The 71,126-nt window shown below is 41.4% G+C and overlaps 5 protein-coding genes across 8 annotated transcripts in view; 2 read left to right on the top strand and 3 right to left on the bottom strand.

The window, feature by feature from the left end:
• Nucleotides 1-18,383: 18,383 nt before the first annotated feature.
• snx19a (sorting nexin 19a) lies at nucleotides 18,384-53,567 on the bottom strand. Of its 4 annotated transcripts, none has more exons than XM_077240816.1 (12): nucleotides 49,378-49,568; nucleotides 46,721-48,282; nucleotides 46,410-46,542; nucleotides 45,410-45,510; nucleotides 45,195-45,311; nucleotides 44,959-45,047; nucleotides 44,771-44,864; nucleotides 42,713-42,857; nucleotides 42,304-42,427; nucleotides 19,516-19,700; nucleotides 19,190-19,277; nucleotides 18,384-19,024 (listed from the first exon to the last, which is right to left on the bottom strand). In XM_077240816.1, the coding sequence occupies exons 2-12, from the start codon at nucleotides 48,263-48,265 to the stop codon at nucleotides 18,895-18,897; spliced, it is 2,751 nt and encodes a 916-aa protein (XP_077096931.1). In that variant the 5' UTR covers nucleotides 48,266-48,282; nucleotides 49,378-49,568; the 3' UTR covers nucleotides 18,384-18,894. The 4 variants fall into 4 exon arrangements, with proteins under 4 accessions (XP_077096931.1, XP_077096933.1, XP_077096932.1 ...); XM_077240818.1 differs by lacking the exon at nucleotides 49,378-49,568 and adding an exon at nucleotides 53,546-53,567 and having other exon boundaries at nucleotides 18,757-19,024; XM_077240817.1 differs by having other exon boundaries at nucleotides 18,757-19,024; nucleotides 49,352-49,473.
• Nucleotides 49,713-51,295, bottom strand: gig2o (grass carp reovirus (GCRV)-induced gene 2o). Its single transcript, XM_077240840.1, has 2 exons — nucleotides 51,146-51,295; nucleotides 49,713-51,042 (listed from the first exon to the last, which is right to left on the bottom strand). The coding sequence occupies exons 1-2, from the start codon at nucleotides 51,214-51,216 to the stop codon at nucleotides 50,379-50,381; spliced, it is 735 nt and encodes a 244-aa protein (XP_077096955.1). The 5' UTR covers nucleotides 51,217-51,295; the 3' UTR covers nucleotides 49,713-50,378.
• Nucleotides 50,480-58,668, top strand: LOC143748705 (POU class 2 homeobox associating-factor 2). The gene is made up of 5 exons (XM_077240839.1): nucleotides 50,480-52,136; nucleotides 54,502-54,602; nucleotides 55,720-55,762; nucleotides 55,895-56,202; nucleotides 57,877-58,668. Exons 1-5 carry the CDS (start codon nucleotides 52,124-52,126, stop codon nucleotides 58,291-58,293), a joined length of 882 nt encoding a protein of 293 aa, XP_077096954.1. The 5' UTR covers nucleotides 50,480-52,123; the 3' UTR covers nucleotides 58,294-58,668.
• Nucleotides 58,669-59,008: 340 nt separating this feature from the next.
• stk36 (serine/threonine kinase 36 (fused homolog, Drosophila)) lies at nucleotides 59,009-69,037 on the top strand. Its single transcript, XM_077240809.1, has 20 exons — nucleotides 59,009-59,529; nucleotides 60,010-60,150; nucleotides 60,488-60,565; nucleotides 60,930-61,060; nucleotides 61,913-62,162; nucleotides 62,291-62,384; nucleotides 62,566-62,732; nucleotides 63,029-63,177; nucleotides 63,426-63,567; nucleotides 63,671-63,790; nucleotides 63,879-64,055; nucleotides 64,241-64,332; nucleotides 64,575-64,638; nucleotides 64,780-64,890; nucleotides 65,058-65,132; nucleotides 65,944-66,061; nucleotides 66,159-66,285; nucleotides 66,411-66,585; nucleotides 66,696-68,063; nucleotides 68,319-69,037. The coding sequence occupies exons 1-20, from the start codon at nucleotides 59,443-59,445 to the stop codon at nucleotides 68,436-68,438; spliced, it is 3,786 nt and encodes a 1,261-aa protein (XP_077096924.1). The 5' UTR covers nucleotides 59,009-59,442; the 3' UTR covers nucleotides 68,439-69,037.
• A 1,359-nt stretch (nucleotides 69,038-70,396) lies between these two features.
• atf5a (activating transcription factor 5a) overlaps nucleotides 70,397-71,126 on the bottom strand; it is a 7,240-nt gene continuing 6,510 nt past the window's right edge. Inside the window, exon 4 of the mRNA XM_077240825.1 lies at nucleotides 70,397-71,126. This exon is cut by the window's right edge and continues 1,315 nt beyond it. The gene's annotated coding sequence lies outside the window, so the exon portion shown is untranslated.

Raw genomic sequence — 71,126 nt, 5'->3', positions numbered from 1 at the left:
TTTTACCTCGGGGAGACTATAATGCACTCCCTGATGTGATGCTGTAGTAGACGGTTGCATAGTTATAATTTTGTCCCTAATATTATCAATCTTATCAGTGAAGAAGTTCATAAAGTCATTACTGCTGTGTTTCTTGGAAACTTCTGGGCTTGAAGCTTTCTTTTTCGTTAGTGTAGCCACTTTTTCAAATAAATACCTTGGATTATGTTTATTTTCTTCTAATAGGGTTGAAAAATAAGCAGATCTAGCAGCTTTTAAAGCCTCTCTGTAAGCAATCGAGCTCTCCTTCCATGAAATCCGAAATACCTCTAGTTTTGTTTTCTTCCAGTTGCGCTCCATTTTTCTGGCTGCTCTCTTAAGGGCCCGGGTGTGCTCGTTGTACCACGGTGTTTGACTATTTTCTTTAATCTTCTTTAAGCGCAACGGAGCAACTGTATCTAAAGTGCTGGAAAGGAGAGAGTTAAAAGTTTCTGTTGCAATATCAAGTTCTTCTAAGCTATCTGGGATGCTGAGACGATGAAACTGATTAGGAAGATTATTGATAAAGCAATCTTTAGTGGCAGAAGTGATAGGTCTAACATACTTGTAACACCGAGTTGGCTTTGCAGCCTTGGCTAAATGTAATTTACATGAGACTAGATAATGATCTGAGATGTCGTCGCTCTGCTGCAGAATTTCAACAGCATCAACATTGATTCCATGTGATAATATTAGATCTAGAGTATGATTAAGACAATGAGTAGGTCCTGACACGTGTTGTCTAACTCCAATAGAGTTAAGAATGTCTTTAAATGCCAATCCCATTGCATCTTTTCCATTATCTACATGTACATTAAAATCACCAACAATTAGGACTTTATCTGCAGTCAATACTAATTCTGATAGAAAGTCAGCAAATTCTTTGATAAAATCTTTATGGTGCCCTGGTGGCCTGTAGACAGTTGCCAGCAGAATTCTCAAACTTGATTTATCGTTTACATTATATATTTTTACATTAAGCACCAACACTTCAAAAGAAATATATTTTAAACTAGATTTTTTAGTGGTTTTGAAAATATTACTATAAATTACAGCAACACCTCCCCCTTTGCCTTTCAGGCGAGGTTCATGTTTATAACAGTAATCATGAGGGGTGGACTCATTTAAAGTAATGTAATCGTCTGGTTTTAGCCAGGTTTCTGTCATACACAGCACATCTAGGTTATAATCTGAAATCATATCATTATCTATGAGTGCTTTTGAAGTAAGGGATCGAATATTCAGCAACCCAAGCTTTATCGTTTGTTCATCTGTATTATATCTATTTTTTATTTGTTGAATATCAATTACATTTTTAACCTTAGATCGGTTTGGACGTTTTTTGGATTTCCAAATTCGGGGAACAGACACAGTCTCTATATGATGATATCTAGGTGAAAGAGCCTCTATGTGATGGGATTTATCTGACCTTGGTGACGCGAGGCCGCTAGCAGACGGTCGGTTTAGCCAGTTTGTCTGCTTCCTGACCTGAGCCCCAGATTGTCATGTTTTGTCTCTAAGACTATGAGCCAAATTACTAGAGAGAAGAGCAGCACCATCCCAGGAGGGATGAATACCATCTCTTTTCAACAGGTCAGGTTTGCCCCAAAAACTTTTCCAATTGTCTATGAATTCTATATTATTTTGCGGACACCACTTAGACAGCCAGCCATTGAGTGATGACAATCTGCTAACTATCTCATCACTCCTTCGAACAGGAAGGGGGCCAGAGCAAATTACTGTGCCTGACATCGTACTTGCGAGTTCAAACACCTCTTTAATATTAATTTTGGTGATCTCCGACTGGCGGAGTCAAACATCATTAGTGCCGACGTGAATAACAATCTTAGAGAATTTACGATTAGCATTAGCCAGCACTTTTAAATTTGCTTTGATGTCAGGCGCTCTGGCTCCCGGCAAACATGTGACTATGTTGGCTGGTGTCCCTATTTTCACGTTCCGTGTAATAGAATCGCCAATTACCATGGCACAATCAACAGAATTCTCAGTGGGTGTTTCACTGAGTGGGGCAAATCGATTTGTTGTGGTAATCGGAACGGAAGAGTGTTTTTTTGATCCGTGACTAGAGAGATCCCTCACTGTCACCCATCTGCCTGGCTGCACAGGCAATAATTCAGCCGGAACCGAATCCTGTAAAGAGTTCACTATGCTAGGCATAAAGTAGAATCTAAAGCTCTAGCACACTTACTATCCTCAATTAAAGTTTGGATGCGTGTTTCTAAACCAGAAATCTTCTCCGTCAGCCTGACTGTTTTCTTGCATTTATCACATATAAACCCTATATTGCCGACGGGGAAGGCTATGCTAAACATGGCTAACAGGCTAGCGAGTTACTAGCGTGTTGTTCTAACAATAACGGAAGCTAGCGATGTCAGGTTAATCTGGGATGTTGTCTAAGCTGTATTTAGTAGTATAAACAACTAGAAATGGTAGTAAATGATGGTTCAAAACAGAAAGAAATACAAAGCTAATACGAGGCTTAGACGGAGCTTACAGCCTCAAAGTAAAGAAAACACAGCAGGCAGCTAAGCAGACAGGAGCAATCGATCAGGATCAAGCACTGCGTTCTCACTGCAGTTAGTACCGCTTCAAAGTGGGTGGGATTATGACTGATCGTTATAGTTTATCCGCTCCTCGGCAACCAACAAGAGGAACGTCTGCACTTCTCGTCCACTGACCACGATTCAGCCATTTCGTTTTTGGAAGTTTTTTTTCTTCAAGCAAGTAGTTTTAAAACCGGTGCTACAGCGATGGCTGTTAATAGTTATTTAAATCCAGCGGGTTTGATGTCTCGCAAAAACAATTGACGCTGGTAGTGGCGATTCTGTCTGTCTGACCAATCAGTGATCTGCAGTGTTTTCATGTCACATTTTAGTATCGGTACGGTATGCTTGGAACCTCAACAGACCAGGTACCATTTAAAGCGAGCCGTACTGTACCGTACCATGCAGTGGAAAAGCGCCACAAGCGAGCCGTACCGAGCCGAGCCGTACCGTACCATGCAGTGGAAAAGCGCCAAAGCGTGCCGTACTGAACCGAACCGTACCGTACCATGCAGTGGAAAAGCGCCAATAGACTCCCATTCATTTTGCACTCAGGGCGATCGCCCCCCAGTAGAACTGCCAGGTGGACTGCCAACTTCCCCCTAGGTGGAATTACAACCCATATTCGGCACAATAGGGCTTAATAGGGAGTGAACAGGCTCTCTGTAAACGGGCTCTGGTTTGACTGCAGGGGTGGTGAGTAAAACTCATAGTTGTTTAGATCGGGGTAGATCCCAAAATTCTTTGGCATGGAATAATAAATGTCTATAAGTTGTAGGCGATCATAAACGATCAACAAGTGACAACATAAAAACAACAGAGTCAATAAAACATTGACGGTAGAGGTCAGACGGCAAGCCACACAAACCGGCGCCATCTTCTTTCCTCAAAGAAATAAATACTATCTAATCTTTAACAAGAAATATATTTTTTCACTGTCATTCATGTAGGTCCACAAGATTAAGCCAATAAATTAAGATAGTTGCTATACTGTAACCGTTTAATCCATCATCTCTGACAGAACGCGCCATTAATGCAGCGACAGACGCCGAAAGCTCAGTCTGTTTCTGCTTTCAATTTAACTTCAGGGAATAATTGCGCGCGTTAACATGCACGTTCTTAACCCAATTATACTGAATGAACTGACAATTCATGTGGTCTTGTAAACGCATTAACCTGTTTTCCTTTATCGGAATCAAGTTATAAGTTTAAGCCGATCAGCTCAGCTAGATTTTTGCCCCTTACCCTGATTTCTCCCGCCATGTAAAACACATTTACCCACGTTCTTTGGGCTTTTTGAAGTGCGCATATGTGGTAGGCTATATGACAGGAACACGTCCTTACTGTGAATTTAAGTGCATCCAGACAGAGAGAGCACTGGTAGGAGGACATACAGTATATCGCAAACTATAACTAAACTACACGTTGTGTATGGTTTAATAAGAAGCGCTCTGTCCTGCAAACCATTCCCGACGAGTGCTGTACTAAAGAGTGGAACGAGCTAGACCTGGAAAGGGAAAGCCTGCCTGTTGAGAGAGCTCTTGGTTTGCTGTGGTGTGTGGAAATTGACTCATTTAAGTTCAAAATGGAGGTCTAGGAGAAATCCTGCACAAGACGTGGGATGTTGTCAGTGTCTAGCTCAGTATATGATCCATTTGGGTTTTTGGCACCAGTAGTGCTACCTGCTAAGATCATGCTAAAGGAGCTATGCTGGATGAACTTCAGATGGGATGAGACTGTGCCCCACAGGATTCTGCATGGCTGGACGAGGTGGTTGAAGGAGCTGAATGCACTCTCTGAATTCAAAGTTGAGAGATGAGATGAGATTAAGCCCATGAGATGTGGGTCCTACACATATGCTAAGCTTCATCATTTTATTAAGACAAACAGATGGATAGAAGTCCCCAAGTTTCTGGCAACCAGAAGAGGATTGGCCCGAAAATATTGTGCACACTGCAGTAGGGGACGATGTCCTCGAGGTCAAGAAAGAAGCCGTTGTAATTGTGGTAAATACTCAAGGCTCACTGAAGGGTATAAATCGGCTGATGGCTTACTTTTCAGATAGGAGGAGACTTCCAGTAGCAGTTGACTGGTTGCTTAAAGGATAACTAAACCCTAAACCAACTTTTTTTAGTTAGTGATCTGTAAGAATGGGGCTTTATTAGTGCTGTTCATTGATTCAAGTAACTTTTTTGACATTTGGGTATAAAGTGTTTTAATTCTACAATATATGGTGTAAAAACGTCGGAGTGCTGCCCTCTTCAGGTAGAACGGTGGCTACTGCAGTTGAATTTTCCTATTGGATGTTTGGGGTGGCAGGTGACGTAAGCAGGTTCCAGCTCACCACGCCCTTGGCAGTATAAAAACCATCTTGTTTTGTCAAAATCACCATAGCGAGCGAGTCAGGAGTTGGAATTGCGAGTATTGAAAACGATCAGGATGAATTCATTGGACTTAACACTCTGGTCTTGTCATAATTCATAGCTATACCTTGGGTATCTCCCTACAACAACGTTTGTGTGCATCTTACATCATCGCACATGTGTGTGTGTGTGTGTGTGTGTGTGTGTGTGTGTGTGTGTGTGTGTGTGTGTGTGTGTGTGTGTGTGTGTGTGTGTGTGTGTGTGTGTGTGTGTGTGTGTGTGTGTGTGTGTGTGTGGCATAAGCTGTCTTTCCACTGCTTGCAAAAGGAGATAGTGGTTTTCCATTAATTTTTTGCCCTGATTGCACGCACTACTCGCGAATACACTGCAGGGTCACTCTTGCTCGTATCCAAGGTAAATCATCAACACTATCATCCCTTACATGTGTTTTATGTTTTATTTAACTAAATACATCATAATCGGCTAAAACGCATGCGCAGGATACTTTTATTCCTGAACAAGTGTGCACCCGGGTCCGTGTTGCTTTCACATTCACGCGAACCGCAGCATGGTTCGGGAGCAACCGAACTCAGACCACCTCCTCCAGGTAGTCTCGGGTTCGGTACCCCAGTGCGCACCTGGGTCCACATGACACAATCACATTAGCGATTTTTCATGCGAACCGTGCCGCGTTCTGAACTAAACTACCGTGTGAAAGCCCCTTCAGAGTCTGACAGCAGCTGTCAATTAATCCGTCACTGCGGGTCTCAGGTGCACGCCCCCCTGCTCAGCCCCGCCCTCGTTTCGTCCCCTCTATCTCCGCTGGGCTCTGCCCACTTTCCCAGGATTTTTCAAATATTGCAAGTGGGTGGAGTCAGGCTCTGACCAGGGGTTTAGTTACCCTTTAAGTTGAAGAGGATATTGTTGAGTAGGACTCGCAAGAGGAGGGAGTCAGATAACTGCTGATGCCAACAAGCAGATTGCCTTGGTGCAAGAGAATCGGATAGCTAAAGGTAAAACAGGAGTGCAAGCCTTGTCGGCTGAGGATCTTATGTAAACTGAGTTGGCTATAATCTGCTACTGCCGACAGCAAAGATTCCCCGAGGAGATCACTGCCTTGTCTTCTGGAAAGGATATAGTGAGCAAACAGATTGGTACTTATAAGCTGGACCCATGGTTGGATAATGGGATTCTGCCATTTACCAACACAGGAGTTGGCTATTTGGGACCAATAGAGGTGAAGAAGGGAAGAGGCACAGTGAAGTGTTATGGTGTCCTCTTCACCTTCTTAGCCAGCAGAGCAGTTCCCCTTGAACTGGCCAATTCCCTTGACACAGATGCCTGTATTAATGCTCTGCGCAGATTTATCAGTAGAAGAGGGCCTGGTCGAGTCATGCATCCTCTATAAAATAATGGCACAAATTTCATAGGGGCAGAAGAGAGAACTTAAGGATGCACTTTCATCATTGTATCAGGGTAAGATTCAAGGAGTTTTATGACAGAAGGGCATTAAGTGGAGTCCAGCTGGATGCCATTATGGTGATGTTTGGGAGCTGGTCATCCGCATTTTGAGAGAAATCCTAACCGCAGTTCTCCAACAGCAGAACCTTGATGACGATGGTATCCATTCAGTCTTATGTTAAGCTGAGGCCATCTTGAATGATCGACCAATCACCAAATTGTCTGACGATATAATGGATCTTGAAGCTCTCACATCCAATCATATCCTGTTGGTGAAAGTAAAACCCTCCCTATCGCCTGGGTTGTTTGATGTGCATGATTTTGTTGTGGAAATTTTAATATTCATTGATCCCAAACAGGTATCATAAGAGAAAGAACCTATTCAATGTATAAAAGTATATGTGTGTACGTGCTTGTGCGTGACGTTTCAGGAACATATGGGTCAGGACCTCTGACCTTAGGGACAGTCAGTTTTGGCCAGTTTATTTCAGTACCAGTTTGTGTCTTTAAGTAGAAACTGAACAGCAGTAAGGACCTTATCTGAGTGGGTGAAAGGTACAGCGGGTGAGGAGGAACCTTGAAAACAGTATAAAGGCTGTCTCATATCTTCCTGTTGTGTGTCACTCTTCTGCACAGGGTAACAACTGTGTATTAGACTGCTCCTATTCTTGCAAGAATAAATACTTCTATTTTATATAATTTGACTCTGAGTGTCTCTTACGCAGTGATGTTTGTTTAAGATGAATTTTTGCCACAACAATTTGTACATAAAAAGAAGGTGGAAACAGGTTCAATACATTTCAGATCTCTTTTGGAAGAGACGGGTGTGAGAATGCCTAACTTTGCTGCAGGAGAGGGAGGAATGGAATAAAACTAAGAATAACCACAAGCCTCAAGACATTGTGATCATTATGGATCCAACAGCCACTCGGAAGAGTCACTTGGAAGAGTTTTGGAAACATTCCTGTACGGTAGAAACAATTCCATCACATTATTTTGGCAGTGAATGATTTGTCGGGTTTTTGAGAGCTTTTGGGCTGGAAATCTGCCAACACTGTTAGTGTGTTCGACTTGAAGCGGCACTACGTAGACCTTACGTGTATATGACATCAAAGTTCTCTGAGAGTGATTAGAGAGCAAATGGCTCCATATGCTTTCAAATCGCAAATGCGTTCTGTACTGTACATCGAAATGCGTAATTGCGAGTCTGAGGACATGAACAGCTCTGATTTGAACGTCACGGGTGGTCATCTGATGATGAATTGTAACATCAACATCGTAAATCCTGCAAATGTAAAAAAAAAAAAAAAAATGTTTGTACATTTATAACACTATACTTTATTATATTACCTTTGCAAAAAAAATACAAAAACTAGTTAACGCTGATGTGAGAGGGTGCATCTAATACAGTGTCTATGGGAGTGTCGGTAAAGTTGGCGTCCTTTTCTCTTCTGACTACCGTTATCAATCTCTCTCAATTGTTTTAATCTTTTGAAAGTTGTGAAAACACTTTTGTGGCGTTTTTCTTTTGCTATTTGAGTAAATGGGAACACAAAAAAAATATATATATATTTAATGTAGTTTCTCATTCACTGCCATAAAAGTTTGACCAACTATGACAACTTCCACTTCTGAGAAAACCGGAAATTTGAAAAAGGTTGATTACGATAATTATGGCGACATGGCGGGAACACAGCATAGGTTTTACCTGTCAGGTAGAAGAAAGACAAACACGGAATTTGTTTCTAAGCAAGTGGAAGATCTCAGCAGGCCTACCCTCCATTGATAACAAGATTAGTTTTTTTAAATACTCACTCTCATCTTCTTCTGTTTTGGTTTCTTTAGTGTCCTTTGTTTTATTTCAGGACATTTACCTGCCGTTGATGATAAATCGTTTGATAAAATGTCACCTTCAAAACTCGGGAAAACTGTTCCAAATTCATCTAACGTGTTCTCAGCTTCCAGCTTCCCATACTGCCTGAACGCGCAAAATGACTGGCAGAACGCACCCCAAAAGCCTTTGATTGGGTAAAAAAATATGATCGCTTAAATTTACTTGAGTAAATTTATCTTGTTTTAAGGATTTTTAAACACTATTACAGGTAATCAAGACAATGTGTTTATTTTTTAATAATTTTTTTGCTTGCTTGCTTTGTATTTTATAAATTGGGCTACTTTTATTTTACTGGGATTTTTTTTTTTTTTTTTAGTGCATGGTTGCTGATTCTAAATTTATGATTCTGATTTTGTAATAATTTTCTATTTGTTCACTAGCAGATGACATCAAACACAGTTGAAGTGCTTTTTGCCGGTATGTAGCCTAAAGGTTGCACGTGAGTGAAATACCTCTGATTCTCCTCTCATCTGACATTGATTAAAAACATACCGTACCCTTACATAAGGCCCAGGCAACACTCAAGTCTTGCGGCTGCTACCACCTGCGTTTTACATAATCATCCAGCCCGTCTCTCTCGAATCATGACGACAATGGGTAATTAAACACTGAATTTTCACCTTGTTCGAACCAGCACGTAGTTCTTTGTTATTGACAGCCATCACATTGTAAACCCCACAGTGCTCTGTCATTTAATGAGATTAAGAGTTGTATGTTTGTTCTGATCTGATCTTGATTATCACAAATGTGGGCTTTTGGGATAAGTAACCATATTGATATTGGAAACGTTCTTAGTACACTTTGTCTCATTCCTGTCTTTCGAACAAAATCCATTGTGTTATTGCACGTAAAGTGTCTGTTAAAGATGTCAGCTGTTCAGAATGTAATTGGCTTGTCCTGGTCAAAGGTTCAAAGTCAAAACCATGTTCAGGTTTTAAGAGCCAACATGTTTTCTCATAGTAAACAGACAACACAATGTAAGGCAGCAAAAGTATAACACATGCAAATTAAGTCTATTTCACAAACAGATGCGCATTGAGAAAGCAAACACGTCAGTGTTACGAGAGAGAAACTGAAGCCAGAATGGAAAAAGATAAGGACTCATTTATCTTCTTTAACATGGACTTAGAAGCTCCCCACTTCAAAAAGGGCACATATTATTGATTTACATCCTTTCATGAATCTTTCTGCACGCACCTCTCAAACCTTCATGGCATATCCTGCTTTCATCTTTCCTTGAGCTTTTGCATGTTCTCATGCTAAATTCACCATGCTTTCTGCTAAATCTGCCATAAAAACAGTGAAACCTTCACATTATTATTACTGCCCATAAGTGAGCAACTGAAGTCACTGATCTTACACTGGTGGGCAGTAAAACTGACACTGGTTTTAATTACAGTTGTCATTATAAATGAAAAACACTTCAGCTTCTGCTTTGATCATCTGGGAAATTTTGATAGAGTGTGGTAAGGAGACTAACATCCCACCTTCTCCCATTTGCCACAAAGCTCTGTTATACGTCATAATTTTGATTACCAGTGGTCTGATTCTCTAAGTACTTCCTGACATATACTAGACTGAATGGCTGCTGCAAAAATAGGGTTAAGATTAGTCTTAAAAGTTTTCAGTTTAGGCCAGAGTATAGTTTTTGCAAATGTTTTATTAACTAAAACAAATAACTTCTCGGTTACGTATGTAACCCTCGTTCCCTGAGTAGGGAACGGAGACGTTACGTCGGATGACGACGAATGGGGTTTCGCTTAGAAAGCCTATCAACTTCGAGTATTACAAAACGACCCAATGGCAAAGAAATGCCATGGGTCTGCGGAATTTGCATGACGTAACTCCGCCCCACCTCGTGGGTATAAAAGGAGGACGCCGGCAACAGGCAGATATGTTTCTTCGCTGAGGAGCCAAGACTGAGCTCAGGCGATCCCCGCGGTACAGCGGAAAGTGGCAGGCAGACGTAACGTCTCCGTTCCCTACTCAGGGAACGAGGGTTACATACGTAACCGAGACGTTCCCTTTCGTTGTCACTCCAAGTTACGTCGGATGACGACGAATGGGGTTACCAGTCTAATCACGCCACCTTCTCAGCTGTCTTCCAGTGACCTGCGTAAATCTGAGATCCCTGTCGTGAGACTGGCACGGACGAAGGACTCCTATTTAGCACAGGAATACCAAGGTACACTGGGGAGCATATCCCAAAGTTCAGGGGAAATATGCAATTACTGCCAACCCAGAGGGGGGGACTTAGAGAATACACATGTGACCCGAAGGAGACATGGAGAACACTGGGGTGTCCAGCCGCAGGTGGAATATTTCAACCCCAGGGGTGACAAGGTGGCTTGCCAAGGGAAAGAAACATGCTCAAGAGGCTTACAGTGGAAATACACATGTGGGGGTCGCTCAGGGGAGGGACCATGCACACGGGAGGCACCTAGCCGACGCACAGGCAATAGACACTGGCGCCAACGTCAGGAGTGCTGGAGGAACTCAGGGCTTTCGGGGAAGCTCACCTGAGGAGAATATCGCACGTATCCAGTCCGTGGAGTGGAATGGCGAGCAAGCGAAGACACCTGAGCGGGTCCAGTACTAGCTGGTTGAAGTGAGTACATGAGAGGACATTGGCTCCACTCGGAGATTGTAGAATCTGGCGAATGTGTTAGGTGTCGCCCAGCCTGCAGCTCTGCAGATGTCTGTTAGCGAGGCGCCATGCGCTAGAGCCCAAGAGGATGCCACACTCCGGGTGGAGTGGGCAGTCACACCAAGGGGGCACGGTCGACCTTGCTGCTGGTATGCCAAAGCAATGGCGTCCACTATCCAGTGAGACAACTTTTGCTTGGAGAGAGCCTTTCCCTTCAGCTTCCCACCATAACAGACAAAGAGCTGGTCTGAGGTCCTGAAACACTGCGTCCTGTCTACATAGGCGCGGAGGGCGCGTACTGGACAGAGCAGTGCCAAGGCTGGGTCTGCCTCCTCCGGGGGCAGCGCTTGCAGGTTCACCACCTGGTCCCGGAAGGGAGTAGTAGGAACCTTGGGCACATATCCAGGCCGGGGTCTCAGGATCACGTGAGAGTAAGCCGGCCCAAATTCCAGGCACGCTTCGTCAACGGAGAATGCGTGCAAGTCCCCCACCCTCTTGATGGAGGCCAATGCAACCAGGAGCGCTGTCTTCATAGACAGGAACTTAAGCTCCACTGATTGCAAACGGCTCAAAGGGAGCACTCTGCAGGGCAGTTAGAACCACTGAGAGGTCCCAAGAGGGAACGAGAGGAGGGCGAGGAGGATTCAGTCTTCTCGCTCCTCTCAGGAACCTGATGATCAGGTCGTGCCTTCCAACAGACTTACCTTCGACCAGGTCATGGTGTGCGGCAATAGCGGCAACATAGACTTTCAGGGTGGAGGGAGACAGCCTTCGCTCCAGCCTATCTTGAAGGAAGGAAAGCACGACACAAATCGAACATCTCCGGGGGTCTTCTCGGTGAGAAGAGCACCAGTTGACGAAGAGGTTCCACTTCAACACATAGACGTGTCTCGTGGACGACGCTCTAGCGGAAGTGATGGTAGCCGCCACCGCTGGTGGTAGGGTACTCAAACCTGCCTCGTCCCGTCCAGGAGCCACACGTGGAGGTTCCAAAGATCGGGACGAGGGTGCCATAGGGTGCCCCGTCCCTGAGAAAGGAGGTCCTTCCTCAGGGGAATCGGCCAAGGAGGTGCTGTCGCGAGGAGTACTAGTTTGGGGAACCAGGTCCGGGCGGGCCAGTATGGCGCGACCAGAATGACCTGCTCCTCGTCCTACCTGACCTTGCGCAGGGTCTGCGCAAGAAGGCTCACTGGGGGAAACGCATATTTGCGGCCCCGCGGCCAGCTGTGCGCCAGTGTATCCGTGCCGAGCGTGCCCTCGGTCAGGGAATAATACAGGTCGCAATGGGTCGAGTCGTGAGAGGCAAACAGATCTATCTGTGCATCCCCGAGCTGGTCCCAAATCAGCTGAACCGACTGGGGATGGAGTCGCCAATCTCCCTGGAGGGGCTGAAGCCGTGAGAGCTCGTCGGCTGCACAGTTCAGGGCTCCGGGGATATAAATGGCATGAAGCGACCTCAGATGCTTCTGACTCCATATGAGGAGGTGGCGGGCGAGTTGCGACATACGGCGGGAGCCTAGACCACCTTGATGGTTGATGTACGCTACAGTGGCGGTATTGTCTGAACGGACTAGTACGTGTTGGTTCTTGAGCACGACCCGGAAGCGGCGCAAAGCAAGACGTACAGCCAGCAACTCGAGGCAATTGACATGCCAGAGGCGGAGGGGTCCTGTCCAGGAGCCCGCGGCAGCATGTCCATTGCACATGGCACCCCAGCCCGTGGAGGAGGCATCTGTCGTTACAACGACGTGCCGCGAAGCTCGTTCCAGCGGCAATCCGGCCCGTAGAAAACTGAGGTCCGACCACGGGGTAAAGGTCTGACGGCAGGACGGAGTAACTGTTACTCGGAAGGTGCCGTGTTGCCATGCCCACCTCGGGAATCGGTCGCGAAGCCAAAGCTGAAGCGGTCTCATATGAAGCAATCCGAGCGGCGTTGCCGCGGCTGCAGATGCCATTTGTCCCAGGAGCCTCTGAAAGAGTTTCAGTGGAACCGTACTCTTGCCCTCGAACTGTCTCAGGCAAGTCAGCAGTGACTGCGCGCGCTCGCTCGTAAGCTGCGCGGACATGGCGACCGAGTCGATATCCATACCGAGAAAAGAGATCCTCTGCACGGGGCAAAGTTTGCTCTTTTCCCAGTTGACCCGAAGGCCCAGACGAGCTAGGTGACGGAGCACTAGGTCCCTGTGTTTGCATACCTGGTCGCGAGAGTGAGCTAGGATCAGCCAGTCGTCGATTTAGTTCAGGATGCGAACCCCGTGTTCCCGAAGGGGAACAAGGGCTGCCTCGACGACCTTCGTGAAGACCCTAAGAGACAGGGCTAGCCCGAAAGGGAGAACCGCGTACTGGTATGCCTGCCCCTCGAAGGCAAACCGAAGGAACGGTCTGTGTCGAGGGAGAATGGAGACATGAAAGTAGGCGTCCTTCAGGTCGATTGCTGCAAACCAATCCTGGGGCCGCACACATTCGAAAATGCATTTGGCAGTGAGCATCTTGAACGGCAGCCTGTGAAGGGAACTGTTCAGCACATGCAGGTCCAGGATTGGCCGTAACCCACCGGTTTTCTTGGGGACAATGAAGTACGGGCTGTAGAAGCCGGTCCTCATCTCGGCCGGAGGGACGGTCTCGATCGCACCCTTCGCCAGCAGGGTGGCGATCTCTGCTCTCATGATAGGGGCGTTGTCACCGACCAAAGTGGAGCGGACCCCCCCTTGAAGCGGGGAGGAGACCGCGCGAACTGAATCGCGTAGCCGAGCCTGATCGTCCGTGCGAACCATTGGGACAGGAGGGGAAACTCTAGCCAGGCTCCCAAGAACTGTACCAGCGGGGTCATACGGACCACAGACTTCCCACCGATGGTGCAGCAGGGCGGAATGACTGGCCCGGACGTGGACGGCATAGCGGCCCGGTGTGGGGGCACAGTCATTAACCGCGCCCTGACAGAGGAGACCAGGGAAGGAAGAACGTTCCACGGGGGTCTGCTCTGCCAGGGGGCTGGCGACAGAGGCGGAAGAGAGCGGCACGGTCCGGGGACGGCGCGCACTGTCAACCGGCTCTGGGACAGAGGGGGACGAGGGGTGCACGGCTCGGGGGCGGCGCACCGTGTCGTCCGAGAACTCTGTGTGCTCAGGGATGGAAATGTTACTTCTTTCTTTAACCACATTAGGGTGCTGCCCACCCGTGGGTGAGCAGCGGGGAGTGGAGAACAAAAGATTCTCCCCCGGCCCTCCACCGGGGGAAGGAGTGGTCCTGCTACCATCTCCTGAGAAGTAACCTTCAACGTCCCTGAGCAGCCCGTCTCAGGAGCGACGCTTGGCCCGGCGTTTAGTGGGGGGCGGGGCTGGAGAGGGCTGGGGCGCCTTTTTATGGCTTCCTCCGCGACCGGGCCCGGGTGGAGGCTGCTGCTTGGGCCGGGCGGGAGGGGCGGGAGCCGCAGGAGGGCGCCCTCGGCGGCGAACAGACTGAGGGATCTGCCCGGCTGGGTGTCGGCTGGGTGGAGGCAGCAGCGGGCCGTCTGGGCAGAATGTGCTTGATGGCCTCAGTCTGTTTCTGGGCGGTGGAGAACTGTTGGGCGAAGTCCTCCATCGCACCGCCGAATAGGCCGGCCTGGGACATGGGGGAGTCGAGCAGGCGAGAGCACTCAGCATCCCGCATGTCAGCCAGGTTCAGCCATAAGTGTCTCTCCTGGACCACAGCTGTGGACATCACCAGACCCAGGGAGCGTGCGGTCACCTTCGTCGCCCGGAGGGCGAGGTCGGTGGCGGCGCGCAGCTCATCGAAGAGCCCTGGGTCCGTCCTACCCTCGTGCATGTCCCTTAGCATCTGGGCCTGATAGACCTGCAGAGTGGCCATGGCATGCAAAGAGGCAGCCGCCTGTCCCGCCGCTCTGTAGGACTTCGCCACTAGGGTAGACGAGAACCTACAGGCCTTGGATGGGTGCTTAGGCTCGCCGCGAGAAGAAGCACTCTGAGGACACAGCTGCATCGCAACAGAGCGCTCAACCGGGGGGAGCCCAGTGTACCCACGGGCGGCTGCCCCATCGAGGGGAGGAAAGGCGGATGAAATCAACGAGCGGTCGCGGGAAGACATGGGAGTCTTCCAGGACTTCGAGATTTCATCATGCACGTCCGGGAAGAAAGGTATTGGGGCAGGCTGAGGACGGGAAGCCGCAGCTGCACCCAAAAACCAATCGTCCAGCCGATTGGGTTCCACTCCAAACCAATGCTCGCGGCCGCCCGGGAAAGCATGGCCGTCATCTCTGGATAGGACTGAGCCACAGCCGTATTCACACCCGAGGGTGGCAGCTGTGACGAGTTGTCACTTCCAGACGAATCAGACCAGCCTTGTGATGCTGCGATTGACATCGCATCTTCCTCTGGAGCGACAAAGGACACCCGCGGGACCTCAAAGGACGGTCCCGCGGGGATCCCCTGAACGCTCGCGGGTTGCAACACTGGAGAAGGTGCTGCGGGGCACGGACGAATAGTCGGCGCTTTGTTCCACACAGTCACCCTCAGATCACCCTGGCCACCAGCCGAAGTAGAGCCTCTCGAGGAGGCGCTAGATCGGGGTGTGGATGAGGGGACTTTCACTCTTGCGAGATCATTGAGTCTCGATCTAAGTGTTGCGATGGTCATGTTCCCACAGAAAGAACATGACTCATCCACGAGCGCTGCTTTAGCGTGATTAAAGCCCAAACACACCAAGCAGCGCTCGTGCCCATCAGAGTCAGACACCAGCCGACCGCAACCAGAAGTGCAAGGGCGAGGCATCTTTAAAAAGACGTGCCGCGTGCAAGCTCTTTTTGTGAGAGAAACTCAGTGCTGAAGCGCCCGCGGAGAACACACTCGCTGGCAAAGCACGCTCAGATAAGCAGGAAGTGTGCACTCGCCGGGAGATCGCCGTCACACCAACACTGGAGAGTTGCTCGTCTCGTAAGAAGCTGACAATCAGAGATAGCTTAAGGAGTGAAGAATTACACTTGGCTCCGAAGCGAAAACATATCTGCCTGCTGCCGGCGTCCTCCTTTTATACCCACGAGGTGTGGCGGAGTTACGTCATGCAAATTTCGCAGACCCATGGCATTTCTTTGCCATTGGCTCGTTTTGTAATACTCGAAGTTGATAGGCTTTCTAAGCGAAACCCCTTTCGTCGTCATCCGATGTAACTCGGAGTGACAACGAAAGGGAACAGCACATTTACTAAAGGGATGGTCCTCATGGAACAACCCATAGGTTTATGTGTCTGATTCAAGGACACAAAGGTGATAATATGCTTATGAGTCTTGGTCAAAGCCACTGCTTATAGAACAACCAATGAGAGAATCATAATGATGGGAAAATCACAGGAGGGAATCAATTAACTAAACCAAAAGCTAACACTTTATTTCGATAGTTCACTATAGACATTCTACTTACTATAAGTAACTTTTCAATTACATGTCAACTAACTCTCATTAGAGTACTAGTAGACTGTCAGTAGACTAGGTTATGGTTAGGTGTTAGGGTTCGCTAAATAAAGTGTCAGCAAATATTAAGCAAACAGTCTATTAATACTCTAATGACAGTTAGTTAACATGTTGCTGCAAAGTGGACTATCAAAATAAAGTGTTACCGAAAAGTGTCCCAAACAACCTGATTTCACCCTATTTTTTCCGTTGATGGACATTTAAACTGAAATGTAGCCTAAATTAAATAGTATAAATAAAGATAAGCCAAATCAAGTCACCTTTATTTTTATAGGTCTTTATAAAATAGGCCTACAAATTGTTTCAAAGCAGCTTTACAGTGATTAACATGAAAATAATGATTCAAACAGAGATCAATTCGGCTGTAAAGCAGCTTAAAAAAGAAGAAATGTGTTCATTTTTTAGCTGAAGTCAGTTCAGTGTTGATTCGGTTCAATTATAAAGATCATCAATTATTAAAATTAGTTAAATTGGCTAAAATCAGCTCGGCAGGAAACAGTGATTTCATCGTCCAGCTCAGTTCAGTTCTTATACAACCGCGTCAGTTCAGTCAGATCAATAATATTGTTGAATATTAAGTGTTTGCAACTAAGCAAGCCAAAGGCTACAGTGGCAAGGAACCCAAACTCCATCAGGTGACAGAATGGATAAAAAAAGAGCAAAAAGTAAACAAATGCCACATGAACGTATGCATCACGAATGTTTGCTTCACTACAATGTTTATGAGCTACAGTAGCATGAAAAATATTTTTAAAAAAAACATTCCTTGCATCACGAATGCTCGCTTAAATACAATGTTTATAAGCTACAGTAGCATGAAAAATATGAATTAAAAAAAACATTCCTTGCAGAATTGAACGTTTCTCTCAATAACCTGGTCTGGCAAATGCTCCTCACATTGTTTTGGTAATGAAGTATCTGTCAAAAAAGATAAATGCAGATCCACAAACAATAACAATGTCAGTAAGAGTTATACATGTAATGTAATGGAATTTATATGGCCTCAATTTTTTACTATAGAAAGTTTATTCAAAGTTTATTACTTATATGCTGAGACACAATAATTATTCATAAATATTGATAAATAACATGCCATTGTACATTATATATCTTTTTAATGTATCTGCAAAGCCCAGAGTCCATAGCTCGATAGGATGGTCCACAAATATGAGCAAATACAAGGAATACATACAAATAACAGTTTATCTTCCAGATAATTGTTTGAACCTTTAAATAGTCAAACCAAAATATTATTGTATTCTATATGCTTTAATACCTTTAGACATCCCAACCCTGTACATCCGCTGTTTTTTTCATTTCCAAGAGTCACAGGGAGGACAATCATATCCAAACAACCAATTTGCCAAGAAGGGATCTTGACTGCCCCCTCATGTTTTGTCTACAAACCGCACAGAGCAGCAACTACAAATTAAACAATTTAAAAAACAGGTATATTCCCCAGCAATGAAAGATCTTATATTTGACAAACATGCTAATTTGAATTGTCTGTTTCCAGACAGGAAATACTTGAAAATGTGTGCTGATGTGAATCTGCTATAATATAAATAAAACGATTATGCTCTACAAAGATGCAATATGAGTACGCATTGACTAGGAAAAGGTTCAGACAGTAGAAAAGGCTCAGAGAAAGAATGCAAAAGATTAAAAACAGAACATAAAAGGATGCATTTACTTTTTCTTTTGTGTATTTTATAATGTTGTAAAGTCATTCATTTTATAAGATAATATATACATAACACATTTACTAAAAAAATAAATAATTAAATAAAACTGGTTTCGTACAAGGTGTTTGAAGTACTTGAATTTGACTTTTTAAATTTTAAGTATGGGAAAAACCCTTGAAAACAGTCATATTTACGAAGAGGTACTTGAAAAGTGCTTGACTTATTTAAATACAATATATATGACATTTAATTTTTTTGGAAAAAATATACGTAGCACGCCAACATTATAAAATAAAATATTATTTATTGAACAATACTGGCCTTTATAAACTGTAAGTTGTATTTTGGATACCTTATATGTGTAATTTGAGTTGTACATATGTATGTACGTACGCATGTATGTACTGTACGTATGTATGTACCTTTCCCTATTTACATACAGTATAAATATATAAAAGTTTACATTTCAATTACATTCAAGAGTCCATCTGAGTGGCCTGCCAGGACTATGATGTGAAATGAAGGTGGCTTTAGATTTAGTTTGAATAAACAATTTTAAATTACACACAATATTCAAGCGCCACAGCAACATGTGTAGGTTTAGGTTCAAAATGGGGCAAACATCTTAAATTCATATTATTTTGAACTACTATGCCAAACTGAAATGTATTGCGAGTTAGTGAGTCAGATGAACATTGTGAGACAAAAGTAGCTGTCTACAAAACCTGCCAGACTGATAAAAACACATCCAAATGTCATCAGCATTCAGAAAGATGGAAGAAAAGAAACATAGTGTCCTTATGAGGATGAAGGTGTTCTCTCTACATCCCCAGGGAGACTCTGAAGTAAAGACCTCTGGAACGTCTCCTCGGAAAATTCTGGAACAAGGAACTCCAGCAGCAGGTCAAAAATACAGTAAACCAAGTGCCTGCACATACCCCATATAGAAACACAAGTTTTAATGTGTTAATAGGCATTTACTTCCAGCCTGTTTAGGTTATAGATCATATACGCAACAGATTCTTAAAAACCGAGGTCATTGAGGATTATCTGTTGTTGTTAGGTGTCTGGTTGTAAATTTAGATTATAATACCTGTTGATACTGGGGTCCTGTAGAGATTCCAGCACATGCTCCCACACTAGCCTGAATTTCCCTGAGCCAAGCATGTCTGTAATTAACTCTACAATTCACACAAAAAAACAATTTTGTACGTCAGTATGTACTGCTTGCAATGGAAATGTGTTCTCCTCCAATTTGAGTTCCACATTAATATGAAAACACACGCCATAAGAACTTCAAACGTTGTAGATGAACCAGTTATAATAGTAGATACAACGTGATAACTGTGTCTAAATTGGAATGAAGACGATCCTGCTCATTAATTCTGAAGCTGCTCTAATGTTGTGGTATGAACTGACCTGGGAACAGCTGCATAAGGCAGTTCAGGCACTGGAGTCTGGTCTTCTCTCTCTGCTCTGGGCTTCTCTCTGGTCGTGGCACCGCAGGCAGCTCACCCACGGGCCACACTGCATCCTGGAGAACCCGCAGGTAGATCACCCAGCATGGGGCGCTGCTCAGGTGGGCTATGCCTACATCTAGCCACCTGGGTAAGACAGAAAGACAAGGAAAATGAGAATGGGCATTAGGTTTCTAAGGTGTTTTCAGCATTATATGATTATGGTTTGTATTCAATTATAGTATTTTTTGATATTTTGAATTAGATTTATTATTATATTTTCAGTTTTTACTTTAGTTTAGGTTTTAGCAATTGTGTTATTTGATTTTGACTTTTATTTTCAAAGTTTAGGTTCTTCATCTAATATTTACATTTTCTTTCAGATTTATTTTAATTGATGTAATACCATATTTAACCGTAATATTTACATTTGTTTTAAAGCCTAAGCAGATTAAAGTAATTCCATGTTTAAAAAAAAAAAAAAATCTATATATATATATATATACAGGTCCTTCTCAAAAAATTAGCATATTGTGATAAAGTTCATTATTTTCCATAATGTAATGATAAAAATTAAACTTTCATATATTTTAGATTCATTGCACACCAACTGAAATATTTCAGGTCTTTTATTGTTTTAATACTGATGATTTTGGCATACAGCTCATGAAAACCCAAAATTCCTGTCTCAAAAAATTAGCATATCATGAAAAGGGTCTCTAAACAAGCTATTTACCTAATCATCTGAATCAACTAATTAACTCTAAACACCTGCAAAAGATTCCTGAGGCTTTTAAAAACTCCCAGCCTGTTTCATTACTCAAAACCGCAATCATGGGTAAGACTGGCGACCTGACTGCTGTCCAGAAGGCCATCATTGACACCCTCAAGCAAGAGGGTAAGACACAGAAAGAAATTTCTGAACAAATAGGCTGTTCCCAGAGTGCTGTATCAAAGTACCTCAGTGGGAAGTCTGTGGGAAGGAAAAAGTGTGGCAAAAAACGCTGCCCAACGAGAAGAGGTGACCGGACCCTGAGGAAGATTGTGGAGAAGGACCGATTCCAGACCTTGGGGGACCTGCGGAAGCAGTGGACTGAGTCTGGAGTAGAAACATCCAGAGCCACCGTGCACAGGCGTGTGCAGGAAATGGGCTACAGGTGCCGCATTCCCCAGGTCAAGCCACTTTTGAACCAGAAACAGCGGCAGAAGCGCCTGACCTGGGCTACAGAGAAGCAGCACTGGACTGTTGCTCAGTTTTGCATGTCATTCGGAAATCAAGGTGCCAGAGTCTGGAGGAAGACTGGGGAGAAGGAAATGCCAAAATGCCTGAAGTCCAGTGTCAAGTACCTACAGTCAGTGATGGTCTGGGGTGCCATGTCAGCCGCTGGTGTTAGTGCACTTTGTTTTATCAAGGGCAGGGTCAATGCAGCTAGCTATCAGGAGATTTTGGAGCACTTCATGCTTCCATCTGCTGAAAAACTTTATGGAGATGAAGATTTCATTTTTCAGCACGACCTGGCACCTGCTCACAGTGCCAAAACCACTGGTAAATGGTTTACTGACCATGGTATTACTGTGCTCAATTGGCCTGCCAACTCTCCTGACCTGAACCCCATAGAGAATCTGTGGGATATTGTGAAGAGAAAGTTGAGAGACGCAAGACCCAACACTCTGGATGAGCTTAAGGCCGCTATCGAAGCATCCTGGGTCTCCATAACACCTCAGCAGTGCCTCAGGCTGATTGCCTCCATGCCACGCCGCATTGAAGCAGTCATTTCTGCAAAAGGATTCCCGACCAAGTATTGACTATTGAGTGCATAACTGAACATAATTATTTGAAGGTAGACTTTTTTTTTTTGTATTAAAAACACTTATTTTATTGGTCGGATGAAATATGCTAATTTTTTGAGACAGGAATTTTGGGTTTTCATGAGCTGTATGCCAAAATCATCAGTATTAAAACAATAAAAGACCTGAAATATTTCAGTTGGTGTGCAATGAATCTAAAATATATGAAAGTTTAATTTTTATCATTACATTATGGAAAATAATGAACTTTATCACAATATGCTAATTTTTTGAGAAGGACCTGTATACAGCAAGACCAGTGTAGCCCAAAACCAACGACTCTTGTAAGCTGTTCCCTTTCGTTGTCACTCCGAGTTACGTCGGATGACGACGAATGGGGTTTCATTTAGAACACCTATCGACTTTGAGAATTACAAAACGAGCCAATGGCAAAGAAATGCCATGGGTCTGCGGAATTTGCATAGCGTATCTCCGCCTTAACTCGTGGGTATAAAAGGAGGACGCCGGCAACATGCAGATATGTTTTCGCTTCGGAGCCAAGAGTATTTCTTCCCTCCACAGCCATCTCTGACTTCGCTCTACGAGACGAGCTTCTCTCTCCGTTGTTGGTGTGACGGCGATCGGCAGCGAGCTCACAGTGCCTGCTGATCTGTGCAGTGACCTGCCAGTGTGTGTGTGTCTCCCTGTGCGCTTCAACATCGCAGAGTTTTTTTCTCCTCTCATAAAAGAGCTCGCACGCGGCACGTCTTTTTAAAGACGGCTCGCCCGTGCATTTCTGGTTGCAGCGGACTGGTATCGGACTCTGATGGGCACGGGCGCTGTCTAGTCTGTTTGGGCTTTGATCATGCTTGAACAGCGCTCGTGGATGACTCATGTTCTCTCTGGGAACGTGATCATCGCGTCATATATAGGTCGAGACTCGGTGAACTCGCAAGAGTGAGAGTCCCCTCATCCACCAACCGATCTTCAGCTGGTGGCCAGGGTGACCTGAGGGTGTTGGTCTGGAACAAGGCGCCGACTCTGTGTCCACGCCCCAGCCCCCCCTCTTTAATGACGGTGCCCGCTAGCGAACTGATGATTCCACGAGTCTACCCTCGGGTGGCCCGTGTGTTTTCATTTGAAGCTACAGAGGATGATGCTGTGTCTGTAGCAGCATCACTAGGTGGGCTTGATTCTTTTGGAAATGATGACTCGTCACAGCTGCCACCTTCTGGTGTGCATACGGCTGTGCCTGAGTCTGATCCGGAGATGACGGCCATGCTTTCCCGGGACGATTGGTTTTTGGGTGAGCCCGCCGACCCGCGTCCACGGCAAACCCCAATATCTTTCCTCCCGGACGTGCATGATGAGATCACGGGTCCTCTCGTTGGTCTCATCCGCCTTTCCTCCCCTCAGGGGCCGCTACCCATGGGTAGACTGGGGTCCCCCCGGTTGAACGCTCTGTTGTTCCCGGCGCAATCCTAAGCACCCCTGTCCAAAGCCTGTAGTTCTTTTCGTCTACACTAATCTGTGGCGAAATCCTATAGTGCCATAGGACAGGCAGCCGCCTCACTGCATCCTATGACCGTTCTGCTGGTCTACCTGACCCAGATGTTCATGGACATGCAGGAGGGCGGGACTGACCCGAGGCTCTTCATTGAGCTACGCGCCGCCACTGACCTTGCTCTCCGAGAGACGAAAGTGGCCGTACGCTCTCGGAGTCAGGTGATGTTCACCAGTCTGGGGCTGACCGGTCTGATGCGCACGATGTCGGGCGTCCCCGTCTGCTCGACAACCCCATCTCCAAGGTCGGCCTCTTCGGCGGTTGAGTGCTTCTGCCCAACAGTTCTCAACCGCCCGTGAGCAAATTGAGGTTATTCTGCCCGACGGCCCCGCCGTCCGCTCAGATCCCTCAGTCTGCCCACCGCCGAAGGCGCCCTCCCACAGTTCCAACCCCGCCCGTTCACCCGGGCCTGGCTCTGGAAGACCGTAGGGGGGATGCCACAGCCCTCTCCAGCCCTGCCCCCCGCTAAACGCCGGGTTAAGCGGCACTTTTGAGATGGGCTGCTCTGAGATGAGACTCAGTTCTTTCCAGGAGTTGGTAGCAGGGCCACTCCTTTCCCCGGTAGAGGGCTGGGGAAGAATCCTTATTCAGAAAGAGCTGACTCTCTCGTCTCTGAGCATACAGAGTTCTCGGACAACACAGAGCGCCGTCCACAAGCCGTGCTCTCCTCGTCCCCCTCTGTCCCAGAGGCGCTTGACACGGCGTGCCGTCCACGGACCGCTGAGCCCCTGTCCCCCTCTGTCGCCAGACCCCTGACAGAGCAGGCCCCCTTGGAACGCTGGTCCTTCCCTGGCCTCCTCTGTCAGGGTGCGGTTATGACCTTGCCCCCACACCGGGCCGCTATGCCGTCCACGTCTGGGCCGGTCATTCCGCTTCGCTGCACCACCGGGGGGGCGTCTGTGGTTCTTGACGCCGCTGGCACAGTTGGGAGCCTGCCTAGAGCTTCCCTATCTGCTCCGCGCGAACCATCGGCTCGGCTATGTGATTCAGTTCGCACGGTTTCCTCCCCGCTTCAGGGGAGTCCGCTCCACTTTGGTCGATGGCTATGCCCCTATCATGAGAGCGGAGGTTGCTACCCTACTGGCGAAGGGTGCGATTGAGACGAAATGAGGTCCGGGTTTACAGCCCCTACCTCATTGTCCCGGAGAAGTCTGGTGGGTTACGGCCAATCCTGGACCTACGCATCTGAACCGCTCCCTTCACAGGCTGCCGTTCAAGATGCTCCTGGCCAAACGCATTTCTGGATGTGTGCGGCCACAGGATTGGTTTGCAGCGATCGACCTGAAGGACACCTACTTTTATGTCTCCGTTCTCCTTCGACTCAGACCATACCTACGGTTTGCTGTCAGGGCGCGCGCATATCAGCACGCTGTTCTCCCATTCTGATTAGCCCTGTCTTCTTGCGCCTTCACAAGGTTGTTGAGGCAGCCCTTGTTCCTCCATGGGAACACGGGGTTCGCATCCTGAACTATCTCGGTGACTGGCTGTCTGAAGCTCACTCCTGAGACCAGGTTTGCGAATACAGGGACCCAGTGCTCCGGCACCTAGCTCGTCTGGCCCTTCGGGTCAACTGGGAAAGGAGTAAACTTTGCCCCGTGCAGAGGAGCTCTTTTCTCGGTATGGACTTGGTCGCCTTCTCCACTCAGCCATTGCTGACTTGCCTGAGACTATCAAGCGCAAGAGTGCGGTTCCACTGAAGTTTTTTCAGAGGCTCCTGGGGCATATGGCATCTACAGCCGCGGTACGCCGCTCAGATTGCTTCATATGAGACCGCTTCAGCTTTGGCTTTGTGACCGAGTCCCGAGGTGGGCGTGGCAACACGGCACCCTCCGAGTACCAGTTACTCCGACCTGCCGTCAGTACTCACCCCGTGGTCGAACCTCAGTTTTCTACGGGTCCGAGTGCCCCTGGAACGAGCTTCCCGGCATGTTGTTGTCTCAACAGATGCCTCTAAGGGCTGGGGCGCCATGCGCAATGGACATGCTGTCTCACTCTCATGTTGAGCAGAAATGCTCCTGAAAAATTCAGTGAGATTTATCACACCCAGGTGTTGAGCAGAAATGCTTCTGAAGTTCAGTGAATTTCTTCACACTTAGGTGTTGAGCAAGGTTGCTCCTGAAGCTCAGTGATTCTCGCATGTAGTGTTGAGCAGTATGGCATGTCTATTACCTCGAGTTGCTGGCAGTACGCCTTGCCCTGCACCGCTTCCGGGCGTTGCTCAGGGGTCAACACGTACTAGTCTGATCAGACAATACCGCCACAGTCGCGTACATCAACCGTCAAGGTGGTCTACGCTCGCGCCATATGTCACAACTCGCCCGCCACCTCCTCTTATGGAGTCAGAAGCATCTGAGGTCGCTTCGAGCCATTTTCATTCCCGGAGTCCTGAACTGTGCAGCCGACGAGCTCTCACTGCTTCAGCCCCTCCCTGGAGAATGGCGACTCCATCCCCAGTCGGTTCAGCTGATTTGGGACCAGTTCGGGGATGCACAGATAGATCTGTTTGCCTCTCACGACTCGACCCATTGCGACCTGTATTATTCCCTGACCGAGGGCACGCTCGGCACGGATGCACTGGCGCACAGCTGGCCGCGGGGCCGCAAATATGCGTTCCCCCAGTGAGCCTTCTTGCGCAGGTTTTGCGCAAAGTCAAGGAGGTCGAGGAGCGACAGCACCTCCTTGGCCCATTCCTCTGAGGAAGGACCTTCTTTCTCAGGGACGGGGCACCCTGTGGCAGCCTTGTCCCGATCTTTGGAGTCTCCACGTGTGGCTCCTGGGCGGGACCAGGCAGGTTTGAGTACCCTACCACCTGCGGTAGTGGCTACCATCACTTCCGCTAGAGTGTCGTCCTCGAGACACGTATACGCGTTGAAGTGGAACCTCTTCGTCAGCTGGTGCTCTTCTCGCCGAGAAGACCCAAGGAGATGCTCGGTCGGTGTCGTGCTTTCCTTCCTTGAAGAAGGGTTGGAGCGAAGGCTGTCTCCCTCCACCCTCAAAGTCTATGTTGCCGCTATTGCCGCACTCCATGACTTGGTCGAAGGTAAGTCCTTGGGGAAGCACGACCTGATCATCAGGTTCCTGAGAGGAGCGAGGAGACTGAATCCTCCTCGCCCTCCTCTCGTTCCCTGACTTCGCGGTGGTTCGCCCTGCAGAGTCCCTTTGAGCCTTTGCAATCAGTGGAGCTTAAGCTCCTGTCGATGAAGACAGCGCTCCTTGTTGCACTGGCCTCTATCAAGAGGGTAGGGGACCTGCACGCATTCTCCGTTGACGAAGCGTGCCTGGAGTTCGGGCCGGCTTACTCTCACGTGATCCTGAGACCCCGGCCTGGATATGTGCCTAAGGTTCCTACCAATCCCTTCTGGGACCAGGTGGTGAACCTGCAAACGCTGCCCTCGGAGGAGGCAGACCCAGCCTTGGCACTGCTCTGCCCAGTATGTGCTCTCCGCACCTATGTAGACAGAACGCAGTGTTTTAGGACCTCAGACCAGCTCTTGTCTGTTATGGTGGGAAGCTGAAGGGAAAGGCTCTCTCCAAGCAGAGGTTGTCTCACTGGATAGTGGACACCATTGCTTGGCATACCAGCAGGAAGGTCGACCGTGCCACCTTGGTGTGACTGCCCACTCCACCCGGAGTGTGGCTTCCTCTTGGGCTCTAGCGCATGGCGCCTCGCTAACAGACATCTGCAGAGCTGCAGGCTGGGCGACACCTAACACATTCGCCAGATTCGACAATCTCCGAGTGGAGCCAGTCTCCTCTCATGTACTCGCTTCAACCAGCTAGTACTGGACCCGCTCAGGTGTCTTCGCTTGCTCGCCATTCCACTCCACGGACTGGATACGTGCGATATTCTCCTCAGGTGAGCTTCTCCGAAAGCCCTGAGTTCCTCCAGCAATCCTGATGTCGGCGCCAGTGTCTATTGCCTGCGCGTCAGCTAGGTGCCTCCCGTGTGCATGGTCCCTCCTCTGAGCGACCCCCACATGTGTATTTCCACTGTAAGCCACCTTGCCACCCCTGGGGTTGAAATATTCCACCTGCGGCTGGACACCCCAGTGTTCTCCATATGCATCCTTCGGGTCATATGTGTATTCTCTAAGTCCCCCCCGTTTGGGGTGGCAATATTTGCATATTTCCTCTAAACTATGGGATATGCTCCCCAGTGTACCTTGGTATTCCTGTGTTAAATAGGGGTCCTTGCTAGTCTTACGACAGGGATCTCAGATTTACGCAGGGCACTGGAAGACAGCTGTGAAGGTGGCGTGATTAGACTGGTAACCCCATTCGTCGTCATCCGACGTAACTCGGAGTGACAATGAAAGGGAAAGTCTCGGTTACGTATGTAACCCTCGTTCCCTGAGTAGGGAACAGAGACGTTACGTCTTCCTGCCACTTTCCGCTGTGCCGCGGGGATCGCCTGAGTTCAGTCTCGGCTCCTCAGCAAAGAAACATATCTGCATGTTGCCAGCGTCCTCCTTTTATACCCACGAGGTAAGGCGGAGATACGCTATGCAAATTCCGCAGACCCATGGCATTTCTTTGCCATTGGCTCGTTTTTTTTTTGCAATACTCGAAGTCGATAGGTGTTCTAAACGAAACCCCATTCGTCGTCATCCGACGTAACTTTTCTTAGTTTCTTTTAATAGTTCAAGTTAGAATAGTTCAAAAAGAGGAGTTATTGGTTTGAATCAATCTGGAATACTGCTCTGTATAATTAGCAGCATTGTCAGCAAAATTGACAATATAGCTGAAATACATGTGTGGGACTTGAACCAAATTGAGAGCTTGTGAATCACATTCTAATCAGGAAATCTTTATCGATACCTAGTGTGGCCATGACTTTTTAAAATGATTTTTAAAATCTGTTATGTTATGACATATGATGTTCAAGTCAAAGTCTTCACAAAGACTTCAGCACCTACACTCCTGTCTGAAAATGTGATAAATGTGTCTTGAATGTCAACTGCACTGGAACTATTCATTGTCACTCAGGCGGGCCCTGTCATCACCTCTATCTTTATCTCATTGTTACTTTCTTTGAAATCTCATGGCTACTATTATGCACACCAAGCCTAATACTAAAAAAAACATCTGCACACACGACAAGGCAAAGGAAACACAATAAACTCCACAAGTGCATGAGAGGAGCTACAAATGTGGTGGGTCAGGAGGGGCCAGTGTTCTGCTAACAGCTGGCTGAACATATCTGTTTATTTTTCCATTTCTCTGGCATGCGGTGCACATGTTCTCTGAGATCTTTGCATGTCACCTGTGTGATTGAAAGTGGGGAGCTAAACCGGTCTCCAGGGTCGCGTGCCTCCTCTCTAGAAATAGCAGCCAGCATGATGTGTGTTAACTCTAGTAGACTACACACTGAGACAGACATGCACACAAAAATAGTTACTGTAGGAAATTGCGATTTTGAACTGAATTTGATTGATACACATTCCTCGAAAGACTTTTTTTTGGGAGACTACCACAAATGTCCTCAGTGCCTCAAACAAACACACACTTGTGCATGCAAAAACACAAACAGGCATGCTGCACAGTGGAGATAGGATTTAATCAATGTCAAGACCTTCAAAAACCTTTGAGTTAAATATGAGGAAACAATGGTTCGTATGGAAGCCCATTTTGCCTACTTCTCAGTCTCATTCCGTTACCATAAGGCTTATGGTAAGCTATAAAAATGAGGATGTTGTTATATATATGTATATATATATATTGCTTTATCTATATTGAACAAAGTGAGTTATATGTTGATACAGTAGCTAGTTTGACTCTGTGGACTGGAGATTTTCTAGACCGTTTCAAATAAAAATCAATCAGTCAAAATGCAGACCGCACACAGATATGAAGAGGTTAGATTTGAACACATTTAGAACGCAGGAAAATCCTCCCCTCATCCCCACAAAAATGCTAAATTAATGGTGACATTAGAACAGCATTTTTGGAACTGTAACAGCATTTTTTTATTATTCTGACTAAAAATCTGCATATTCAAATAAATATGCTTCAAGGTTTTACTAATATTTTTCCTGCTGTCCTCTTTACTAACTTGAATTAGTGCAAAAAATGACACTTCACCATAAATACAAAACTAAAAAATGCTCAAAATAAACTCTACAAATGCTAAAATAAATAAATACCTGAATGCATAAAGAAGCAAACTGACTTCAAATGGGACTTTATTTCCCAATGGTACAGTTAATTTGCTCCATATAGAGCTATAAGACCATCTTGTGATAATAGTTGTGAAATACCATGTTATATTACTATTTGTTTTCACATAAGAGGTCAGCAGAGACACCCAATGCATGATCATGATGTTTTAACTGGTCTTCGCATGCATTGCGGAGTTATTTTGTATTTAAATAAAGAGTGTGAAGAATGTGCTTATATATTAAAGTTATTGGTAAATATCTAGTAATTTAGAGGTAAATAAAATAATGAATAACAAAACATCTCCCAAAAAAGGCATTAAAAAAAGAAAACAATCAAAATTAGCTGATATTGGCTTTCTGGACAAAAAATGTTAAGGCTTCGGGTCATTTTGACCCGCGAGGGAAGGATTTGTTACTAGGTTGGGAGGTGCCGAAAATTAAAAATACAGGAAGATTTTTTTTATCCTGAATGCAAATATGATTCATAAACTATGAGACTATTACAAAAAGCAGTTTAAAGGTTGTATAAACTTTTGTGTTTTGTGGATGTTCAGAATTTCTTCTAATAAATTGAGACGAGACATAACCTCTGTCAGACATCAGACAACAGCTCCAAATGATGATCGTCCAAGTATTATTTCACAATGAAAAAGTACTGTACTTTCACACATGCTGCAAAATATGACATTCTGCATTACTTTCTCTCATTCCCACATGCGTTATTTTATCCTAACCTCCTATCGCTTAAAAAGAAATGCTTTATTGATTTTGAATCTTGTGAAAGTCTTCTGCCAAGACATAAAAGAAAATATGGCGAGGCACTAGTTCAGATAACACAAAAAACATCAATGTGTTGGGTTATAAAACAATATGTTCTAGTACAAGTATGAATAGAAAAATAATCACATCTGACCCCCTTGACAGACAGATTTTAATCTAACAATCTCTGTGTGCATATGTATGAGCATATAAGAAATGGACAAGGAGTGAAAGGGAAAAGGAAAAAACTAAAACAGGAACACACAGGTTCAAAAGAGAAGCTCTGTCAAAAACTATTGCACACACTTCAACGTCCTTACTAAAATTGACTTCATTCTTCTGAAGTTAAGATTATTTTTTGAGCTAACAGATTATGGAGAAAGTAAACGTATATAGCACACACACTAAACCGGTTAAAATTATTTTTAAGAGAATACTTTTATTCAATTTATCAAAAGTGCATTTAAAAAATTATATTTCTATTTCTATTCTGTTTTAATTATTCTGATTTCTTTTGATTATTTTAATTTCTTCTATGTAAAGCACTTTGAATTATCATTGTGTATGAAATGTGCTATATAAATAAACTTGCCTTGCCTTGCCTTGCCTATTTCAAGTAAATGCATACTTTTGAACTTTATATTCAGCAAAGGATCCTCAAAATGTATAACCTTTTCCACAAAAATAAGCAGCACAACTGTTTGCAACATTAATAATAATAAATATTTCTTGAGCAGCAAATCAGCATATTAGAATTATTTCTAAAGAATCATGTCATGTGACACTGAAGACTGAATCAGAAGTGATACTGAAAATCCAGCTTTGCCATGACAGGAATACATTTTCATCACAGGAAAAAAATGATATATAACTTAAATTGTAGTAGTATTTCACAATATGACAAACAAATAAATGCTGACTTGGTAACGATATGAGACTTCTTAGTGTAAATGAGTCTCATTTATTGAATGGCACTCATCACACCATTCAGACAAAGAGAGAAAAGACACAGTTCAAAGGTCTGCTGTTTTAGCCTGTGCTGTGCTTTGACTTTTCCATTGACTGAAAAGTAACAACAGCTGACAGAGCCACTGATCTAATTACATTTGGTTAAGCGTCAGACTGAATCAGCCAATTTTTCAGATCACCTAACAAAATGTCAGACGTCCAATGAAAAAAAAATTGGACAAAAACAACAGTTTGAAATGGCAAACTATAAGCTAAGTAGATTACTTATTTTAGGAAAAAAGAAAATAGTACATCAATTACATAATCACTTGCGTGAAGACAAGGACCTTAATGGTGTGTGCTGCCCCCTTGTGGTAAAAGAAAACCCTGGAGAAATATGCTGATGGTCAGCTTCATTATGAAAGTCCTTGTTTCTGCCATTTTGAAACATGTCTCCTGACACTGACTAAGAAAAATAGAAAAACATGCACAACTATAAGGCTAAGGAGCATCTAGTTTTTTAGATTAGGTTTTGAGTTTCATGTATTTATAATATTTGCAGAATGATAAGCATCACACCACATGATGATCTTCGTGTACTTGAGTATCTGTGGATCTACTGGGAGCTGCTAATTTGACCTGGGATTTTACAGTTACTGTGTAAGTGAGTTCATGCAGTAAGGCATCTACATCTGTTCAATATTATTTCCAGCAAATCTTGGAAAGTGTCTGCTTACAAAGGTCAGCCAACAGTTGTCTAATACAATTGATTGAAGAAACCCTGCCATAACGAAGAACAAGATTTTTTTAAACTAATTTTTTAGACTGGCCTCAATTTCAATTTCACACAAGCTCTCTTAAACCACCAAATAGTTTTTTTATACAATTAGAAAATTATATCTACAACTTATACTACTGGACATACACACAATATTGTTCCCAAAATTAGGTTTAATTAATTGGCGTGATGCAACATGAAAACAGAAAACCAGAACAGATGATTTCCACACACACAGACCATAAGAACACAGATGTATCCAGCCAAGATGCTCTTGTGGTGACATGAGGTCTGATGCAGAAATATACAACCCACTGTGGTGTTTATGCCACCACATTTAATGGGCATCTCCAAATCCAGCAACTGGACGAAACAGGATCTAGTCACGACTGAAATCAAAAAACCCAATGCATCCTAACCCAATGACTTCACAGCAACAACATTCCCGGCCCACGTTTGGTTTGCATTTCCAGTGGGACATTTTATTCTCGGACAGCAGCACCCTGCTGACAAAAGGCGAGCATTTTGTTTTCTGGTGTGCATTACAGACTGGTATTTATGTTTGTAAGTGCAAAAGTATGGTCTGTGTGGGCATTTGTTTGCAGGCTTGTAAACTGCACATTGTGTTCTCCACAACATGTTGAATTTCAGCTGAAAGTACAAGTCTTATCCCTTTGGGGTGGTGCACAGGCTAAAACCTCAAGGCTGGCAATCAGAAGGTTTCTGTTTCGTATGGAAGCTCATTTCCACTTCAGAGTAAAAAAAACAGAAACAGTTGTTTGTGAAAAAGTTTGAAATAAGTTTCCTTTTGAGATATAAAATATCATTGGGAGATATAAAGCCAAAATTGCAAGATATAAAATCACACTGAGATATTTAAAAAAAATCACAATTACCTTTATTTTATTTATTCTAGTTTCTGAGACATAAACAATCTTCCATATAGACTCACAATAAGTTTATTATCAAATCATAGAGCCATCACCATTGGGCCCTTGAGGTAGCGGCAGATCTTTTCTTCTGCATTGTGACATACATCTGAGTGAAACAGGCTACTGAAAAAGAAAATGTAGGACGGGGACATGGCAGATCGGCTACATGTGAGATTTTAAATTACATACATCACCAGAGAGAGGTTTCACCCTGTAAGTCACTCTAGAGGCAAGTGGAGACTATGATCAGTGGCTTTTTTGTGTGTATAACTGCTCTTCTACAATACATTTTCAAAGCATGAAGAGTGTGCACACCACACACATTAAGCACACAGAGAAGGAAGCAAATGGACCAAGACCATTACATAATAACCCTGTTTGTAGATGTTCCATCCCCAGTGATGCCATTACATGCTTTGAACCACAGAGAACCATAAGTTTCCAGACTCCTCTCCATCTAAGCACCACAGAAACTCACAAATTCTGGAACAGCTAACAGAAAGCTTTCAAGTTTATCCACTTGAACAAATAGCTGTTTAGGGACCAGTGATTTAGTGTAAACCAGACAGATAAGACACCCTTGTTGAAAACGATTGGCCAAACTAAACAAACACATTACTGGCAAATAGTGAAACTGGTCTTCTCAAGTGATATATGTGAAGCTGAACAGACTGCCCTGAAGCGCCTGTGAGCTGGCCTGAAGTGTGGATATATAAAAAAGTTGTGGCTATTTTACAAGGCCAAGATGCTAACATAAAGACCAGACCAATGAAGACCTCTCTCTTTTAGTTTCTACCCCTTATCTAATCCCTCATGGTAAAGCTCCTAAAATTACTGTTAGATAAAAGGACAAGCCTTACCATATGTCTGGCCAACCCTGTCTTGGCTTTCAAGGAGACAGGATGGAGAGACAAGGTCAGTGAGGCTTGGATATTTGTTGCCTGTTTCCATATTATTAGAAATTTCCGGAACTCCAGGTCCCAACGACATTCTGTGCTGAAGTTTGTACTTGACAGTCAAATGTTTACCAGATGGAGTAGGGAGTGACTGAAGACATGATGGCCTCACATTTCCTGTAGCAAAACTCTAAGATAGGACACAGAGTACATTTTATAACTAATACATTTAGACATTTTATGGAAAGAACTTAATATAAATTCAAATGAATGCCGCTTATTGACAATTTTATATGGGGGCTAAAACGTAAAATGTACTTTGTAGCTCTGTGTACAGAGCCCCTAGAGGGTCATCGTGAAGAAAAAAGAAATATGAGATTGAGGAAATATTATTTTTCAATGCTTTAAACTTTTGAGTTCCACCGAGAAACTGAGCGAACGCAAAGTTTCACAAGGGAACGCAAAGGTTTTGTGAGACAACGCAAAGTTTTTCGGGGGAACGCAAAACATTTGCCAGCGAACGCAAAACATTTGCGAGTGAACGCAAAGTTTCTCGAGGAAAAGCAAGGGTTTTGCAAGCCATTGCAAATTTTTATCAGGGGAACGCAAAATTTTTGCAAGCGAACACACAGTTTCTTGGGGGAAAGCTAAGATTTTGCAAGCAAACGGAACGTTTTTTGTGGGACTCAAAACATTTGCGAGCGAATGCAAAGTTTCTCAAGGGAACGCAAAACATTTAAAATCAAATCAAATCAAATCCTTTTATTGTCAAACAACCATATACACAAGTGCAACAGTGGGTGAAATTCTTAGGTGCAGTTCCGAGCAACATAGCAGTCATGGCACGATGTGACGTAAACAAATTACAGCAATCAGCAAACATCAGATTTACATAGATGAATGAACTTTATCACAATATGCTAATTTTTTGAGAAGGACCTGTATATATATATATATATATATATATATATATATATATATACAGGTCCTTCTCAAAAAATTAGCATATTGTGATAAAGTTCATTATTTTCCAGAATGTAATGATAAAAATTAAACTTTCATATATTTTAGATTCATTGCACACCAACTGAAATATTTCAGGTCTTTTATTATGTTTTAATACTGATGATTTTGGCATACATCTCATGAAAACCCAAAATTCCTATCTCAAAAAATTTCATCCGACCAATAAAAGAAGTGTTTTTAATACAAAAAAAGTCAACCTTCAAATAAATATGTTCAGTTATGCACTCAATACTTGGTCGGGAATCCTTTTACAGAAATGACTGCTTCAATGCGGCGTGGCATGGAGGCAATCAGCCTGTGGCACTGCTGAGGTGTTATGGAGGCCCAGGATGCTTCGATAGCGGGCTTAAGCTCATCCAGAGTGTTGGGTCTTGCGTCTCTCAACTTTCTCTTCACAATATCCCACAGATTCTCTATGGGGTTCAGGTCAGGAGAGTTGGCAGGCCAATTGAGCACAGTAATACCATGGTCAGTAAACCATTTACCAGTGGTTTTGGCACTGTGAGCAGGTGCCAGGTCGTGCTGAAAAATGAAATCTTCATCTCCATAAAGCTTTTCAGCAGATGGAAGCATGAAGTGCTCCAAAATCTCCTGATAGCTAGCTGCATTGACCCTGCCCTTGATAAAACACAGTGGACCAACACCAGCAGCTGACATGGCACCATAGACCATCACTGACTGTGGGTACTGTGTTGGCATTTCCTTCTCCCCAGTCTTCCTCCAGACTCTGGCACCTTGATTTCCAAATGACATGCACAATTCGCTTTCATCCGAAAAAAGTACTTTGGACCACTGAGCAACAGTCCAGTGCTGCTCCTCTGTAGCCCGAGTCAGGCGCTTCTGCCGCTGTTTCTGGTTCAAAAGTGGCTTGACCTGGGAAATGCGGCACCTGTAGCCCATTTCCTGCACACTCCTGTGCACGGTGGCTCTGGATGTTTCTACTCCAGACTCAGTCCACTGCTTCCACAGGTCCCCCAAGGTCTGGAATCGGTCCTTCTCCACAATCTTCCTCAGGGTCCGGTCACCTCTTCTCGTTGTGCAGCGTTTTTTTGCCACACTTTTTCCTTCCCACAGACTTCCCACTGAGGTGCCTTGATACAGCACTCTGAGAACAGCCTATTTGTTCAGAAATTTCTTTCTGTGTCTTACCCTCTTGCTTGAGGGTGTCAATGATGGCCTTCTGGACAGCCTTCAGGTCGGCAGTCTTACCCATGATTGCGGTTTTGAGTAATAAAACAGGCTGGGAGTTTTTAAAAGCCTCAGGAATCTCTTGCAGGTGTTTAGAGCGAATTAGTTGATTCAGATGATTAGGTTAATAGCTCGTTTTTTGAGACCCTTTTCATGATATGCTAATTTTTTGGGTTTTGTTGAGCTGTATGCCAAAATCATCAGTATTAAAACAATAAAAGACCTGAAATATTTCAGTTGGTGTGCAATGAATCTAAAATATATGAATCACAATATGCTAATTTTTTTAGAAGGACCTGTTTATTATGTAATATGCAGTAGGTTATATTGTGCTGTGTTGACAGTTAGACTGTTTATGGTTATTGATCATGAGGGATCAAGAGTTTAGAAATCTAATTGCTTGTGGGAAAAAGCTGTCATGGAGTCGGCTGGTGTGTGACCTGATGCTGCGGTACCGCCTGCCTGATGGTAGTAGTGAGAGCAGCCCATGGCTCGGGTGGCTAGAGTCTCTGATAATCCTCCAAGCTTTCTTCACACGCCGCCTGGCATATATATCCTGGAGGGAGGGAAGCTCACCTCCGATGATACGGCTGGCAGTGCGCACCACCCTTCGCAGGGCTTTGCGGTTACGACTGGTAGTACTGCCATACAAGGCAGTGATGCAGCCAGTCAGGATGCTCTCGACGGTGCTGGTGTAGAACTGCGTGAGGATGTGGCAGTTAATTCCAAACTTCCTCAGCCGTCTCAGGAAGAAGAGGCGCTGATAAGCCTTCTTCACGACGGCCTCAGTGTGGACGGACTATGTGAGTTCCTTTGTGATGTGGACACCGAGGTACTTGAAGCTGCTGACTCTTTCCACCGGTGCTCCATTGATGGTGATGGGGCTGTGTTCTCTGTTGTTCTTCCTGAAGTCGACCACTAGCTCCTTGGTTTTGCTGATGTTGAGGGAGAGGTTGTTCTTCTGACACCAGTGTGTCAGAGTGAGCACCTCCTCTCTGTAGGCCGTTTCATCGTTGTCGGTGATCAGACCTACGACCGTCGTATCATCAGGGAACTTGATGATGGTATTGGAGCTGTGAGTTGCCACGCAGTCATTTGTGTACAAGGAGTACAAGAGTGGGCAAAGAACACAGCCCTGTGGGGCTCCAGTGTTGAACAATGTCCAAAAGTGTTTGTATGTCGTACTCAATAAGACAGACAACATCCAAGACAAAAAACAAAAGAACTGTAAACAGAACAAACAAAAAACTACCATGTTGTGACAGAGCTCGCAACGCAGCAGCCATACTCGCCGCCATCTTTAAGTCATCCCATCGCCCATTTGCGGGCGGACGCAAAGTTTCTCGGGGAAAGCAAAGGTTTTGCGAGCAAACGCAAAGTTTCTCGGGGGAAAGCAAAGGTTTTGCGAGGGAACTCAAAGTTTTTTGGGGAAAGCAAAGGTATTGCGAGCCAAAGCAAAGTTTCTCGGGAAATGCAAAGGTTTTGCGAGCAAACGCAAAGTTTCTCGGGGGAACGCAAAGGTTTTGCGAGGGAACGCAAACTTTCTCGGGGAAAAGCAAAGGTTTTGCGAGTGAATGCAAAGCTTCTGCCAGCCAAAACAAAGTTTCTCGGGTGAACGCAAAACATTTGAGAGCAAACGCAAAGTTTCTCGGGGAAAGCAAAGGTTTTGCGAGCCAACGCAAAGTTTCTCGGGGGAGCGCAAAGGTTTTGCGAGCAAACGCAAAGTTTCTCGGGGGAACGCAAAGGTTTTGCGAAGGAACGCAAAGTTTCTTATGGAAAAGCAAAGGTTTTGCGAGTGAACGCAAAGGTTCTGCGAGCCAACACAAAGTTTCTCGGGGGAACGCAAAACATTTGCTAGCAAACGCAAAGTTTCTCGGGGGAAAAGCAAAGGTTTTGTGAGCGATGGCAAATTTTTATTGGGGTAACGCAAAGGTTTTGCAAGCGAACACAAAGTTTCTTGGGGGCACTCTAAGATTTTGCGAGCAAACGGAAAGTTTTTCATGGGACTCAAAACATTTGCGAGTGAATGCAAAGTTTCTCGAGGGAACGCAAAACATTTGCGGGCGGACGCAAAGTTTCTCGGAGGAACGCAAAGGTTTTGCGAGCCAATGAAAAGTTTATCAGGGGAACGCAAAGGTTTTGCGAGGGTTTCATGAGCCAACGTAAAGTTTCTCTGGGGAACGCAAAACATTTGCGAGAGAACACAAATTGCAAAAAGCATTGAGTTTCCTCACATCACATATTTTTTTCACCAGCATGTCCTTTTAGGGGCTCCATTTTGAGGAATTGTGCTCATTCAGCAACAAATGCAACAGTCCTGAAACAAATTATTTGAGTCAGTTCTTTTTTCATAAACCGTTGAAAAAGACAAGCTACCGGTTTGTGTCTGATTAATCCTTCACTTAACGGAATCGAACAGAGCTGTTACTGAATCAGCATCTTACTCGCATAAGTGCAAGTGATCATGATGTGACGTCCGTATCAAAATGTATATACACATATGTGGCGAGCAGGACTGATGAGCAAAACCTGCGCAACGCACGGGTCTCATATCTCTCACGGAGGAGCGGAAGCATAAAAGGAGGAGCTACGATTGTGAAGGATGTGAGAGGACCAGGCCTGGACTATTTTATTTGCTGTTTTGTTTTATTGTGTGTGTTGGCAGTCGACCGTGAAGGGGCTCCTGTCTTTACTTTCGTTTTTGGATTTTTTTTTTTTCTTAATTAAAATTCTTTGATTGTTCGCGGGTTCCCGCCTCCTTCTTCCCACAACAACGAACTGTGTTAGAACACACAAAAACAGAATTCAGGACACTGAATACATTTATTATCAAATACTGTCAGTACATTAATGTGTGCATGAAATGAAGCACAGATTGAAAATGCACAGATTGCATCATGGTCCTAAAGAAACCAGGAGATCTTGATTGAACAATAACCTCAAAATAATGAAGTACACAATAACCAGTCAATCAATCTGAGCAAATAACCTTAACTCTGCATCAACACTTCATACATCTAAAATCCACCATCTAAACTACCGCTCTCCCCAAATCCAGCATCAGAACATTCTGTGCACCTCTTTTACAGGAAATATTCCTTTAAAACTGCAGTAATCCTAATTATACTTAGCATCAATTATTGTGCTGACCCCAAACCACATAAACTCCCCAACTTGGTTGGACAAAATATGGCGGAGTAATTGCCCATGGAATAGTGAAGACGATGTCATGCGTAGAAAATAGCTTTAGATTCAGCTGACATAAGGTGCTGATTTAAGCCACACTAATTAACACCTGTCCTGTTCTGGTGATGTCATACAAACAACGGCAACATTAACTGTCACATCATTTAACAGACATAAGGCCCATCCTAATATAACCTTCCAGAAAAACAAGTTTGGCTTGTGTGTATCGCTTTTAGTGAGGGCGAGGCCAAAATCCTAACTTTATCCCAAACCTAAATATGGCAATGTGAGAAACACATGTTCAAAGTGACCAGACAAGGCCTTCTGCGTTATGAAGGATAATTGCAGACACATGGCCTACTTTTTTAATGAAGCACTGAAATCTGAGCATATATCGTTTACAAATGTAAACCAAGAAATGGTTAGCTAATCTGCATCTAAAATTAATGTTCTTAGTGTTTTCTCTGTCTGTTTCCCTGACATAAACTGGCATTTCAGTATGACTTATGTAGCATCATTTCTAAATCATCCTCAGTAATCATGTATCAAAAATTATTTTAGAAAAATGTGAGCAACTTTTCCCTTGCCATGTTTGTCCTTTCTGAAATTCAAAGAGAATGTAATAACATTTTGTGACAGTCTCTCATGTAACGATGCAGTCAGTCTACTAGTCCAGGCGTGGGCAACTCTGGCCCCCCAAATCCACTTTGCTGCAGAGTGCCAACCCTAAAAAAGGTTAGGGTAAGGAGCTTGATCAGGATTAGAGCTAAACTTTGAAGGAAAAGTGGTTCTCGAGGGCCAGATTTGCCCAGCCCTGTACTAGTATGTCTCCCTATTATGAAAAGCACTATTTCGATTAGCATTTAGCGAACTGCAGTGAGCTGAATGAAAAAAAGAGGCCGTTTACACAGAATGATTTTTTGCTTTTGAAAACGCAAGATACAGTGAAATGGAATGGAATAACAAGCAAGGTCCCAAAATGCATCTTTAAAAGTTGAACTGCTTAACACGTCATTTTTGAAAACACTCAGACGCAAGTCGCCGAAAAAGCAAATGCAAAGCAATGGTCAAAGACATCACGTTTATGCATGTAAGTGGGCAAGTTTCAACAAAACAGGAATAATGTTTGCTTCTGGCCATAGTATTTACTCATATGACAAAGTAACAGAGTGGGCCCTATTTTAAAGATCCAAGTGCATCGTCTAAAACGCACAGCGCACTTAGGGCGTGTCCAAATCCACTTTTGCTAGTTTAACAATGGGAAAAATGCTCGGTGTGCAAGGTTGAAGCGCGCGAGCAGATTGTCTACGGGACAAAGTGTACGCACGTTGTGGACCCACCCATAGGCGCATATTATTAACGCGCTCTTTAAATAACAAAAAAAATATTGCGCCATTGATTTTAGATCAGGTTTCAGTTGGTCAAAGGAGCAGACTAATTCAGTTTCCTCAAAATAGCAATGCGCCAACACATTTGAACACACCTAGTTTTCAGACCAGCACGCCCATGGGTGCACAAATCGTCGCGCAAAGGCATTTGCTATTTAAACAACGTGGCACAGGACATGAAAATGATAACTGCGTCGGGCTGAAACTAGCAAAAAACACTTGTCTCGCCTATGATGGGGCCAGTGTGTTTACATGCACAGTTTTGCATCAGTTATGCTTAATAACCCTTTATAAACCATGTAAAGTTATGCAAATGGCCTAAACGGTGTTGTTTTATTAAATAAAGGTCTTTATTTATTAAATAAAGCACTGGCATGTTTTTTTGTTTTTGTTTTTTGCTCATTTTGATTCTGTTAACATTTTGATGTCCAAACCAGAGTAAAAAACCAAACAATTTCACAATCTAATGTTAATGTGGGTTTCAGCAATTGTCAGATTTTGATCATTTACAAGTTTTAGATAGTTATCATCAACGTTTTGTTCTAAATGTACTGACTGATGTGTAGGCATTCATAGTATCATTAAACAGAAAAAACTAATATCACAATATTTTTTTACACACAAGATAAAAAATATTCAGCCATAACACTTTTATTATGCTTTTATACTTGTTAATCCAATAAACATCCTTTCTCTGGCTACAAGGAGAGAAAGAAACAAAGCATTTTGATCCAATGTAGCTCAGAAAAGTTCAGAAAGCACTGATGGACGATATTTCACTGTGCGTGCAACAAATATTAGTGCTGGCATGAGGAGTAATGTACTCTGGGGAAGTGAGTGACAGCACATTCTGTAAAAATGCTGTAATCCTCGCGAGGAAGACATAAGCTCACAGGAAGTGTGAACACACACTCATGCATTGTTATGATTCTTCCTTTTCGAGTAAAAAATGCTATCAAGTTCAACAGGGGATCATAAAATGCAGATTCCCAGCTCTGCCAGCTGGGAATCTTTAGTCTCAGGCGATTTACTCATCTATTCTCGTTGGGCCATTGAGTGCAAAAGGTTTTAAAGTCACCTCCCATTTATCAAACATTTCATAGAACCATTTGTGTACTTTGTTAAGCATGTGTAGACCAGATAATAATCTGTTACCCAGCTGAGATTATTGCCTTATCTACAATAAATAACGATCATTAAACTAAAGGACTCATTAATCTTGGGACCATACGGCAAACCAGACACAGTGGCCTGTGTGGTCTTTTCACAATATGCTGGGTTTTTTTCGCCATCACTTCTTTAACTGCTTATGACAGCTTACATATGTCTGGCCCACACAAATGACGCAAGGCTCTTGAACCAGATGCAATCCTGTTGAATAGCTCGCTGGCCAATTATCAGCCAGCCCTGCTGCGTCCAATCACCCTCCTGTGCTTCGCCCCTCTATTACTTCTAATTGGGTGGAGCGCAGCACATGCACGAGAAGCTCTGCTTTCCATGCTTCTAAGAATTTTTTTCCCATTCAAAGTCTGATGAGGACTTACCCAGAGGAATGAATGGATAACCATTAATGATCAGCCCTGCCCCAAAAAAATGCTTTGCGTGATTTCAAACATACTTTGAACACTCTGCTGTTCTTTAGTGTTTTTTGTTCTCATAGATCAGTTAAGTCAGGGTCTTGTGAAAAACAAATCAGCTAGAAAAGGCATTATATAGCATATCATACCAAGTGACCACATCGTTGCTTTAAACGGACTTGTCTCCAAAGCCAGCATGATGGAATACCACAATAATCTCAGGTTCATAGCTAATGATTTTGCTTAGGGTCAATAACAAACTCTAATGTGCTTTAATGAACAAATACACATATTACTCAAGGGTAACAATAAACATCATGGCCAGCAAAGTGATTACTGGATAATTAGTGGTTTGATCATTGTGTTTACATACACACAGGGTAGATTATAAAGGATACACCACAAAAATGAGCATTCAAATTCAGAACTGTCAGCACCGATTACCTTATGGGCAGTGCGCCGACATATAGCGCCGTTGCACTTCGGGCGAGCTGAGTTCGAGTCCTATCATAATAAATCTTTTTTGTTTTTACAAATTTAGAGTTGTCAAACCTGTACTCACCTTTCAATAAAAGTGCCAAAGAGCATTCTAATGGTTTTCTGGATGTTTTCTGTACACAGCCAGCTCCACTGGTCCTTCATCAGCAAACACAAGATATTCAGAGCAATATCTGCCAGGGCAGTGTCTGCGTCATCACAAACATCAAAATTTGGCAGTGTAAAGGTAGGGTTAGAATTTAAATTGTATCAGATAAATGATCTCAAATAAAATAATTAAAGCTACAACTCGCTCTCAATCAGCTCTCATTCATCAACAATATACTGCCATCTCCTGTTTGATAGGGTGTACAAAATTCCTCACGGTTGTCTTTTAAATTAAAGTTAATTTTCACCTTATCCTACACAATTCTAATGTGCATGAGAATAAAATAGAAAAAAGTTTTCAAGCTCTTCTTTTGAAGTTGATTTACCTGCTCCTCTTCCTCTCTTTTCAACAGGTCTCTGCTCTCTCATGTGTCTTCCTCCAGCAAAATGACTCCTGACACCACCATCCACCAGCTTTTCCTGTTCCTCCACAAACCCCTCCAGATCTGACAGCGAGAAACCTTGAAGAACCTACAGAAAGGGATGAAGCACGTGGAGATCGTCAAGAGGCAGAGAACCTCACCTGGTCTCTCAACAACAGTTCAATAACGAAGAAAGCCCAGCAGCCTCTCTACTTTCTACAAAGGCTGAAGAAAGCCCATCTCCTACCCCCCATCCTCACCACATTTTACAGAGGGATCTGACCATCTCAGATCGCAAGAACCTGCAGCAGATATTGAGGACAGCTGAGAAGATCATCAGGTCTTTCTTCCCTCCATCACAAACATTTACACCACATGTTGTATAGGCAAAGCTATCTGTATTGCAAACGACCCCTCACACCAACTCTTCACCCTCCTACTGTCTGGCAGAAGGTACAGAAGCATACCGTGAAGGCCCTCACAGTAAGATTGCGTGACAGTTTCTTCCCCAAAGCCATCAGCCTGACAACTACACTCCCACACATCCATCCACATTTACTTAGTCAATCTCTGAACATAAACTCGCAAACTTTGCGCATTTGCTCATTCAAAAACTCCCCACTACTGTGCCCTGTTCTATGTAAAATATGTACTGTCGGTTTTTGTCTTATATAGCACCATGGTCCTGAAGGAACACTGTTTCGTTTTACTGTTTACAGGCTGTATAGAGCTCAAATGATAATAAAGCCAACTATTGGGAGTACCTAATCAGGGTTCAGGAGTACTTGATTTTGCTTTTGCTTTGCTAAACCTATAAAACAAACTAAAATAATAAACAAAATATATATACTGCTGTAAAATAATGAAGGATGGTTATAATTAATTACAACTAATCTCATGATTTTCTTTTTCAGAGAATGCCATAAAACATTAATTTCCTATTTAAGGAAATCCAGGAAATTATGGGGTCCCACTTTATATTAAGTGGCTTTAAGTATTATGCACTAACATTGAAAAATAAGTACAATGTACTTATTGTGTTGATGTTGTATTGTAAACCAATTTACCTGCTATTGAGGTGTGATACGGGTAAGGTTAGGGTCAGGTGTGGTGGTATGGGTAGGTTTAGGGTCAACAGTGTAATTACAAATGTAATTACATACATTAATTATATCTGTAATTACATGCAGGTATTTTTAAAATATAAGTACAATGTAAAAACATGTATGTACACAATAAGTCCATTGAATCAAATGATTAGTTTCAATGTAAGTACATAGTACTTAGAGCCACTTAATATAAAGTGGGACCAATTATGGAAATAAAGGAACACATTTAAGGTTTGATGTAGATTAAAGACAGAAATGCACAACATGACTTTTCCAGAATTTCGGCACAATTTGCAGTGTAGTTGCTGAAACTGCGCGCCAGTCGGCAGATTTCGTCCAGTCGAAACCTGTTGACAGATTTTTGTAGACAGATTTCGAAAGTTGACAGATTTTGCAGAAAATCTGTGTAGTGTATGATGGGCACAAACTCTGTTTTTAGCTTTGGACTATGAATCCATCCAGTCAGAAGATATAAAACATGTGTAATATTGTGAGACCTGTATTGTTTATTATTTGTCATGCTTCTCCTAGCAACTAGGTGCAGGTTTCTGCATGAGTTTGTTGTGTTCAGAACAACCTAAAAAAGTATTGTAGTGTGTGATCATAAGTCATATAGTGTATGATGCCCAAATTTTCTTTTGTAACCATTTACAATGTCGGCAGGTGTATGATGTCTAGTGTTTTAAAATCTGTTCAGCTTTAAAAAGTTGTGTTGTATATCCCAGGCTTAAGCTGTACTGAGCCTTACTGATGGGTACATAAGACAAAAAAGGTTGAGAAACATTGCAATAAGTAAAACCCCTGCCCTACTCAATATAACTAATCAATATTTTTTATTTGTTTATGTGAAAGTTGCATGGACAGATTATGAATAACTTTTTATGTGGCATTGTATATGATATGAAGAACTCACTAAGCAGCGTTCACTGAAAGAGTATGTCACTTTAGGCTGGAGGCTTGGGACATTAAGAGTAGGAGCTATTTTACTGGAGAATCTCAGACGAGGCCTGAAATATGAAAGGACAGTTTGTGGAATTAAAAACAAGAGAATTATTTATTTGCATGCTTGACATATGTTATCTAAGTCTCATATATTCTCACTTTCTTTGTGGGTCTCCTTCCTCTGTGGGGCTCTGAGGCTCTGGGCGTGGAAACGCCGTCTTCAGGGTGTCTACTATGTTCTCAACCATCTGTTTATAAGGAAAACATATCATACAGACAGAGAGACAGACAAGCAAAATCAAACAGCAATGTCACAATAAAAGTTAAAAAAGAAAGAAGTCTTTTCTAAACATTAAAAGGAGTCAAAAGTATATCTTGTTTCAGGACAGAGTTACCTTGTCTATGCGTGAACTCGACGGCTTCTTCTGGAAAGCTGCTGTGGCATTAGTGTTGAGGGCAAGGAACTCACGCACTTCCTCACTGCTAGCTGCCTCTGGGATGGTGCACAGTTTCTGCAGGAGTGGAAAAAGGTGTGAGAGACTAAGTCCAGGGTTTTGCATAAAACATTTCATTTGCCCGAAACGTTTTATTAGTGAAAGGAAATTCTTACCCTGAGGAATGATTCCAGTTGGCTTCTCCTGGCTTCCACTTTTTCTATGTCCAGGTTGCTGAAGGGAAGGTCTGGGAAAAGTTTCTTTGGACCTTTGACATCTTAATGTGAACACATATTTTAATATGATGCCGAGATGATGCACCGAACTGCCAACATGACATCTTTAGTTAGGAATATTTATAGTTATAGTTACTTCTTAGTACAGCATATATAGATATTAATTTTTTTACATTAACAAGATGTATAAGTTTAAATGGTTTGAGACTTCAGGGTACTGCCCCGTTGACAAACTAAAGGTAAAAAAAAAAAAAGAATACCTTTAGCAACAATTTCAACCAATGTACACTATGTTCAAAAGTTTGAGGTTGGTAAGATTATTTTATGTTTTTGAAGGAAGTATTTTATGGTCACCAAGGTTGCATTTATGTGATAAATACAGTACAACCTAATACAGTACAAATCGCAATATTGTGAAATATCATCACAATTTAAAAAAATTTTCTATTTGAACATATTTAAAATGTAATTTATTCCTGTGATGGCAAAGCTGAATTTACAGCTGCAATTACTCCAGTCTTCAGTTACACATGATCCTTCAGAAATCAAATTCTAATTTGCTGATTTTTTATTGCTCAAAAAACAATGCAACAATGTTGAATGCAGTTGTGCTGCTTAATATTTGTGGAAACATTTTTTCAGGATAATTTAATGAATAAAAAGTTTTTGTTTTTTTAAAGCATTTGAAATAGTGAAGACCTTTACATTGTTAATCTGTCACTTTTGAGCAATGTAATGCATCCTTGTTAAAAAAAAAAAAAAATTATTTCTGTTTATATCTTACTGACCCCAAACTTATGAACAGATTATTATTTATTATGTATATTACTTTTTACTATGCAACTCTGACAATATCTACTAATTAGGTCTGGGACTATAAAGTCTTACGTATTTATATTAATTTTTAATGTGTGAATCGAATACATTTAAAATGTCTTACTTTTGATCACTTTCTTGAGATCTGGCCTTTCCTCCAAACGGTTCTGCAGATTGAGGAACTCAGTGTAGCGCCGGTTCACCATATGATACGTGACAGGCTGATCAGAGCTATCTGAATCTGAAGCAGTTTCAAACTACAAACACAAGACACAATGAATCAATACTGAATTAGTAAAAAGGGGAAAGCAGCCTAAAAACATTGCTTTTCATGAAATCCATTTTTCCAACAGATTCCAAACCAAATTTAACAACAACAAAAAAAGTATGTCTGTATTTAACATGACATGTTTCATGCATGTATGAGAATCTCACCTTTACAGTGTAAAGAGTATAAGGATGAGTGCTGTTGCTTCTTTGCTCTTTGGCTGTGATGGTCCCAACGATTTGCAAGTTCTGAATAGATACCGGTCCTTCTAGATTCCCCAAGTTTTCAAAAACTAATAAGTCCAGGCCAAGGCTTCTGGGGATGGAGTTTGATGTGTTAGTCAGTGGTCGGACCAGAGAATCTTCCACTGTACTCTCCAGTGATGAAGGAGGCTCTGAAACAATGTTTTGCCTGAAACACTTCCCCAAAATACCCAATGTGTCTTCCTCCAGACAAACCAGCCCGCAAAAGTCTGAAGGAGAGATGCAGTCACAGAAGTCCTCAGCATCGGAGTCTGTTCGTTTCAAAGACTCACTAGATATCTTCCTCTCATCCGAAGAGGGTGATTCCAGGTCACAGTCTGTGTGTCTATAGAGGCGGCTAGTGCGGTACGGAGATCTAAGAAGTTCAGCTGTATTTTGGACCATTCTTTCTGGAAAAAGTATGCCAGAACTTCTCCTCCTATGTACATTTTCATCAGAGGACCACTGACTCTGGAAACTTGTTTCAGAGGAATCACGGAGGGGGGCTGTGGATACAGACCAAGCTGTCTGCATGCTGGAGGTTTCAGGACAGTCGAAAGTAACCGGGGAGTCATAATCCCAGAAGCTTCTTTGGGAATCGTCCAGGTCTGTTGGAGGTGTTTGCTGTGGACTTGTTTCTTCTGTGACGATGGACTGATTGAACACATCTACAATGGTCTGGTTTAACCAATCTGGACTGGATATTCTTGCCACAAGGGGCAAAAGAACATTACATGTGATGAGCTCTCCCACCATGTAGCAGCCTGTTCGTGTTTCCAAGTGAGGTTTGGGAATAAGGATGTGCATGAGGAAATCTACCAGCACTCTGGAGTAGCAGAGCTGGTTAGCTGGTCCAGTCAGGGCAGGATGAGGCAAATCAGCTCTACTGTACAACCTCCATAGTTTTTGTGAGTTTGAAAGCGATTGGTCGGACTCTTCTTGCAGTGTTCGTTGAAGTTCCCTGGCTTGACTGAAGCTCTGCAAATGGCGTCCACAAAGCTCAAGAACCCTCTGGGCCAGAGCTCTCTGGTCCACCTGCCTCGCCCTCCTCTTCAGTTCAGCGGCTGCCTCCAACATAATGTCCCTCACCTCCTGTTCAAACTCGTCCCCTTCTTTAGAAACAGAACTGCAGTACCAGGATGACACAAAGTCCCGCACAGCCTTGTCAACAGCACTTTGGATCTCCCAGTCCAATCTTTGTTCACTTTCTGATGCAGTGTGAACTTGAGGGGACTCACCCAGGGGCAGGAAGTGCTCCAAATGAAGGAGGCTGTTGGCATCCAAAGCGACACGAGATCCCAGCCACCCAGCCAGCACTACCAACAGACTGGTGAAGATGCACAGCAGCCACACATTCACAAGAAGATGGAACAGAACTAACCATGTAATCAGAACTACAACTCCAAGAATGCTCCTCTGTCCCAGTAACTCAGAGAGACTCCATTGATTTGGATTGGCAACACCAGGCATTTTGTCACAAGTCAAAGCTATTAAATTGAAAAGGGATAAACAGACTGTCAAATAAATAAATTATAATAACAATATATTTGCTATAATAGCAAATATAACTGATACAAAAAAATAGAAATTAAAAATGTTACATCTCAACACGAAGGGTAGGCAAGATTGTTCTTTAGGCAAACATTTATGTGGCCAGATAAACGTGAACCGTTTTCTTAAAAAAAAAAAAGTTCCTTGTTTTGCCATTAACTACATAATTACCTGTCACCGGCCCACAGGTGGGCCCAAAGCCTTACATATTTAAAACAGTAATATCATATACTAAACCTAAACTAATTGACAAACCATATATCATTTGAAGAGTTACAATCTCTAGTTTTCATATTTGGCGATTGATTTTCGAAATAAATTACAGAGGAGACGTAATTTATCAATTTGCAACAAGAATATGTACTCCTAAGCCATACTCCTAAGGCCTGTTCAGACCTTTATTTTGAAATAGCGATGAACATGAAAAATCATAAAAGAATGGTAGAAACCTCAGTTTGATTTCATGCCAAGAGTTCAAAGGATTTTAAATATAATGAAAAAAATAATAGATTCACCATTTGTGATGTGGCAGCAAACTATAGCCTAGGTTGAATTCATATCAAAATCTGACTTCATAAATTGTATGACAAATGTGGAAATATATGGTTCAGATAACTCAAACCACATGGAAATGGAGGCGCCCTTATATGGGCAGTAACGGAGTCTGGTTGTCCCCTAGTGAAAATGTTTGTTTCTGCGCCGAAACAAATTATTACTGAAAGCTAATTTTTTTAGATATGAACCTAAAATTTGAAACACAGCTTGTTCAGATTTACATTTTCATAAACTCAAACTTCTAACTTTTTTTCTGTTTCACCTTCCTAACTTATTTCACTTCTACAAAAATCTACCAAATATCTTCTTTAAAACAAGGCCAATCTTACGTCTATATTCCAAAGCATTCTCGAATTGCAACCATTTCAATTCGAAATGTGCATTTTCATGTCTAATCCAAAAAAAGGGGGGGGGGGGTGACACTTAAGGGGTTAAAGCAGAAAAACTCACCATAATAACATTTGGAGAAAACTTACTGTTTCAGAGAGGCTGTGTGCAGACTGAGCAGGTCACAGTTCCTGATCATTAAACTATCTCCGTGACCACATTGTTTATCGTCATGTAGATGTGCCCAAAAGCTGTCTATGAGATGGTCAGTATAACAATATTGTCATTAAATTTTTTGTTTGCCTTGCATGTCGTTGCTATCGACGTTTGCAGTCTGTCTAATCTACTTTACTGTGATTGGATTAACATCTAACAAACTGTCCACCCCAGACTTGACAACAGTCATTAAAACCCGACTGAACGGCGCCCTCTTACTGCAGCAGCTGTGAAGTTCAACAACAAAAATACTTTCAGATCAGAATTATATTCCAAAGACAAAATTATAGATTCAGTTTATTTTTAAGAAATACAATATTTTCTAAAACATTTGAAATGTTAAATATTTGTAGACAAATTGCCAGAATTAAATGATTGATTTTGATCAAATCATAGCTGTAACAATTAATAGGATATAAGATTATTAAACATTTACAAATCCTTTATAAGAAATGTACAATATGATATTAGATATAAAGTATCTATAGTCTAGTTTTTATATTTAAATAGGCTATATAGGCCTATGATATTTTGTTCGTTTTTTAAAAAAGCAACAAAGGCCTATCTACGGTCTAAAAATCATTATTAGAAAAATTGGCCTATAAAATTTATATCTTAAACAAATAGCCTAGATAAATAAACAATAAATAGGCTTATGTTTAGAATGGAGGCTAAATTAGCATATTGCATTATTTAACTAATCAATTCATCAAAATAACGTAAAATACAAGCCTAATGAAACTTTTAATGATAAATGAAACTTTTATTTATAAAGGCCTAAATATGATTAGGCTACAGAAGGTTAGGCCTAAAAGACAACAAAAAAAATGACAAACTCATAGGCCTTATATGGATACAACCTAAAATACAGATGTCAAAAAATCAAGGAGGTCTGGGAACACTTTCATAATCTGAAGTTAGCCTTGATGACATTTCAGATTAAGTCTCTTTCGCTGAACTTTCTGCTTTTGCACAAGTGTTTTCCCTGAAAAGAGCAGATTTGTTTCTTGCACTCCCAGCACGGCTGAATATCATGGTCTTCATCAGAAGTGTCGCGATGACAAAGATCGCAGTCTGAGCCGTTGTTTTTCAGTTTACTGCGAACCAGCCGTCGAAGCCCCTTGCGTTTATCGTTATCCACACAGCACGCCACGTCGATCACCTCGATGCGACTGGGGTCCCACACGCAGTCCTCCTCGCGACCGGACTTGATGGTGGAGATTTTGCTGTTTGGCGGAACCCACGCGCAGTCGTACCCGTTGCTGTGCCACGATTTCTGGAGAGGATGACTATCACAGTCTATTTTCTTCACTTTTCCTACACGCACCCGCAGTTTGAAAACGACTTTGTCGTTGACGTCAGTATTGAGTGGGTAACACTTGGCTTTATCAATGTTACGACTGACATAAACCCCAGGGCCCAGCAAACCATTTTTAGAGGGAACAAACCCTGTATTAATGATAGCCGTGGCGTTGTTCAAATGTGCGCCGTGAAACATTGTGTATACACGGCCTGACTTCGGTTCCTGGTTCTCGGACAGAGACTTACTGCGGTCTTTAACAGCTTTCCAGCCACAAAAAGACACTTCTCTCTCCATTCTAAGATTGAATACGTAGATTGAATTAGTATTTGGAACCACTAAAACAGTCGTTTATGTTTAAAATCCACGGAAAACATCATTAAAGGGGAAAATGTGCTCACCTTCTCCAAGATCGTAGATGCACCCGATAACTTTTTACTTTCGATTTCGTTACTTGCAAAATAAAAACCATGGCGAGATTCCAAAACCTTTAGTTGTCATTCCCATGACAGCGTTATATTTTAAAATAGGCATATAGGTTATTATATAAAGTAGGCTAAATTGTTTTTATATAGGTGGCCTACTGTCCCAGCAGCATTTGCCTTTGATGCACTGTAAAAAAAATTTTTTTTAAATCTATCTATTTAATTCTATTTATATCCGTAACATATAGGCCTTATATTTGTTTCCATCCAATAACTTGACACTTAAAGTTGTGTAAATTAGTTGAGCTCGTAACACTTTGGTTTTGCTTAAAAATTTAAGACAACAATTAGCCTAGTTTAAAAAAACTTATATTCTTTAAGTTTTAGTGGGTTTATTTTTATTTTTTTACTGTGATCACAACATTAATCATCCATTAATGGGTTTTAAACCTATATAGTCCTTACATATCCACCAGGTTACCCCATAAAATCTCCTAAAAAAATTAATAAAGTTTTTTGGGCTTCTCAATGAAAAACAGATTCATATAAGTTTAAATTATGTATATTTCCCTTGTCTTCATCTTTTGTGTTCAATAGACCTATAATTACTTTTCGCTTTTTTCTTTATAATTTTCCTCGCTATCATATTCAGCTTTTAATGTCACACTCTCAACAGTGCAGCCTTAATAGTGTACTCTGATCTACAGTAGATGCAAATTATTAAGAAACGTCTCCAAGCCAGTTATTTGCATTTAACCAAATGATGAAGGCTTCGCAAGCGAAAGCATGTGAAGGGTATGAATAGAGGTGCGTGAGCTTGACCATAAGCTACACTGTATGTCTATACTTTGGGTTTTAAATCTTCTTTCTTCCTTTGATATAATGAACGTGGTATGAGTTCTGCTGGAATAGAATCAAAATTGAAGACGTGAGAAACCTGGCAGCACTAAAATTATGATGGAGACAGGTGAGAGTTTGTGAAAAGTATTTTTGTATTTTTATTAATTTCATTCGATGTTTAATTTGTAACGCATTATTGATGGGGCTTTACGTCTATATTAAATGAGTTGTATTACAAATGTATGTCGACAATTTTATATTGTAGATATAAGGCATAACATAAAGAACCTGGCTTGACCCTGTTTTAGAACTTAAAAAATAAGTCTGCAAAATCTGTGTAGTAACTGAAACGTGAAAATGAAGTGCTTTGAAATACGGGCTCTAGTTGTGATAGACGTAATTACTTGTCTGGACCTCGGCGGGGGGTTTGGGACTAAGAATGGTTTTAGAATTTGTGCGATAGGTTAAAAGTGTCTGTTATCTATACATGGTGACTATATCAGATGCCTCAAAATAGTAAATATATACCTAAATATAGTCGTATCTCCTATCAAAAGGGCAATATTTCAGACCCCTCTTTTCTCTTTCTATGTCAAGTAGCCTACCGCATTATGACTGTTAACGGGTGGATTATGACATCAGGCTATGGCTGTGCGTGCACACCCTAGACCACAGATGGGACAGGTGAATGTCAGAGAGAGAGAGAGAGAGAGAGAGAGAGAGAGAGAGAGAGAGAGAGAGAGAGAGAGAGAGAGAGAGAGAGATGATACGAGTCTATTGAAAACTGATATTGTCCGTAAAGAACATAAAAGAACTGACGTGAAATTCCACTTCTAAACGAGAAAACAGTTTGCCTATAAGGATCTAAATTTGAAACCTAACGATGTAAAAGTCTAGTAATAGGCTACTTTATGTTAATTTTTTTGTATAACAATAAGTATTTTGCAATGAATTTTCCTCATGCATAGGTGTGCAAGATGGTATAGGTTAAACAGAGATTTACAGCTGGAGATCTCAATTCCTCAATATGCACATACCTGCAAAGCTTAGTTTTGTTGTTTTCTATTGAAACTGAAGAACATGACTGGACAGTATTTGAATAGAGTTGAATCTCCAGTCACCAGGAGATGAACTCCAACATAACATTAATATTCTGATAAAATTATAGTGTAAAATTAGTGCATAAAATGTCTTTGACTCACAATTCTGTTTCTACCTCTAAACCATGTCATCTCTCATCAACATAGAAAAAGCATAAGGCCATGATGAACCAATTTCTTAACTAGTAATACCACAAGTAGGGACTTATAAGAAATGCAGTCTGTTTAAAACAAGTTCATATATAACACATTTTATAGATCTTATTTGCATGAATATTTTATTTCAACAGCTGCTCAGCAATAAAACCCATCAGCATTCATTCACAGACCAATTCAGAGTCAGTCCAACTTTTTAATTATTTTAAAATAAAATAAAAATGGTATAGAAACAATTAAAAATACTTAAAGTGCTGAATAAATAATTAGGTTTGCTTACTGAAGACATGTACCAGGTTCCAAGTAGTAGTAAGAGTTACTGAGGAACAGAATGGTTGCGTATGGTCAGGTATAACACTTCATGATTCGTCAATGATTTTAGCGATATAACTAAATAATAATTTATCAACTATTCAAATAACAAGGACCGGCTGTGAATGGTATAAAGTAAACAGCAATTTTTTTTTACAGAGTCTGCAAAAAAAAACAAAAAAAACACTACAATGTCAAATGGCTGTGAAACTTTGAAAGCCTGTGAACACTGGGAAATTACGCAAAAGATACTTAAAGCAACCCATTGTGAATGCAGAATGTATTTAATTTTTTTTATTTCTCTTTATGATTTATTCTATCGATACATATATGCCCATGTGAAAAAAAAGACTTGTAAATATCCAAAACAAAGCAACAACAGCCTAACAGTGTGGATATTAACAAGTCTTTTTTGTGATAAAACAAAGCACTATATCTATTGATAAAATAAACCTTAAAATAAAAAATAAATAAATTCTGCATTCACAATAAGGTTTGTATAATTTCTCAGTGTCCACTGGCTGAACAATAATAAACAATAACTAATTTCACAGTCATATGATAATATTGTTTTTTTTTTTTTTTGCGGTCTCTTCTAAAAAACGATCACTGTTAGGCTATTGTTGCTTTGTTGAACTGTAAAGTCACTGCTCTGAAATGTAAAGTCACTATCCATGTGGAAAGCTTTTGGAAAATACTTTATTTGCATGTCTATTATGAAGGTTCATTTAAATACATGTAGTAATTTTTTTCTTTACATTAATTCATGACAGGTTACTCCAGAAACATCAGATTAACAAGGGGATTTATGCAACTTTTTTGCTTTGCTAGTGTTTTATTTATGCTTCATTTTCTGTTTCTTAATGCCAGATACTTATTAAAAAAAGACATAAACACTGTAAATATATTTCTTTCTCCCCACAGAGTATTCCAAGAGAGTATACCAAGGTGTCAGAGTCAAGCACACGGTCAAAGATCTTCTTGCAGAGAAGCGATTGCGACAAACAAATGCACCCCGATACAGTGTAAGTTAGCCATCATTCTCACAGTCTTGTTGTCTGATGTTCTTATATCCATAAGTGTGTTACTCTCTATTTTGTCTATACAGTATCAAAGAAATCATTGACAATATACAAACACACAGAAGTATGAAGTGTAAGATATCTCTTACACAACAACAGTTTTCAGCATCATTGCTAGTCATGTCCTTGTTACTTTTAAGAGATAAATATCAGGCACACCTGCCAAAATCAGATCTACCTTCCTGAAAGGGGACAGACAGGCATTGTTACAGTAGACGGTTAAACCTAAGCCTTAACCAAGTAATTACTGGGGGATTTGCTAACAAAATACAAAAGAACAGACAGTCCTTGTGCTCAAGTGAACTCCTGCTGCAAGTTGTTGTCTGCTCTTGTGTCCTTTACTGAAACCAATGGACCAGTCGGTTCATGCAAATGCCTCAGACGGGGTGGTTGGCCTCAACATATATCTGAACAATGGTCTAGCAAAGATACCCATTACATATTCTACAAGTTAAATAAAAAGCACTCATAAAATATATGAAAATAAACTATAAGAATTCCCTTTATAGAATACTGTTGAAAAGGGCCTCTATGTATGGCATGTATTGACAGCAAGTCTCTAACAAAGAACGATATCTATACTAAACAAATTAACTTAATTCCACTGTGTACTTCCGCGGCACGTCGCGGAGTCAACTGGGACATGATCCCAGTCATCCCATGATTTCTTTAGATCCTTGTGGCAAAATCTCATGAGAAGAGTACACACTCCACCGGAGGCAAGTGTACACACAGAGAGCAAGGGGGGGGAGCACTGTTGTGACACTGGCAAATCATATTCAAATATCCTCCCGCATGATTTGCCTGGCTTTCAACAGAACAAGCACAAAAACTTGAGCCTTCCTGTCTTTTTCTCCATATTCTCACTGGCTGCAAGTCAGGCAAAATACAAAGCAGCCCAATGGGGGTTCTGCGTCTCTCTCTTTGCCTTTATATTGTAGGGGGATTCATGTGTTTTCATTACACGCTGTCTTCTTAAGTGAGAAATGAGAAACACACACACATAGACACAACTGTGTTAGTGTCAATGACAATGACTCTCTAATATTTTTGTTTTCAGACGAGCAGCAGTTCCTCTCAGCCAGCTTTTGTGCCAATGTCCGGTGAGTCCGTCTGGTAAAGCTAAACCACAGCTAGATCTAATTAGATCTGTTCAGATCTAACAGGTGTCCTCAGTGAGAGGCTAATTCATCTTGAATCATGGAGTTAACTGAATTTCCTGCTTCCTCTTGCAGGGTCACACGTGCTTCCTGGTTACTACAGTATGCGAAGATCCTTCCTCCCAGACTCTGACCTCTGCCATCCCATGAAGCAGTTCTCATCACCAGACACTTACTCTTCAGCACTGGGAAGCAAGGCCTTTTCTTACGACCACCCCTCCACTTACCCTTCCTTCATTGACAGCTACTACACTCCTGATTCATATGGAGATTACAGAGGGCCAACGTCCTATACCACCAGCGGAGGGTCACTGTTTCCACCATCTACACTACCAACACTACTACCAAGTCTGTCTGGAGAGTCTTCGTCACACTTGCTCTTGGTATACACACTTCCTACAGCTGATATTATTTGGGTCATAGATGTATAAGTGTGTCCTAAAGAAAAACACTAATTTTACTCCTTTAGATGAGAGCACAATGGTTGCATATATGTACTCTGTGTTCAAGTTTCATGTGGTTTTAAAAAAGGTTTATAGCCCTTTCAAGAAAAAATTCAATTCAGTAACTCTATAAACGTCCATTAAGTCAAAAGCAAAAACATTATTATCAAGCTAATTTTTAAATATATTTTTCAGGGAATTTTTTATTTATTTTTAAATATCATGAATTTAATAATTAATCTGTGAATATAATTTATGAATATGATACATTTTGGGTGAAGATTTGGATCAGTAAGGAATAATACTTTTATTCAGCAAGGGCATTAAATTGACCAAAAACATTTATAATGTTACAAAAGATTTCTATTTCCAATAAATGCTGTTCTTTTGAACATTCTGTTAATCAAATAATTCTGAAATAAAATGTATCAGGATTTCCACAAAAATGCTAAGCAGCTCAACAATTTTTAACCTGGATAATAATAGGAAATGTTTCTTGAGCAGCAAAATCAGCATATTAGAATGATTTCTGAAGGATCATGTGATTCTGAAGACTGGAGTAATGATGCTGACAGTTAAGCTTTGATGTTACAGGAATAAGTTGCATTTTAAAATGTATTGCAATAGAAAAGATATTTTAAATTGTAATAATATTTCAGAGTATTACAGATTTTACTGGATTTTCTATCAAATAAATCTTGATAGATTCTATCTTGGTGAGAATAAGAGACTTCTTTCAAAACATTGAAATATCTCAAACGTCAAACTTTTAAACAGTAGTGTACAACCTGACATAATAATAGCCTTGTCATAAAAAGACAGAATTAAGAAAAGGTTGCACAACATGATTTTGTGGACAAACGGTTAATCAAATATTAATAAAAAAAAAAGATAAAAAAAAGATTATGCCAAAGTTTTTCTTTTCAAGCATTTTATTCTTTTAATTAGGCTTTTCTTCTTCATTATGATATCACCCTTACATTTTTGACACACACACACACAAATATATATTTATATCTCAAAATGAATTTTAATACAGAAATGTATTTTTGAAAGATTAACATAGGACAAAAAAAACGATTGTCAAGTCATTGTCCCATTTTCTAACCATAATAATGAAAATATTAATAAGCAATGTTGTTTTTTCAATAAGGTGTTGCATTATTTGTTTGTTTTACGGTCAGTCATGGCCTTATGGTAAGAGAGTTGGACTGGTGACGCAAAGGTTGCTGGTTCGATTCCAGTACCGGCAGGAATATGACTGAGGTGTCCTCGAGCAAGGCACCTAACCCCTAATCGCTCCCCGGGCGCCACTTAAGGCTGCCCGCTGCTCCGGGTGTGTGTATCCACGTTGCAGTGTGTGTGTGTTCACTACTCTGCTCCTAATGTGTGTGCACTTACTTGGATGGGTAAAATGCAGAGGTCAAATTCCAAGTATGGGTTGCCATCACGTGTCACTTTCACGTTCACTTTCACTTTTACTGTATTTATTGTTTTGTATCTTGTCTGTATTTCTCTATTTTATCTCAATTCCCTGTTTTTGTAGCACTTTGGGAATGTGAAAAGTGCATTATAATTAAAATTAATTGTTATAATTATTTCTGTATGCTGCAGAGAGACCCTTGGGATCAGCCATCAGAGGACCCAGTCAGTCAGTCAGAAGTCATATGTCCTGAGGATCCAGTCCCTGTGGCAGACTCACCATCTCTGGGAGGGCCTGACTCTGGCGGTTCCTCTCCATACCGTCTATCCTCGGGGCGCAGCGGGAGCTCCATGCCATCCAGCTCTCAGCCTTATACTCTACAACCCTTGGAAGATGTCCCGTACCCAGCAGCATCCTACACCTCTGCCTCCAGCTACTCCTGCCCACCGTACATGGTGACACCTGGAGATCTGGCTGTGGTGAAGATGACAGCCGTAACCTCAGAGGAGACTAGTGGTGGAGTGGTGTCTCTCAGTGACACTACATCATGGGCTAAAGATGATGGAACTGGCTCCTGGATGTCATATGAGACTAGGAGGGCTTTTTGAGAGGCTTAAATGACAATACAGAAACTGTGGACTAATCATTTGCACTTACACAGCCTCTCTATTCTTATACAGAAGGAGATTATATACATCCATCATAAAGATGACCTCCTCAAGAAATGATGATCACAATTTATAAACTGTTCATATTGCGTAAGGATACAACAAAAACATGTGCTAATAGTTTAGTTAATTCAGGATTTAATTATGCATTTTACATGTCCAAGCCTTTTAGAATGAATTAGAAGCAGTGCTCGTTTCCCCCCCTCTTTCCCACATTTATAATTCGCAAATAATACCAATGAACACTTAAAGACAACGATGTTAGACTTTTGTCAGGAATGCCATTATATAAAAATAAACATGTTTTGGCTTAAAGAAGGTGTGTTGTCTTTACAGAATAGAACAGAACAGCTGTTCTAAGAAACTTACCTCTCGACATGAATAGCCTACTGTAGTTAGGACGCCACTACGTTGTTAAGTGAAGGCCCCCTTAGTGACAGGAGTGAATGAGGACATGAACACATCGCCTGTTCAAATTTCTCCCCCTTCATTTAATGTATCTCTTATAAGTCATGCATTTTTCAAGCAATTCAACTATAAAACTAATAAACAAAATATGAATGTACAGTCAAAAATATACTAGTCAAAATAAGTTATTTAAATTTGCAGTAACTTTTATAAGGGCTTCTATTTGTGAGCCCCCACGTTGCTAGGCGCTTATTGTTTTTGTTCTTCTGGAGAGCAGCGCACGTCAAACTTTCGGAAGTTTATTCTTGATGTATTATGCAACCATATTTCTTTTCAGAGACCATTTTTTTATTACAATTACTTGTACTAGCTATAAAGTCAACATTATTAACGGTAGTATGAATCGATTAATAGCCGTTGTTTCGCAGTTACCGTACGGAATACGGATCAAATGATAAAGTCCATCTAATAAAAACAGTGCTCAGCTAACTAGTTTGTCCGTTTCGACTAACCTAAGACTGTCTCGCTTTCATTATACTGTTCAGTTGCAAAACAAGCCATGAGAAGTAAACTGCATAAATGATATGTTTACGTGCGTTGTTCTGAGTTTTTAGTTGCCTAGCTGCTAAGGTTACCTGAAAAGTCACCGGACTCTTCCTCGGGGTCAAGACTTCATCGCTGATGATGGATCAGTATCATATTTTGGAGGTTATCGGGGAAGGGTCATTCGGGCGAGTGTACAAAGGCCGCAGGAAGTTTAGCGGCCAGGTGAGCACTGCATGTGCACAGCGGTGTCAGAAAATCCTATTTCTTTACCCCCTGGAATTGATTTTAGGGATATTTATACGAGGCCATATATATTTTCTTACCCTATAATAACACAGCATTTCCTATGTTTAAGTTAAAACTGAACAGTAGAGGGAAAAAACAGAACAGTATTTAGCGCCTTAAAACGTCAAGTTTATCACGAGTCTAGTGATATAGTTAAATGTGAATAATTTGCTGGTTACTTTGTTGTATTATTCAATTCTGTGTCTACATTACAGCAAATTGTGATATAGTCTGTATATTTTCATAATTGTATTGGGAATTTTTTCCCCCATCAAAAAACGTCATATTAGCCACACATTCAAAAATCCTCACCTCCAAGACATTACATACAAAGAAAACCACAAATATAATATAAACAGACTTTATTGAAGACAGAATCCCTCTCTGTCTGAGTAACATCAACACTTTTTCTCCTAGGTCGTGGCTCTGAAGTTCATTCCCAAAGTTGGCCGCTCAGAGAAGGACCTGCGCAGTTTGAAAAGAGAGATTGACATCATGAGGGGGCTTAAGCATCCCAACATAGTGCTGCTTTTAGACAGCTTTGAGACAGAGAGGGAGGTATGACTGTCAAGACTTACTCCCAAGTCATGCTATGTTTTCCACTGTTCCTACAGTATAACCTGATGCTTCCAGTGTAACGGCTTGTTGAATGAAATATAGCTCCCAGGGTTCACAATTTAACATTCAAATTTCTAGGTAATAGTTCTCATTGGCAAAGTGAAGAACATGTTTAAATGTTAAGATACTGGTTTGGGTACAAAAGCAGTGAGCTTGTGACTTTGATCGTCCCATAACCTGTGTAAATGAAAAAAGTATCAGTGACAAGAGTTGAAAAAAAAAAGCCAGGGCTGAATTTGTGTCAGAGGAATAATTAGAGCATCAATTCCTCTGACAGGTGGTGGTGGTGACAGAGTATGCAGAGGGTGAGCTGTTTCAAATCCTGGAGGATGATGGCAGTTTACCTGAAAATCAGGTACATCAGCGGTCACACTGTTTCATTGTAACCGCCAACTCAACGTATTAGATAAATAATGTATCATACTGGTGTATGAGGCTAGAACTATATAAGACCTGGTTTACATTTAAATCTGTCTAGACTTTAAAAGCTAATAATATCATCAGTGATGCATATAAGAAATTTAAGTATGTCATACAAATTAGAATAAACATAATAAATAGCCTAAGGTAAATGTATTTTTGGAAAATGCATACAGTTAATCATATACAGTAGTTCATCACTTTTATTTCTTTGACTTGATGCTGTGCTGGATTTTCTGCTGCTCAGACCTCTTAACTGGGACACACTCACCTGCTAACCTGCTATCTTACTTGTGTAGGTGTGTGAAATAGCCTGCCAGCTTGTTTCTGCCCTGTATTATCTGCACTCCCATCGTATTTTGCACCGTGACATGAAACCACAAAACATCCTGCTGGGAAAAGGAGGAGTAGTAAAGCTCTGTGACTTTGGGTTAGTGTTGCCAATTGGTACAAGTACAAAGTTCAAACTACTTTAGAAACTGTGTGTATGTATGTATGTATGCATATATATATATATATATATATATATATATATATATATATATATATATATATATATATATATATATATACACATTACACAGTCAAACCAAAATTTATTCAGACACCTTCAACATTTCTCACATTATCACAGTTTATTCGCTATAATTTAGAAAATGGTAGAAAAAATTATAAAAACATATATATGTATATATATATATATATATATATATATATATGTATGTATGTTTATTCTAATATATATATATATATATATATATATATATATATATATATATATATATATATATATATGACAAGAACTAGTTATCACATCAGTTGATATTTCACTGGTTTTGGCCATCCCTCTGTTAGACTGCCTCACAAATGAATTAGGTTGAATAGCTGTTAGTTGTCGGCTTTTAAAATTAAGTACACAATTAGATAATACCAATTTAGGTCAACCAATTACCAAGCAATGCTTAATTTTGTTCAGTCTCTGGTGTAAAAACATGATCAGGTCAAAGTGTCTGAATAATTTTTGGTCCCTTTATACATTTTACTGGTAGTCCACGTATGAAGAAGTTTTGGGTATAATATGTCACAGTTTACTTTATTTTGCTATCCTCACATACATTAACTATAGTGTCCTGCACCCACTAGTAAAAAAAAAATCAAAAATGATATATGCTGTCTGAATAAATTTTGGTTTGACTATATATATATATATATATATATATATATTCATCTTAATGTGATCTCTAATAGCATAATAGTGTCATATTCACGTGACTCTTCACAGATTTGCTCGTGCCATGAGTGTTTCCACCTTGGTGTTGACCTCTATTAAGGGGACGCCTCTCTACATGTCTCCAGAATTAGTGGAAGAGAAACCTTATGACCACTCAGCTGACCTTTGGTCTCTGGGCTGCATCCTCTATGAGCTCCACACGGGGGCGCCTCCGTTCTACACCAACTCCATCTTTCAGCTGGTGCAGCTTATAGTGAGAGATCCAGTCAAATGGCCAGAGAACATGAGCCAAGACTGCTTGGTACGGAGTAGTTACTTCCCACATGAAAACCTCTGACTTTGACTTTTAAATCGAATTAGTCTGATTTTGATTTAGTGTTTGACACACAGATTGAGAAATTGCTCTTTCTGTGGGTTCTCTTAATTTAGAGTTTTCTGAAGGGGTTGTTGATGAAAGACCCAGAGAAGAGGCTGTCTTGGCCTGACCTGCTTCGTCACCCTTTTGTTGCAGATGGAGTTTTAAGTGAGGACTACTTAAATTTTTATCATCCTGTGAAATGGTATTTTCTTTGTACACATATCTGCAAAGTTAAATAATTGAAAAAAATATTTTTTAATTATAATAATAATAATGTATTATAATAAAAATATGTTATTGTTATTGTTACTAAAAGGGTGCCTTGTGCTGCTCATTGCTTTAACAGTGGTGTCAGATGAGGGTTCGAGCAACCCCCTTACAGTCCCACCCAGCCCAGACCGACAGGCCCTGAAACACCAGCAGGCTGCAGAGAAGACAACAGCACGCAATGGAGAGGGCAAACTACTGCGCAAAGCTAGAGAGCTTCGAGAGAAAGAGAAGACTAACAAACAGGTAAACTGACATGCTAACAACAAAGAAGTTTGTCTTTCGTCGTTTTCTGTGTTACGAGGTTATGAAACTGTCTTTTAGATGTCTTCCTGTCTGGTTTGTTTTATTTTTTCAGTAAGATGAACGAACTTTATTTAAATAAAACCAATGCTATTGTTGTTGGTGAGATTTGTGAAAATTCGACTATTTACATTATTATGGACTATGGGGAAAATGTGGAATCAGCTGAGAAGCCTTTCAAAGGTTTTCATTTCTGTGGAAGTGAAATAATAAAATTGTGTTGGGTGTTGTTTTACTAGGAGATTGCGAGTCAGACACGCTGTAAGACAGCTTCTGCTGGAGGAGCCCCCACCACTGGCCACTCATTGGGCAGCACCTTTTCAGTGTTTCAAAATTCATCTCAGCCAGGAACCAATCAGCATCAAGCAAATGACAACAGTGTTACCAGGTAGTATTCCTATCTAGAATTTGAATTTGAAAACCTGCGGGCCTCAACCTAAAAAAAGGGCATATTAACAATGCTGCTGTGACAGTGAAATTGATGTTTTTGACCAGCGTGAAGGAATGAATATATTATAAATCCAAATGTAGAAAAGTGAAATAGTCGAAATTCTGTTTAAATCAAGGGTAAAATATATGGTGAGGGAATCAGATTTTTCAAAAATAAATTGTGCCTATGTTCCCTTTTGTTTTTAGGGTTCGCTCAGCTCCACATAAAGGCCAGATCAGTAGAGACTACGAGAGGGAGTTCCCTTCTGTAGAAGTGGGACCCCGGAAAGTTATGAAGCGCCCTGGACATGCGCGGACCAGTCTGGCTTCTGTCAGGATGGACAGTGAGGTTGTTATTTTAATCATTTAAAATTATATTTTTGATTTATATGGAGCACACTACTAATGTGAGATCTGTCACACAAGGTTTTTCCACTAAATCTATTCTGCAGGAACAAGATATCGACAGTGATTCTGAGTGGCAACAATTGATTGAATTAAGTAGTCAAGGCCCTGTGAACACCTCCATCCTTCCGAGGTTAAAAACGAAGCTGCTCTTAGCAAAAAAACAGGTAACAATCTGTTAAATGTCACAAGAGCAGCTATTTGAACTGGGTAAGTGAGTGATTTAGTGTATTAAAGACTCACTGATCTGTCTAGCTATTGGTCAGGAAGGGTGAAGTGGCCTCTTCAATTCTACAGCCACTAAAGATCCTCAGGAACATTGTTCAGAGCTGTCAGTCCGGGGATGTTGAAACAGTGGGCAAGAAGTTGGAACTGCCTCATCTACTGTTCAACCTGATTGAGGACATCCTAAACATTCCAGATCTAATGCAGGTCAGACACAAAAATGAAGATGTATATTCTATTCATCTGATTATTGTTTTAAACATATATTTTAATAATATTTTTTATGTTGTTTTAAATGATTTTATTTTAATTTGTAAATTACAATGTAAATTTCGTCTTTTAATAGTTTCATTAATCATACTTGATTTCTGACTGATTCTCTTTTGCTAAAGGAATCCCAGGGTGAGATAATATTAGAAGATCTGATGAGTGTTCTTATAATGTACCTGGAAAAGAGCCCGGGCTGGGAGATAAAGGGCAGGAGGTATGGATTTATGAATCGTTTTTAATGTACAGAGTTACACTACAGTTTTTTTTCTCCACTGAAATTGTTTTTACTTTCATTACTACAGTTAATCTATTGTTCCTTTTTTAAAATGAAAGAATATTTAGTGTTAATTGCAGAACTCTTTGTTAGGCTGTCGTTATCTCTACTGCTGCTGCGCTTTTAGTGAAATTTTAATCTTAGTGTTATTTGATGAAAAATATTTTTTTTTTCCTCATCAGAGCTGAGGATCTCTGTCAGCTTTTTATTTCGGTATTTCTCTGTCGTGTCCAGAAGCATTCAGCGGTAAGTGCCTCTGTGTATATGAACGATTTTCTCCCTAGTTTGTGTCAAATGCAAGTTTAATCTGGAAAAATGAAGTACAATAATTGTAGGATGTCTGATTTCATTTGCATTACGCTTGTGATTGTGTGGTCTCTCCTACAGCTTTTGGCAACAGCAGTCTTAACCTTGTTCACTCACCGTGGTATAGTTGTGAATATTGGTATAGAAAGGCTTACAAGCCTTTTGGCGAATATTTTGACAGACACGGCAGAGGTATAGTTCCATTATTTAAACTGTGAATAAGGATTAACTCTGTTTAGAGTAATTAATGTCATTGATGTGATGAAATCCAGTGTAGTCATTCCCCACTCTTTCTCTCTCTCTTTCTTTTCCTCTCCCCCTCCCACCATCTGTCTGCTCTCTCTTTTTCTTTCGCATAGGCACATAACCCCTTACCTGCAGGTTGGGGCATGTGTGACGGCCTTCTGTCACTGATTCTCCACAGACTGTCCGAGGTAATTCCTCTCACATTAATTCCCCTAAAATCTGTGCTATGTTAATTAGAGACAGACCAATAATCGGTTTGACTGAATAATTGGTTTTCAATTGTTTAATATTGTATCTACAATAAATAACATAATTTGAAGTCTCTTAAGAATAGCACCCAATAACGGTATTTGCATATAAAGAAGCTAATGCATTACTTAACTTTTTTCATATACACATATTATATAATATTACATAAATATAACAGAATGTTATAATCATTTATAAGTATTAATATCGCATATTATCCTATTTGTTATTGATGTAATTTAATGATCATTGAATTATTATTAGTTATTTAGTTAAGCCAGAAATAAGTCAACAATTAAAATCAGTTTGGCATATTGTTTATGGGACACATAAACATCTGTATCTCTAAAAAAAAATTACTATTGGTCATATGTGTTAATGATATGCAAGTAGGGACACATTTTTTCTTTCACATAGTGACATACATCCGAGTGTAGTGGATTAAAGAAGAAAAAATGTAGGGAGGGGACTTGGTTCTTTCCATCGATTGTTTATTTTGAGATGTGGGCATTGTACCTGTCGAGTGTGGAGGGGCAAATGTTACCATGAAGAAGTTTTTTCATCAGAAAATGTAGTTATGAGATTTTAATTAAAAGTTACAAGGTCCAAATTAAAAAAGAAAAATTAAACGCATGATCCGAATCATGATCAATAACATGCATTTACAAAATAGATGAATTTTAGGCTGAATAAGGTGAATTTTCTGGAAAAAAGAAATAAAATGATTTATTTTTCCTTCACTGATGAAAGTGTGAAAGCAGCTCACTGCTCGACTTTCAGGACTCAGAGCTTTGGCCCTGCTTGTGGGCTAAAGTGAACACCACACTGGAAAACACAACATCCCACAGATGCCATTTATCTCCTAATGGTACTGAACACCAATAGAACATTCACTTATATCTGTATTGTAGCTTTAATATACCAGTAATTTAATAACATACATTTGCCTCTGTTTTTCCTCACAGGTCTGTATGTGTTACTCTCTCTCGCTTTATTGGTTTTCTCCAGCGATCCGTACAACTGTGTGGCTCTCCTGTCAGATAACTCCACAAACTGCACTTCTGCCCTCAGCCACCTTCTCACCACCAGTTGGTGAGCATCAAACATCATTTTAAAGCCTTACTATGGTGTCAAACAGTTTCTTTTTTAATATTAGTGTTTATTTGAAGTGCATCTCTCAGTATTTTAAGGTATATTTCTCATTTTATTCCTCACAGCAGCGCTGCATTGCTTGAGCAAGGTCTTTTCTGGGGTGACTCAGAAATAAACAGCATATCAGTGATGAGCTGTCATCTTCTCTGCATCCCCTTCTCTTTGGAGTTATCCTTAGAAAAACTTCTGTCTGTTCTCCGATCATATCAAAGCACAAATATTGTGGCTGGTCTAGTGCAGGTATGGTTTAAAAAATAGTCCAGTATTTTCAGATGGCGGATGTCTATTGGAATATTGAAAATAGAATTTTTGTATTTCTTATTTTTCTGCTGACTTGTCTTCTTGTTCAGATGATTCAAACTCTTCCCGTTGCCCTGGTGGAGCTTCCGCTGTGTCTACTGAATCGCCTACTGCTATCTGACCCACAGCATACCGCTCCATGCCTTATCACTGCAGCCCAGGCCTCCGCTTTCCTCCCTCACAGCACAGAAAGCCCAGACAATGGAGCAGACCACACTCAGTATCAACTTAACCACTTCGGGAATGGTGTGGAGCAATTTAAGAGCAATAGAATTGCAAAGAAAACCAAGGTGGATCAAATCAAAGGTGACATCAATTCGAAGAAGAGGTTACAGCGGCTAAAAGGCTATGGAGATGCATCTAAGGAAAAACACGATTCCCTGAAGGCTCAACACCAGCCATCCAAAAGCAAGACTGAAAAGTTCAGGGAGGTGCAGCCAAAAACCAAAATATATCCGCAGAAGACCATGGAACATTTAAGAGAGAAAATTGAGCAGCAGAGCGGTTGTATAGAGGAGCTCGTGGACAGTTTGGAGATCCATGGCAGTTTTGCAGGACGTCCCCAGGATCTCTCAGCTCAGCAAGGGTGCAGCATCAGCTGGCTTATGGACAGTCTGGAGGAGTTAAGGAGAAGTGGCGATCACCCCAAGGTCTCCACGGCTAAAATTCGATCCTCACCAGAAGAGGTCAGAACAGCAAGTTCTCTGTTGGCTGTGCTGCTACAAAGTGAAGTTCTCTGTGGGTGTGCAGTGGAATTTCTTATCCTTCTCTCCCAGCTAATACTTCATCTCACCCATCAATCTTCCTTTTTTGTTCCCGTCGAAATCCCCCAACTGCGGCTTGCATTGCGCCAAAGAGATGATGGAATCCGAGCCGCATGCTGTGGCTTGCTGGGTCACCTGGGCTCAGGTCTCCGGCAGGTCATCAATGACTCAAAGTTTGACCTATTCCTGGACCTGTTAGGTTGCCTATGCGATCCTGCTTCATCCGTTCGTAGGGCGGCCTGCAAGGCGGTGGGAAACTGGCTAAGTGTAACGGGAAGAAACAATCTAAATATTTCCAGTAAAGGTTTCAAGAATACAACCGACATAAATGCCTTGTCGGCACAAGACAAATCGAGGAGGACACCAGCAATGGAAGGCGTGAGACATAGTGAGGAAGACATATGGATGGAGCTCGCCATAGGAGCCGCCCCTCCCCTCGTGTCACTGCTGTCAGATGCTGATAATGTCATTCGACAGCACTGCTGTAGGGCCTTGGGTAACCTGGCTGCTTTCAGCGGAGGGGATGGAGCACTTCTTAATGTAGATGCTCCAGGCTTGATTCTCCAAACTGCCTGTAATGATACCCATCATGCAGTGCGACGGGCAGCTCTGGCCACTCTGCGTGTGTTTAGCCAACAAAACACATTGCTACAGGTAAGAGCAGTGTGAATCGGTTTTGACTAACATATTTAGAGGTTTGCTATACCCTCCAAGAGAATTAATAGATCAATGGGATTCATTGCACTCCTGTATAGTCAGACAAGGAGTGCAGTTCTTGTTGAATTGTATTTAAACACTGAAGCAAAATTAATATAGAGCTACTTGTGTGCTGTATTGCATCATTTTGACAATTGTGCAAAAAAAATTGAAAGACTGTCATTTTCACATTTTCTCCTTCCCTTCCTCAAGGCTCTGAGGTCTCTAGATGCAGGAAGAAAACTCTGTTGCACATCCCAAAGCTCTTTATTTCAGAGGGATTATCAATGGCTTGTCAGCAAGTTGGATGGGTCAGTTGAAGGAAAAACATAAATGTCAGCCTCATAGTTTGTGTGTAAGAGAGAGGATGTAATTTCACATTATCCAAAAATGGGTTGCTGGCTGCTTCTGTGGCTGGGGAAAGCTTTCTTTTTGTCTGTATTTATTTGATCTGTGATCAAAAGATTGTGACTGAATTTGAATATGTATTTTGGGAAAATGGCAGTGACTCAGAAACACCCTCAAAAAAACATTGTCTTACATTTAAATGTATTTCAAATATAACGTTTTTTTATTCAGAAAATGTTTGCTTTTTTGATTTATATTTAAAAATGTTGCGAAGTTGAGTGTTTGGTCTTTTTTTCTGTTTATAATAACAAAACTTCAGTTGCATTTTTAGGATGTAACTAATTTTCCAGCCTTATTTGTATTTATTATTTCAAACTATTTCATATTTAAATTACCTCAGCTCAAAGTTAATCGTCTGTATATATATAGCCTATCGAAAATTTCGATATATATTTCGGGCTATCGAAAGGCTACCCAAAAAGGATGTATTGTTATGTTGTAGGCTAAATGTAATCTGTACGGGGGAAATATTGTGAAATCCATTTAGTCACCTTGAATGAATAAATCGATAGAATTTCTTAAAATTGTGTCTGTCTTCTCTGTTTTATGTGTGATTTTTAGTTGTTTTTTTGTTCTTCACTGGATAGGCTATATATCACCATGTCAAATTTTGTTTTATTTTAGATGGCTATTTTACCGGAGATTTATCTTGAAACTTTTTCACTCTTCATACGTGTTTGTCACAAGAAAAGCCTTTTGACTCGTAAAAAAAACTTTTAATTAACGTTGTTTTTTAAGGAAGAATGATTTTATCTGAATTATATATATATATATATATATATATATATATATATATATATATATATATATGTTTGTTTTTTGTTTTGTTTTTAGATGCACACAAATACAAAAGTAACTTACCAGTGGAAAAATTAGGCTGTTTGACTGGCGTGAGACAGACTAAACGAACACTATATTAAATAGTGCGCAGATTTATTTTGATTAGTAACCCACCCGTTGTAAGAACACTTAATAAAATAATTTTAACGATAGCCTTGTTACACATTTTCAAAGAAGAAGTGTGAATAAATTTAATTAGGCTATTTTTTATATTGTGTGATATAAATTTAAATGCTCCAAAAAAATGACACACTATTTTTTCCAACACTCGTGCACATATTTAATGTTTAGGCTACTTTAATTTAGTAACTATCGGATGATTTTTGATTATGTTACCACCTCAATGTGAATCAAAACAAACATGAAGACTAAATTCAAATACGGTTGGGTTCGATATTTGGAGAGATGGGCTACTGAACAATAAACAAGATTGATCGGTGTCCAGAAACTATAAATTAGCCTACCTGTGAACCGTACCCGTTAAAACGTATATTACATAAATATGAATGAATTGTGCTACACAGAAATAAGACTTTTTATGGGACGAACAAATATGATTTCCCCTGTATTTTTTGCTCTTTGTAGCCTACATTTGGTTCTGTCGGGTTGATAGTTATTAAATAAAAAACCTGGATGTTTAGAACTTGCGGGATACAAAATGCAGGAGTGAACACTGCGGTTAATAATAAAAAATAAAGAAAGTAAATATTTTAGACATCCTACGTTGCTATTAGAATTGTAGTAGCCTACTATTCTTTTTTCTGCTTCACTCTCTCTCTCTCTCTCTCACACACACACGCACACACACACTCACACGTAACTGACACTGTCTATGAGTTTTCTATGTCATTCGAGTTTCTTTTTCCTCCGCATCGTGCAAAAGTGAGGATATGGGAATAGCTCTGTTTAATATATTTGGCTTGCAGAGTTATAAACAATTTTCCGGCCAAACAAGGGATAAACTCCGTTTATCCGTTAAACTCAAGGTCTACATATTAAGCTCTAAAAATCTCTTATGAAGCCATCATCGCCAACATGCAAAGTTTCTGACATAAATCACTTTATTTGAATTCAATGGAATAACAGGAAACACAAAGAATTAATCGGAGACAATACATCGAAATACCTGGTACAAAATGACTAGTCTTAGTATTATAGCTGGTGTAAACTCTTGGAAATCTTGTGCCTTAATTTTGGGTTGTAAAAAAAATCTCAACTTCACAAAATGACCGTATAACACCGCGCATAATTAGCTATATTTCATAAACATGATTGTATACCGCGAAGGAAAGCATGTTTCGATATGCTATGCTCTCTCAGTATCTAGGTTGCTTATTTAGGGGAATTAAATTATATTTGTAATATTGCTACGTAGTATTAAGGTACACACGACACTTCGGTAAAAATGCCCTCAAAGGAATAAATAGGATGAATAAAGAGTAACTAACTAATCAAAGCCTGATTTGCAGTTGATTTCTTTGTTATTGTTGCAATTGTGATAAATGCATGCCTCCTACTTGAGCAAGTAGAAAATCAGTCACTAGACTGGTTTATCAGAATAAACTCCTGAAATTTACTAAATTGTAAACATGAAAATCATAACATTTGTCAAGGATTGTGCATGATCGCAATTGCAAAAAATTCACAACTTGAGTCATTTACATTGTTGATGAAATATTGCTAAGACGCTGGGAAGTCTGCAAATTCTAAAGCCACCACAATCATTTCAGTGATTATAAAAAAAAGCTGTATCACTACAAAGATTTTACTTTC

Source organism: Siphateles boraxobius, unplaced genomic scaffold (assembly GCF_051911475.1).
Source record: "Siphateles boraxobius isolate OS27281-9 unplaced genomic scaffold, OSU_SipBor_1 24, whole genome shotgun sequence".
Taxonomy (NCBI): Eukaryota; Metazoa; Chordata; class Actinopteri; order Cypriniformes; family Leuciscidae; genus Siphateles; species Siphateles boraxobius.
Note: the sequence above shows the minus strand (reverse complement) of the source record. Positions and strands in the feature narration are given on the sequence as shown.

Bases quoted from the DNA above. Each gene is read 5' to 3' on its own strand.
- stk36 (XM_077240809.1), top strand. From the start codon at position 59,443: ATGATGGATCAGTATCATATTTTGGAGGTTATCGGGGAAGGGTCATTC. The intron at 62,163-62,290 runs GTACGGAGTAGT...CTCTTAATTTAG, and splicing joins ACATGAGCCAAGACTGCTTG to AGTTTTCTGAAGGGGTTGTT. The intron at 64,333-64,574 runs GTATGGATTTAT...TTTCCTCATCAG, and splicing joins TGGGAGATAAAGGGCAGGAG to AGCTGAGGATCTCTGTCAGC.
- LOC143748705 (XM_077240839.1), top strand. The intron at 54,603-55,719 runs GTAAGTTAGCCA...TTTTGTTTTCAG, and splicing joins CAAATGCACCCCGATACAGT to ACGAGCAGCAGTTCCTCTCA. The intron at 55,763-55,894 runs GTGAGTCCGTCT...TTCCTCTTGCAG, and splicing joins AGCTTTTGTGCCAATGTCCG to GGTCACACGTGCTTCCTGGT.
- gig2o (XM_077240840.1), bottom strand. From the start codon at position 51,216: ATGGTTTTTATTTTGCAAGTAACGAAATCGAAAGTAAAAAGTTATCGG. The intron at 51,043-51,145 runs GTGAGCACATTT...ATTCAATCTTAG, and splicing joins CATCTACGATCTTGGAGAAG to AATGGAGAGAGAAGTGTCTT.
- snx19a (XM_077240818.1), bottom strand. From the start codon at position 48,265: ATGCCTGGTGTTGCCAATCCAAATCAATGGAGTCTCTCTGAGTTACTG. The intron at 46,543-46,720 runs GTGAGATTCTCA...TTGTGTTTGTAG, and splicing joins ATACTCTTTACACTGTAAAG to TTTGAAACTGCTTCAGATTC. The intron at 19,278-19,515 runs GTCAGTTCATAC...TGTGAATTGTAG, and splicing joins CCTTATGCAGCTGTTCCCAG to AGTTAATTACAGACATGCTT.